The 72,089-nt window shown below is 39.3% G+C and overlaps 1 protein-coding gene across 1 annotated transcript; it reads left to right on the top strand.

The window, feature by feature from the left end:
• Positions 1–27,378: 27,378 nt before the first annotated feature.
• On the top strand, positions 27,379–63,756 carry kitlga (kit ligand a). Its single transcript, XM_064929341.1, has 10 exons — positions 27,379–27,638; positions 47,780–47,887; positions 48,356–48,412; positions 49,857–50,009; positions 52,741–52,930; positions 56,427–56,483; positions 58,801–58,901; positions 59,311–59,423; positions 59,627–59,679; positions 59,860–63,756. Exons 1-9 carry the CDS (start codon positions 27,624–27,626, stop codon positions 59,655–59,657), a joined length of 825 nt encoding a protein of 274 aa, XP_064785413.1. The 5' UTR covers positions 27,379–27,623; the 3' UTR covers positions 59,658–59,679; positions 59,860–63,756.
• Positions 63,757–72,089: the final 8,333 nt, after the last annotated feature.

The raw sequence follows: 72,089 nt of genomic DNA, 5'->3' as shown, positions 1-72,089 counted from the left end.
CCTCATCTAGAGGTGGCGCTCCTAGTGGTCGGGGATTTTAATGCAGGGGAACTTAAATCAGTTTTACCTCATTTCTACCAGCATGTTAAATGTGCAACCAGAAGGAAAGAAACTAGACCACCTTTACTCCACACAGAGACACCTACAAAGCACTCCCTCGCCCTCCATTTGGCAAATCTGACCATAATTCTATTCCTGCTTACAAGCAAAAACTAAAGCAGGAAGCACCAGTGACTCGGCCAATAAAAAGTGGTCAGATGAAGCAGATCCTAAGCTACAAGACTGTTTTGCTATCACAGACTGGACTATGTTCCGGGATTCTTCCGATGGCATTGAGGAGTACACAACATCAGTCACTGGCTTCATCAATAAGTGCAACGATGACTAAGCCCCCGCAGTGACTGTACGTACATACCCCAACCAGAAGCCAAGGATTACAGGAAACATCCTCAATGAGCTAAAGTGTAGAGCTGATGCTTTCAAGGAGAGGAACCGTAACCCGGAAGCTTAAGAAATCCCGCTATGCCCTCCGACGAACCATCAAACAGGCAAAGCGTCATTACAGGACTAAGATCGAATTGTACTACATGCTCGTCGGATGTGGCAGGGCTTGCAAACTATTACAGACTACAAAGGGAAGCACAGCCGGGAGCCTCTATTGTTATTTTACTGCTGCGCTTTAATTTTTTGTTACTTATATTTCTTAACTGCATTGTTGATTAAGGGCTTGGAAGTAAGCATTTCACTGTACGGTTGTTGTATTTGGCACGTGACAAACATGTGATTTGAGTGGTGAATACTTTAGCTCCTTGTCCAGCTTTACTACCCCATTCTTGCCAATAAACAGAGGACAACTTCAGGTCTTAAAGATGACATTACTGCACGATGCTGAGCCAGCTAGCCAAGTCATGGATGCTTACTGCCGGAGGACCTCAAAAGCTGCAGCATCAAGAACTACTATTGAAGTAGCTTCAGCCTATTACCAGCAAGAAAGGACACAACACCCCCCCCCCCCAACCACAACCAATCCTTGTCCCATCTAATCCTGACGTGCCCTCATGTGTTTCGAAGCTGAGCAACAATTAACAACCAAAGGCTGACTCCAAATGTGTCTGATTGTTTATGTTGACCAGATAGCGATGGTCTGCTGGGCTGACCGAACATGACAGCTGTTACGTATGCCTCTAGGAAGAGGGAACGCAACACCCTGCTACAACTCAACTACCCATGGAGTGAAAGAGGTATGGGACTGTAGGTGCAAGTAAGGATGACAAAAGGCAGAGAATTGACCATTTACTAGGAATTGATTCCATTACATGGTAATGTTGGGGAAAAGAGGCTGAACAGAACCTAGGCAAAGAAAGTAAATATCAAAGCACCTTACCTGCCTCCCCACTACTTACCTAACTAGCACCACCTGGTGCACTAACCAAAATACAGGGGGTGGGCCGCCCAGGTCTTACCTAGTGTACATAGACAGAGTATATACTACGGGTATATGTATGCCCACATGCCTCTTGCCTAAGCTCTCCAAAGGTGCCTTCCCCTTCCCCTCCTGGGAACAAAAACGGAATAACAAAAACAATGTATAATCAAATCACTGCGTCCTATTGACACACAACCAATCAGCTCGATCACTCAACCAACACAGGACACACTAATCATCTCTCGCCTAACAACCAACACATGCTATTACCCTCTTCTCTCAGCAATCATCTCCTTTGAGAAACAGAACACTGGCTTTTATAGCTGGAGAAGGAGTCTAATGGGATACAGCTGTATCCTGACGAGGGGGCGGGGTCAGCTCCAATTAGCCATGGAGTCAACCAATCAGATGCTTGGGGATTCCAGGAAGCCATTTCCTGAAATGCATACAAATACACAAACCACAACACAGAAACTGGGGAACGTAACAACAGCACAGAGTCAATAAGAGCAATTAAAAAAGCAAGAGGTGAGATAAGCGGTAAGACGTTGGAGAAGACAAGGCTGCATTACAGCCTGTTATGGCAAATGCACCGCCACCATCCGCAAAGCTCTACAAAAGGTGGTGCGGATGGCCCAGTACACTGAGTCAGAGCTCCCTGCCATCCAGGACCTTTATATCTGGCGGTGTTAGAGGAAGGCCCGAAAAACTGCAGAAGACTTCAACCACTCAAGCCATAGACTGTTCTCTCTGCTATTGTCCGACACATGGCACCGGTGGTTCGGCTCTCATACCAACAGGCCAATAAGACAGATAAATAGCCATAAGACTGCTAAATAGTTAGGGACATGTACTGGGGGGTGCTGGTTCAACTCAAGGTGTTATAAATAAAATGTACCACCCTCCCCTCATAGAATTAACTCAAAATAAAGCTTAACAACTTTTGTCAATTCAATTACATGGTTTGCGTTTTCAACAACACAGTAAATAGGAAAATACATATGCAGACCTGATTAAAGGTTATCGACAAAAATAAATGACATCCCTCCCTAACTTGTAAGCTTACCCAGTATCGAAGGTTTGGCCACTGCACAGTTTGGATAGATTGATTGATCTGATTTGTCAGTTAATAAAAGACATTGCATTTAGAAAGAATTCAGACCTCTTCCCTTTTTCCACATTTTGTTGCGTTACAGACTTATTCTAAAATGTATTCAATGAAAAGTTTTCCTCATCAATCTACACATAATTGTCACGCCATGGCCATAGAGAGCCCTTGGTTCTCTATGGTGTAGTAGGTCAGGTTGTGACTAGGGGGTGTTCCTTATTACGAATGTGACACATAATGACAAAGTGAAAACAGGTTTTTAGGAACGTTTGCAAATTTATAACATTTGAATACAGAAATACATTATATTAGTTTTCAGACCCTTTGTTATGAGCCTCGAAATTTAGCTCCGTTGCATCCACTTTCAATTGATCATCCTTGAGACATTTCTACAACTTGACTAGAGTCCGCCTGTGATAAATTCAATTGATTGGACATGATTTGGAAAGGCACACCTGTTTATATAAGGTCCCACATTTAACAGTGCATGTCAGAGCAAAAAACAAGCCATGAGGTCAAACAAATTGTTTGTAGAGCTCAAAGGCAGTGTTGTGTCAAGGCGCAGATCTGGGGAAGGTTACCAAAGCATTTCTGCAGCATTGAAGGTCCCCAACACCACAGTGGCCTCCATCATTCTCAAATGGAAGAAGTTAGGAACCAACAAGACTCTTCCTAGAGCTGGCTGACCGGCCAAATTGAGAAATCGGGGGAGAATGGCCTTGGTCAGGGAGGTGACCAAGAACCCGATGGTCACTGACAGAGCTCCTGAGTTCCTCTGTGGAGATGGGAGAACCTTCCAGAAGGAAAACCATATCTGCAGCACTACACCAATCAGGCCTTTATGGTAGAGTGACCAGACGGAAGCCACTCCTCAGTAAAAGGCTCATGACAGCCCGCATGGAGTTTGCCAAAAGGCACCTAAAGACTCTCAGACTATGAGAAATAAGATTCTCTGGTCTGATGAAATCAATATTAAACTCTTTGGTCTGAATGCCAAGCGTCACGTCTGGAGGAAACCTGGCACCATCCCTACGGTGAAGCATGGTGGTGGCATTATCATGCTGTGTGGATGTTTTTCAGTGGCAGGGACTGAGATACTAGTCAGGATCGAGGGAAAAGTCCCGAAAGAGCCTTGACAAAGGACCTCAGACTGTGGCAACGGTTTACCTTCCAACAGGACACCGACCCTAAGCACACAGCCAAGACAAGTCTCTGAATGTCCTTGAGTGACCCAGCCAGAGCCCGGACTTGAACATGATCAAACATCTCTGGAGAGACCTGAAAATAGCTGTGCAGCAATACTCCCATCCAACGTGACAGAGCTTGAGAGGATCTGCAGAGAAGAATGGGAGAAACTCCCCAAATACAGGTGAGCCAAGTTTATAGCGTCATACCCAAGAAGACTCGAGGCCGTAATCGCTGCCAAAGGTGCTTCAACAAAGTACAGAGTAAAGGGTCTGAATACTTCTAGAAATGTGATATTTACATATTTTATTTTTAATACATTTGCAAAAATTGCTTTCTCTTTATGGGGTATTGTGTGTAGATTTATGAGGGGAAATAACAACTCAATCCATTTTAGAATAAGGCTTTAACATAACAAAATGGAAAAGTCAAGGGGTCTGAATACTTGCCTTATGCACTGTATATATATATATAAAAAATACTTTTTAAAGTGACTGGGATGGCTGAATACAGTCAGCGACTTCCATTGCGGTCTCTATTTTGTGCATGAATACATATATTATTACCTAGATACAGACACATTACATAAATACATATACAATTACCTCCATATAGAACCTTACATAGATAGATATACAATTACATAAATATAGACACAGTACAGAGATACAGTGCCTTGCGAAAGTATTCGGCCCCCTTGAACTTTGCGACCTTTTGCCACATTTCAGGCTTCAAACATAAAGATATAAAACTGTATTTTTTTGTGAAGAATCAACAACAAGTGGGACACAATCATGAAGTGGAACGACATTTATTGGATATTTCAAACTTTTTTAACAAATCAAAAACTGAAAAATTGGGCGTGCAAAATTATTCAGCCCCCTTAAGTTAATACTTTGTAGTGCCACCTTTTGCTGCGATTACAGCTGTAAGTCGCTTGGGGTATGTCTCTATCAGTGTTGCACATCGAGAGACTGAATTACATAGATACAGACACATTAGATATATACAGACACATTAGAGACATACAGACACATTACAGAGATACAGACACATTACATAGATACATATACAATTTCATAGATACAGACACATTACATAGATACAGACACATTATATAGATACAGACTTATTACATAGATACATATACAATTACACAGACACATTACAGAGATACAGACACATTACATAGATACAGACACATTACATAATTACAGACACATTACAGACATACAGACACATTAGAGAGATACAGACACATTACAGAGATACAGACACATTACATAGATACATATACAATTACGCAGACACATTACAGAGATACATACACATTACAGAGATACAGACACAATACATAGATACAGACACATTACATAGATACAGACACATTACATAGATACAGACACATTACATAGATACAGACACATTACATAGATACAGACACATTACAGAGATACATATACAATTACAGAGATACAGACACATTACATAGATACAGACACATTACATAGATACAGACACATTACATAGATACAGACACATTACATAGATACAGACACATTACAGACACATGTGATACAGACACATTACAGAGATATAGACACATTATATAGATACATATACAATTACATAGATATAGACACATTACATAGATACATATACAATTACATAGATACAGACACATTACATATATATAGACACATTACATAGATATAGACACATTACATAGATATAGACACATTACATAGATACAGACACATTACATAGATACATATACAATTACATAGATACATTACATAGATATAGACACATTACATAGATACATATACAATTACATAGATGCATTACATAGATATAGACACATTACATAGATACATATACAATTACATAGATACATTACAGAGATACAGACACATTACAGAGATACAGACACATTACAGACATACAGACACTTTACATAGATACAGACACATTACATAGATACAGACACATTACATAGATATAGACACATTACAGACATATAGACACATTACATAGATACAGACACATTAAATAGATACATATATATTTACATAGAAATAGACACATTCCATCGATACAGACACATTACATAGATACATAAACAATTACACAGATACATTACATAGATATAGACACATTACATAGATACATACACAATTACATAGATACAGACACATTACATAGATACATTACATAGATATAGACACATTACAGAGATACAGACACAACACATTGATACAGACACATTAAATAGATACATATATATTTACATAGAAATAGACACATTCCATCGATACAGACACATTACATAGATACATAAACAATTACACAGATACATTACATAGATACAGACATATTACATAGATACATATACAATTACAGAGATACAAACACATTACATAGATACAGACACATTACATAGATATAGACACATTACATAGATATAGACACATTACATAGATATAGACACATTACATAGATATAGACACATTAAATAGATACAGACACATTACAGAGATACATAAACAATTACATAGATACAAACACATTACATAGATACAGAAACATTATATAGATACCGGCACATTACAGACACATGTGATACAGACACATTACAGAGATACAGACACATTATATAGATACAGACACATTACATAGATAAATATACAATTACATAAATACATTACATAGATACAGACACATTACATAGATACAGACACATTACAGAGATACAGACACATTACATAGATACAGACACAATACATAGATACAGACACATTACATAGATACAGACACATTGCATAGATACAGACAAATTACATAGATATGGACACATTACATAGATACAGACACATTACAGAGATACATATACAATTACAGAGATACAGACACATTAGATAGATACAGACACATTACAGACATAGAGACACATTATATAGATACAGACACATTATATAGATACAGACACATTACAGACATACAGACACATTATATAGATACAGACTTATTACTTAGATACATATACAATTACATAGATACAAATACAATTTCACAGATACATTACAAAGATACAGACACATTACATATATATAGACACATTACATAGATATAGACACATTACATAGATACAGCCACATTACATAGATACATATACAATTACATAGATACATTACATAGATATAGACACATTACATAGATACAGACACATTACATAGATACATAAACAATTACACAGATACATTACATAGATATAGACACATTGCATAGATACAGCCACATTACATAGATACAGACACATTACATAGATACATATACAATTACATAGATACATTACATAGATACATATACAATTATAGAGATACAGACACATTACATAGATACAGACACATTATATAGATAGAGACTTATTACATAGATACATATACAATTACATAGATATAGACACATGACATAGATACATTACATAGATACAGACACATTACAGAGATATAGACACATTACAGAGATACAGACACAACACATTGATACAGACACATTACATAGATACAGACACATTATATAGATACCGACACATTACAGAGATACAGATACATTATATAGATACAGACACATTACATAGATACATTACATAGATACAGACACATTACATAGATACAGACAAATTACATAGATACAGAAACATTATATAGATACCGACACATTAAAGACACATGTGATACAGACACATTACAGAGATACAGACACATTACATAGATACAGACACATTAAATAGATACATATATATTTACATAGATATAGACACATTACATAGATACAGACACATTTCATAGATACAGTCACATTACATAAATACAGACACATTACATAGATACAGACACATTACATAGATACAGACACATTGCAGAGATACAGACACATTACATAGATACAGACACATTACATAGATACAGACACATTGCAGAGATACAGACACATTACATAGATACAGACACATTACATAGATACAGACACATTATATAGATACAGACACATTGCAGAGATACAGACACATTACATAGATACAGACACATTACATAGATACAGACACATTGCAGAGATACAGACACATTACATAGATACAGACACATTACATAGATACAGACACATTACATAGATACAGACACATTGCAGAGATACAGACACATTACATAGATACAGACACATTACATAGATACAGACACATTGCAGAGATACAGACACATTACATAGATACAGACACATTACATAGATACAGACACATTACATAGATACAGACACATTACATAGATACAGAAACATTATATAGATACCGACACATTAAAGACACATGTGATACAGACACATTACAGAGATACAGACACATTATATAGATACAGACACATTAAATAGATACATATATATTTACATAGATATAGACACATTACATAGATACAGACACATTTCATAGATACAGTCACATTACATAAATACAGACACATTACATAGATACAGACACATTACATAGATACAGACACATTGCAGAGATACAGACACATTACATAGATACAGACACATTACATAGATACAGACACATTGCAGAGATACAGACACATTACATAGATACAGACACATTACATAGATACAGACACATTATATAGATACAGACACATTGCAGAGATACAGACACATTACATAGATACAGACACATTACATAGATACAGACACATTGCAGAGATACAGACACATTACATAGATACAGACACATTACATAGATACAGACACATTACATAGATACAGACACATTGCAGAGATACAGACACATTACATAGATACAGACACATTACATAGATACAGACACATTGCAGAGATACAGACACATTACATAGATACAGACACATTACATAGATGCAGACACATTACATAGATACAGACACATTACATAGATACAGACACATTACATAGATACAGAAACATTATATAGATACCGACACATTAAAGACACATGTGATACAGACACATTACAGAGATACAGACACATTATATAGATACAGACTCATTACATAGAACATATACAATTACATAGACACATTACATAGATACAGACACATTACATAGATACAGACACATTACATAGATACAGACACATTACATAGATACATATACAATTACATAGATACAGACACATTAGATAGATACAGACACATTATATAGATACAGACTTATTACATAGATACATATACAATTACATAGATACAAATACAATTTCACAGATACATTACAGAGATACAGACACATTACAGAGATACAGACACATTACATAGATACAGACACATTACAGACATACAGACACATTACATAGATACATATACAATTACATAGATACAGACACATTATATAGATACAGACTTATTACATAGATACATATACAATTACATAGATACAAATACAATTTCACAGATACATTACAAAGATACAGACACATTACATATATATAGACACATTATATAGCTATAGACACATTACATAGATACAGACACATTACATAGATACAGACACATTACATAGATACAGACACCTTACATAGATATAGACACATTACATAGATACAGACACAACACATTGATACAGACACATTACATAGATACAGACACATTATATAGATACCGACACATTACAGAGATACAGATACATTATATAGGTACAGACACATTACATAGATACATTACATAGATACAGACACATTACATAGATACAGACAAATTACATAGATACAGAAACATTATATAGATACCGACACATTAAAGACACATGATACAGACACATTACAGAGATACAGACACATTACATAGATACAGACACATTAAATAGATACATATATATTTACATAGATATAGACACATTACATAGATACAGACACATTTCATAGATACAGTCACATTACATAAATACAGACACATTACATAGATACAGACACATTACATAGATACAGACACATTGCAGAGATACAGACACATTACATAGATACAGACACATTACATAGATACAGACACATTGCAGAGATACAGACACATTACATAGATACAGACACATTACATAGATACAGACACATTATATAGATACAGACACATTGCAGAGATACAGACACATTACATAGATACAGACACATTACATAGATACAGACACATTGCAGAGATACAGACACATTACATAGATACAGACACATTACATAGATACAGACACATTACATAGATACAGACACATTGCAGAGATACAGACACATTACATAGATACAGACACATTACATAGATACAGACACATTGCAGAGATACAGACACATTACATAGATACAGACACATTACATAGATACAGACACATTACATAGATACAGACACATTACATAGATACAGAAACATTATATAGATACCGACACATTAAAGACACATGTGATACAGACACATTACAGAGATACAGACACATTATATAGATACAGACACATTAAATAGATACATATATATTTACATAGATATAGACACATTACATAGATACAGACACATTTCATAGATACAGTCACATTACATAAATACAGACACATTACATAGATACAGACACATTACATAGATACAGACACATTGCAGAGATACAGACACATTACATAGATACAGACACATTACATAGATACAGACACATTGCAGAGATACAGACACATTACATAGATACAGACACATTACATAGATACAGACACATTATATAGATACAGACACATTGCAGAGATACAGACACATTACATAGATACAGACACATTACATAGATACAGACACATTGCAGAGATACAGACACATTACATAGATACAGACACATTACATAGATACAGACACATTACATAGATACAGACACATTGCAGAGATACAGACACATTACATAGATACAGACACATTACATAGATACAGACACATTGCAGAGATACAGACACATTACATAGATACAGACACATTACATAGATGCAGACACATTACATAGATACAGACACATTACATAGATACAGACACATTACATAGATACAGAAACATTATATAGATACCGACACATTAAAGACACATGTGATACAGACACATTACAGAGATACAGACACATTATATAGATACAGACTCATTACATAGAACATATACAATTACATAGACACATTACATAGATACAGACACATTACATAGATACAGACACATTACATAGATACAGACACATTACATAGATACATATACAATTACATAGAAACAGACACATTATATAGATACAGACACATTATATAGATACAGACTTATTACATAGATACATATACAATTACATAGATACAAATACAATTTCACAGATACATTACAGAGATACAGACACATTACATAGATACAGACACATTTACAGAGATACAGACACATTACAGACATACAGACACATTACATTGATACATATACAATTACATAGATACAGACACATTATATAGATACAGACACATTATATAGATACAGACTTATTACATAGATACATATACAATTACATAGATACAAATACAATTTCACAGATACATTACAAAGATACAGACACATTACATATATATAGACACATTATATAGCTATAGACACATTACATAGATACAGACACATTACATAGATACAGACACATTACATAGATACAGACACCTTACATAGATACAGACACATTACATAGATACAGACACCTTACATAGATACAGACACATTACAGAGATACATACACAATTACAGAGATACAGACACATTACATAGATACAGACACATTACAGACATACAGACACATTATATAGATAAAGACACATTATATAGATACAGACACATTACAGAGATACATAAACAATTACATAGATACAAACACATTACACAGATACAGACACATTACATAGATACAGACACATTACAGAGATACAGACACATTACATAGATACAGACACAATACATAGATACAGACACATTACATAGATACAGACACATTGCATAGATACAGACAAATTACATAGATATAGACACATTACATAGATACAGACACATTCCAGAGATACATATACAATTACAGAGATACAGACACATTAGATAGATACAGACACATTACAGACATACAGACACATTATATAGATACAGACACATTATATAGATACAGACTTATTACATAGATACATATACAATTACATAGATACAAATACAATTTCACAGATACATTACAAAGATACAGACACATTACATATATATAGACACATTACATAGATATAGACACATTACATAGATACAGCCACATTACATAGATACATATACAATTACATAGATACATTACATAGATATAGACACATTACATAGATACAGACACATTACATAGATACGTAAACAATTACACAGATACATTACATAGATACAGCCACATTACATAGATACAGACACATTACATAGATACAGATACATTACATAGATACATATACAATTACATAGATACAGACACATTACATAGATACAGACACATTATATAGATACAGACTTATTACATAGATACATATACAATTACATAGATATAGACACATGACATAGATACATTACATAGATACAGACACATTACAGAGATATAGACACATTACAGAGATACAGACACAACACATTGATACAGACACATTACATAGATACAGACACATTATATAGATAACGACACATGACAGACACATGTAATACAGACACATTACAGAGATACAGATACATTATATAGATACAGACACATTACATAGATACAGACACATTAGAGACATACAGACATATTACAGAGATACAGACACATTACATAGATACAGACACATTACAGACATACAGACACATTACATAGATACATATACAATTACATAGAAACAGACACATTATATAGATACAGACACCTTATATAGATACAGACTTATTACATAGATACATATACAATTACATAGATACAAATACAATTTCACAGATACATTACAGAGATACAGACACATTACATAGATACAGACACATTTACAGAGATACAGACACAATACATAGATACAGACACCTTACATAGATACAGACACATTACATAGATACAGACACCTTACATAGATACAGACACATTACAGACATACAGACACATTATATAGATAAAGACACATTATATAGATACAGACACATTACATATATATAGACACATTATATAGATATAGACACATTACATAGATACAGACACATTACATAGATACAGACACCTTACACAGATACAGACACATTACATAGATACAGACACATTACAGAGATACATATACAATTACAGAGATACAGACACATCACACAGATATAGACACATTACCTAGATATAGACACATTACATAGATACAGACACATTACATAGATACATATACAATTACATAGATACAGACACATTACATAGATACAGACACATTACAGAGATACAGACACATTACAGAGATACATATACAATTACATAGATACATTAAATAGATGTAGACACATTACATAGATACATATACAATTACATAGATACATTACAGAGATATAGACACATTACATAGATACAGACACATTAAATAGATACATATATATTTACATAGAAATAGACACATTACAGAGATACAGACACATTACAGAGATACAGACACATTACAGAGATACAGACACATTACATAGATATAGACACATTTCATAGATGTAGACATATTACAGAGATACAGACACATTACATAGATACAGACACATTACATAGATACAGACACATTACAGACATATAGACACATTACATAGATACAGACACATTAAATAGATACATATATATTTACATAGATACAGACACATTACATAGATACAGACACATTACATAGATACAGACACATTACATAGATACAGACACATTACAGACATATAGACACATGACATAGACACAGACACATTACATAGATACAGACACATTACATAGATACAGACACATTACAGACATATAGACACATTACATAGATACAGACACATTAAATATATACATATATATTTACATAGATACAGACACATTACATAGATACAGACACATTACATAGATACAGACACATTACATAGATACAGACACATTACATAGATACAGACACATTACATAGATACATACACATTAAATATATACATATATATTTACATAGATATAGTCACATTACGGAGATACAGACACATTACATAGATACATTACATAGATATAGACACATTACATAGATACAGACACATTACGGAGATACAGACACATTACATAGATACATTACATAGATATAGACACATTACATAGATACAGACACATTACATAGATATAGACACATTACATAGATACAGACACATTACATAGATACAGACACATTACATAGATACAGACACATTACAGACATATAGACACATTACATAGATACAGACACATTAAATATATACATATATATTTACATAGATATAGACACATTACATAGATACAGACACATTACATAGATACAGACACATTACATAGATACAGACACATTACATAGATATAGACACATTACATAGATACAGACACATTACATAGATACAGACACATTACATAGATATAGTCACATTACGGAGATACAGACACATTACATAGATACATTACATAGATACAGACACATTACATAGATACAGACACATTATGGAGATACAGACACATTACATAGATACATTACATAGATATAGACACATTACATAGATACAGACACATTACATAGATACAGACACATTAAATAGATACATATATATTTACATAGATATAGACACATTACATAGATACAGACACATTTCATAGATACAGTCACATTACATAGATACAGACACATTACATAGATACAGATACATTACATAGATACAGACACATTACATAGATACAGACACATTACATAGATACAGACACATTACATAGATACAGACACATTACATAGATACAGACACATTACATAGATACAGACACATTACATAGATACAGACACATTGCAGAGATACAGACACATTACATAGATACAGACACATTACATAGATACAGACACATTACATAGATACAGACACATTACATAGATACAGACACATTACATAGATTCAGACACATTGCAGAGATACAGACACATTACATAGATACAGACACATTACATAGATACAGACACATTACATAGATACAGACACATTACATAGATACAGACACATTGCATAGATACAGACACATTACATAGATACATATACATTACATGGATACAGACACATTACATAGATACAGACACATTACATAGATACAGACACATTACATAGATTCAGACACATTGCAGAGATACAGACACATTACATAGATACAGACACATTACATAGATACAGACACATTACATAGATACAGACACATTACATAGATACAGACACATTACATAGATACAGACACATTGCATAGATACAGACACATTACATAGATACATATACATTACATGGATACAGACACATTACATAGATACAGACACATTACATAGATACAGACACATTACATAGATACAGACACATTACATAGATACAGACACATTACATAGATACAGACACATTACATAGATACAGATACATTACATAGATACAGATACATTACATAGATACAGACACATTGCAGAGATACAGACACATTGCAGAGATACAGACACATTACATAGATACAGACACATTACATAGATACAGACACATTACATAGATACAGACACATTACAGAGATACAGACACATTACATAGATACAGACACATTACATAGATACAGACACATTACATAGATACAGACACATTACATAGATACAGACACATTACATAGATACAGACACATTGCAGAGATACAGACACATTACAGAGATACAGACACATTACATAGATACAGACACATTACATAGATACAGACACATTACATAGATACAGACACATTACATAGATACAGACACATTGCAGAGATACAGACACATTACAGAGATACAGACACATTACATAGATACAGACACATTACATAGATACAGACACATTACATAGATACAGACACATTACATAGATACAGACACATTGCAGAGATACAGACACATTACATAGATACAGACACATTACATAGATACAGATGCATTACATAGATACAGACACAGTGCAGAGATACAGACACATTGCAGAGATACAGACACATTGCAGAGATACAGACACATTACATAGATACATATACATTACATAGATACAGACACATTGCAGAGATAGACAAAACAATTCTGGAAAGCTGGCTGGATGCTTATTCTTTAGATGTTTAGGGCTGCTGGTGATCCATGATGTGCATAATCAAAGTGACACTAGACTAGCGCAATTGCCAGAGTATTTATGGTGTCTATAGCTCGGTTTCCATCCAATTGACAACAGATTTTCATGGGAATATTCTAAAATCTTCATAAAACAAGATACATTTTCAGAGTTTGCTTTACAAAAATGTGTCGACGGACAACATGACCAGGAACATTTTAATTTACCGGACATTTCAGACATTTTATGGACATCTTTATGCATTCAGATCCAACTTGGCGCAGCCAGCACTATCAAGAAACGAGGGATGTTGGCCAAATTAGCCACATTTACGTGTCATTAAAAACAGTCATTAAAAACTTTCCTGAAACAGTAATTGTCCACCTCACGGTTCAGCTGTAAGAGATTTGAGCACTAAATGTTTCAGGGCATTGACCTATGGGCTTAGGGGTCGACTGTATCTCTCATTTTACATTCTGTAAAGGCTTTCTCTTGAACTGCAAGGCTTTTCACTTAGTGCAAAAGGTTGATATGGGGGACAGATCAACTCTGCATTATATACAGTACCAGTCAAAAGTTTGGACAAAACTACTCATTCAAGGGTTTTTCCTTATTTTACTATTTTCTACATTGTAGCATAATAGTGAAGACATTAAAACTATTAAATAACACATATAGATGTAGCAACCAAATATTTTATATTTGAGATTCTTCAAACCAGTCACCCTTTGCCTTGATGACTGCTTTGCACACTCTTGGCTTTTTCTCAACCAGCTTCATGAGGAATGCTTTTCCAACAGTCTTGAAGGGGTTCCCACATTTGCTGAGAACTTGTTGGTTGCTTTTCCTTCACTCTGCAGTGCAACTCATCCCAAACCATCTCAATTGGGTTGAGGTCGAATGATTGTGGAGGCCAGGTCATCTGATGCAGCACTCCAACACTCTCCTTCTTGGTCAAATAGCCCTTACACAGCCTGGAGGTGTGTTGGGTCATTGTCCTGTTGAAAACAAATGATAGTCCCACTAAGCGCAAATCAGATGGGATGGCGTATCGCTGCAGAATGCTGTGGTAGCCATGATGGTTAATAAGTGTGCCTTGAATTCTAAACAATTCACTAACAGTGTCACCAGCACCACCACTCCATCACACCATCACACCTCCTCATCCATGCTTTACCGTGGGAACCACACATACGGAGATCATCTGTTCACTTACTCTGCATCTCACAAAGACACAGCGCTTGGAACCAAAAATCTCAAATTTGGACTCATTAGAGTGTCTGGTTTGAAAAACAGACACCTCACATGGCCTCAACTGGCAGCTTCATTAAATAGTACCCACAATACACCCGTCTTAATGTCAACAGTGAAGAGGTGATTCCGGGATGCTGGCCTTCTAGGCTGAGTTGCAAAGAAAAAGCCAGACTGGAGAGAAAAATAAAAGATTAAGATGGGCAGAAGAACACAGACACTGGAAAGAGGAACTCTGCCTGGAAGGCCAGCATTCCTGAGTCGCCTCTTCACTGTTGACGTTGAGACTGGTGTTTTGTGGGAACTATTTAATGAAGATGCCAGTTGAGGACATGTGAAGCGTTTGTTTCTCAAACTAGACACGCTAATGTACTTGTCCTCTTGGTCAGTTGTGCACCGGGGCCTCCGACTACTCTTTCTATTCTGGTTAGAACCCGTTTGCGCGGTTCTGTGAAGGGAGTAGTACACAGCATTGTATGAGATCTTCAGTTTCTTTGCAATTTCTCGCATGGAATAGCCTTCATTTCTCAGAACAAGAATAGACTGATGAGATTCAGAAGAATGTTTTTTGTTTCTGGCCATTTTGAGCCTGTAATCAAATCCACAAATGTTGATGTTCCAGATACTCAACTAATCTAAAGAATGATAGTTTTATTGCTTCTTTAATCAGGACAACCGTTTTCAGCTGTGCTAACATATATGCAAAAGAGTTTTCTAATGATCAATTTGCCTTATAAAATTATAAACTTGGATTAGCTAACACAACGTGCCATTGGAACACAGGAGTGATGGTTGCTGATAATGGGTTTCTGTACACCTATGTAGATATTCAATTGAAAATCATCAGTTTCCAGCTACAATAGTCATTTACAACATTAACAATTTATACACTGTATTTCTGATCAATTTTATGTTATTTTAATGGACAAAAAATGTTTGCTTTTTTTTCAAAAGCAAGGAAATTTCTAAGTGACCCCAAACTTTTGAACGGTAGTGTAGCTCCATTCTACCGAACTGCTAAGCTGCTTGTCTTATTCCCATTTTAGATTTTGACAACAAATGGCTCCATTCACTCTCACTCTACTTATTCAAGTCTTTTCACGTTGATCTGGATCACTTGTTACTAATAATAGGTGAAAATCCACCACCCAGTTGGCCAAAGTTCATTGAAAGGAGCCTCAGAGAGAGAGCAAGTCAGGTTTCCATTTCAGTCCAGGGCTTTGATTAACCTACTTATGAGTAAATCTGTTGTGCCAATTATCGGCTGCAGTCAGTCTGCTAGCAAGGCTAATACTTACTGGAAATGGTGAGGCTGACGCTGCTTAATGCTATTGTTATATTAAAATCGACCCAAATTCAAGGCAGTGAGTTCAGTGTATTCCTATATGTCTAATCCCCTGGGTCTCCTCTGTTAACCTTTAAGCTGCCTACAACAAGATGAGATTGCTTCCTGTTGGCACCAACTAAGGTGGGTTAGAATCTAAACAGTTTCGAAGAATTGTCCTATGGTAACAACTTTGGTTATATAATGTTATGTAATGGGGATTATAGGCCCTGACATTTGTTTTCTCAAACAACAGCTGGGTCTACAGAAGTCAACGTACGATGTCTTAGCCACCCCCTAAAAAACAGACCAGACTGCTACAGGTTATCCTCTTAGGTTATCCTCAAAGAGTCGGTTGTCTTAAGTCTGCCCGTGCAGAGTTGTATAACTATGTTTATCTTGTTTTGACTGTTTGTGATTGTGAGAGAGTTCACAAGACTCTGACTATGGGTGCATTCACACTGGGTTGACATGGTTTAATTTTTGTTTCAACAGGTATAATGCATAATTATGTTGTTATAATGTGGAAGACATCGTGAGCATGTGCCATTTTTCTAATGCCCTACTAGTATCAATATCCTCATCATAATACATTATAAGCACATTTAAAATGCCTTGAGCTATTCATAATGCATTATAATGTATTATAACTTATAATAAGGAAAACAAATGTTAGGCATGTTATGTAATCCGTAAACAATTGATCAATCAATCAATCAAATGTATTCATAAAGACCCTTTAACATCAGCAGATGTCACAAAGTGCTATACAGAAACCGTGCCTAAAACCCCAATCAGCAAGCAATGCTGATGTAGAAGCACGGTGGCTAGGAAAAACTCCCTAGAAAAGCAGGAACCTAGGAAGAAACCTAGAGAGGAACCAGGCTCTGAACCAGGCTCTGAGGGGTGGCCAGTTCTCTTCTGGCTGTACATGGCCATTAAGGCCAGATTGTTCTTCATGGTGTTCAAATGTTCATAGTTGACCAGCAGGGTCAAATAATAATCACAATAGTTTTAGAGTGGGCCACAGGTCAGTACCTCAGGATTAAATGTCTGTTGGGCTTTTCATAGCCAACCATTCAGCAGTCGAGACAGCAGGTGCGGTAGAGAGAGAAAGAGTCGAAACAGCAGGTCTGGGACAAGTAAGCACGTCCGGGTTTACAGGTCGGGGTTCCATAGCCGCAGGCAGAACAGTTGCAACTGAAGCAGCAGCACAACCAGGTGGACTGGGGACAGCCAGGAGTCATCAGGCCAGGTAGTCCGGAGTCATGGTCCGATACCCCCGGACAGGGCCAACCAGGCAGGACCAGGCAGGATATAACCCCACCCACTTTGCCAAAGCACAGCCCTCACCACTAGAAGGATATCAACAGACCACCAACTTACTACCCTGAGACAAGGCTGAGTATAGTCCACAAAAATCTCCTCCACTGCACAAGCCTGAGGGGAAGTAAAACCAGACAGGAAGACCATGTCAGTGACTCAAACTACTCAAGTGACGCACCCCTCCTAGGGAAGTTATGGAAGAGCACTAGTAAGCCAGTGACTAAGCCCCCGTAATGGGGTCAGAAGGCAGAGAATCTCAGAGTTAAGGGAGCCAGCCAGGCAGAGACAGTAGCCAACAGTAGCCTATATACTTTTTTTACTGAATGTTAGCAAAGTACTTCTATAGTTTACATATTAATACACAGTGTCAAATTGTGTATTATCTAGTGTCAAATGTTTTAATTCCCCCAGTTGGCTTTGAGCGTGAGAAATATTTTCTAATGTCTTTGATGTGTTTCAAACCTCCATGAAACTATTATGTTAGAGTGATTTCCCAACCACTATTATTGCATAATCAAAACAAGCTCCAACCCTGATTATGGGTAGACCAAGTATGTGTTTCTGTCTATTACAATGCCAAGGAGAGGGATTCATGCATTGCAGACCGTTTTTATTTAGAAACTTCAGACGGAAAAGTCTTGTGCTGAAACCACTGTGGTTTGTAATAAGCTTTGTAGCCTACTTTCACTTCATGACCAGCAACAGTTGTTCTCTATGCAGTCACGATTCTTAGAGCCCCTTGCAAACACAGGCTACACAGCAATGTCAACACTGGCACCACACCGGTGCAACGTCAAACACTTGGCATCAACTTTTATTAATACAATAAAATCAATATGCTGTGCGGTAACACATTGTGCAATGCACAAGGCCACAACAAGCATGTCACATGAACACCATGGATGTCTTAACCTGGGGTTTTAGTGATAAAGTTGACAAAGACATCTTACTATAGTAGTGACTCATTTACTTTTGCCATAAGCATCAGAAGTTGAGGCGTGACACTCTCTTCCTTATAAACAATATATGAATTACTATTAATTACTGTAAATCCAAAGATAAAAACATCATGTGACGTTAAGCAGACAACGACAATTATACTTTATTTGATGATAAATGTTGTACTAAATGTATTTTTAATTCTCTCCATCAATCAATGCGATAAATAGAGTTACATGTCCCTCAGTGCCCAAGGCTCACTACTTTGCCATTATGGAGAAAGACAATCTACCAGCGATAATGTCAAATGGGTGGTTGAATCATGGTGGTGAATCATGCTTGTGTGATGACTAACAGTGTCTGAGACCTGAAGACTTGCGGTAGTTCTCAGAGCTAATTCCTTAGTGCTTCAGCTGCAGGACTGCAACATACTGTTTTACAGAACCTGTAACATAATGTTTTACAGAACCTGTAACATAATGTTTTACAGAACCTGTAACATAATGTTTTACAGAACCTGTAACATAATGTTTTACAGAACCTGTAACATAATGTTTTACAGAACCTGTAACATAATGTTTTACAGAACCTGCAACATAATGTTTTACAGAACCTGCAACATAATGTTTTACAGAACCTGCAACATAATGTTTTACAGAACCTGTAACATAATGTTTTACAGAACCTGCAACATAATGTTTTACAGAACCTGTAACATACTGTTTTACAGAACCTGCAACATAATGTTTTACAGAACCTGTAACATACTGTTTTACAGAACCTGCAACATAATGTTTTACAGAACCTGCAACATAATGTTTTACAGAACCTGCAACATAATGTTTTACAGAACCTGCAACATACTGTTTTACAGAACCTGTAACATAATGTTTTACAGAACCTGCAACATAATGTTTTACAGAACCTGCAACATAATGTTTTACAGAACCTGCAACATAATGTTTTACAGAACCTGCAACATAATGTTTTACAGAACCTGTAACATAATGTTTTACAGAACCTGCAACATAATGTTTTACAGAACCTGTAACATACTGTTTTACAGAACCTGCAACATAATGTTTTACAGAACCTGCAACATAATGTTTTACAGAACCTGCAACATAATGTTTTACAGAACCTGCAACATAATGTTTTACAGAACCTGTAACATACTGTTTTACAGAACCTGCAACATAATGTTTTACAGAACCTGCAACATAATGTTTTACAGAACCTGCAACATAATGTTTTACAGAACCTGCAACATAATGTTTTACAGAACCTGTAACATAATGTTTTACAGAACCTGCAACATAATGTTTTACAGAACCTGTAACATACTGTTTTACAGAACCTGCAACATAATGTTTTACAGAACCTGCAACATAATGTTTTACAGAACCTGCAACATAATGTTTTACAGAACCTGCAACATAATGTTTTACAGAACCTGTAACATAATGTTTTACGGAACCTGTAACATAATGTTTTACAGAACCTGTAACATAATGTTTTACAGAACCTGTAACATAATGTTTTACAGAACCTGCAACATACTGTTTTACAGAACCTGTAACATAATGTCTTACAGAACCTGTAACATAATGTTTTACAGAACCTGCAACATAATGTTTTACAGAACCTGCAACATAATGTTTTACAGAACCTGTAACATAATGTTTTCAAGAATTGTCCCTCTATGAGGAAGGGAGTCTATACAGCCCTCAGATATATCAATTTATCTTCTGTCTCCTATATAACTGAGTCACACACTCTGCAATACTCAATATCCTCCACTTGATGGGGTGGATTTCATTAGAAAAGATGCAATATGCAGTTGCTACAATCATTGTTTTACTTATTATATAAGTAAAAAATATACGTATTATATAAGTATAATATATATAAGAATGATATATACTAATTAATTCTTGAAGAATATAACTTATAAATGTCTCATGAGTTTAGTTCAACTGTCAAACACCATCAAAACCCCAAATATTTGCTTGTTTTACTCCAGTGCTTGTAATTATTCTAAATATAAACCAACATTGTAGAGCCTCAAAACATGCTTAAAATTAGAATTATTATATTTTGCATGGTCAGTCCTTGCATCAGTCCTCTGTCTATGAATTTGAGAGTGGTTACATTTCTCCAGGCCCATCCCTCAGTGTTTTACCAAAACATTTACATGTTAGTCATTTAGCATACGCTCTTATCCAGAGCGACTTACAGTTATGTCTTAAGATCGCTAGGTGTGACAGTCACATATCTCAGCCATTGTAATATATTTTTCCTCAGTAAAGTAGCTATCAGCCAAGTCAGTGCCAGTAGTGGGGGGAAAGTCAAGTGCGAGTTTATTTGGATAGTCCATCTGTAGATTCTCTACAGACTGTGGGATTGTTTAAGATACCCTTTGAAGAGGTAGGGTTTCAGATGTTTTCGGGAGATGGTAAGGGAATCTGCTGTCTTATCTTCAGGGGGAAGCTGGTTCCACTATTGGGGTGCCAGGACAGAGAAGAGCTTTGGCTGGGCTGAGCGGGAGCTGCCGTAGGCCAAGAGACCAGAGGTGGCCGAACGGAGTACCCTGGTTTGGTTGTAGAGTTTGAGCGTAGCCTGAAGGTAGAGATGGGCAGTTCCTACTTCTGCTCCATAGGCAAGTACCATGGTCTTGTAGTGGATGCGAACTTTGACTGGAAGCCAGTGGAGTGTGCAGAGGAGTGGGGTGAAATAGGTGAACTTGGAAAGATTGAACACCAGGCGGGCTGCAGGGGTTTGATGGCACAAGCAGGGAGCCCAGCCAACAGCAAGTTACAGTAGTCCAGATGGGAAATGACAAGTGCCTGGATTAAGAGCTGTGCCACGTTGTGAGGTAGGGCGTACTTTGTGGATGTTGTAGAGCATGAACCTGCAGGGACAAGTCAGTGCTTTGATGTTTGCAGAGAACAACAGGGTGTTGTCCAGGGTCACGCTAGGGATCTTTGCACTCTGGGCGTTATCAATCTCGATGGAAAGGTCTTGGAGCGGGCAGGCCTTTCCCGGTAGGAAGAGCAGCTCCGTCTTGTCGAGGTTGATCGTGTTGTGGTGGCTGACATCCAAGCTGAGATATCTTCCAGGAACGCAGATATGCGTGTCGCCACCTGGGTGTCAGAAGAGGGGTAGGATAAAAGTAGTTGAGTGTCATCCACATAGCAATGGTAGGAGAGACCATGTGAGGATATAACAGAGCCGAGTGACTTGGTGTATAGAGAGAAGAGGAGAGAGCCTAGAACCGAGCACTGGGGGACACCAGTAGTGAAAGAATGTGGTGCAGACACATATCCTCTCCACTTCACCTGGTAGGAGTGGCCTGCCAGATAGGATGCAATCCAAGAGTATGCAGAGCCTGAGACGCCCAGCCCTGAGAGGATGGAAAGGAGGATCTGATTGTTCACGGTGTCGAAGGCAGCAGATAGAGAGAGTCAGCTTTGGCAGTGCAAAGAGCCTCCGTGACACAGAGAAGAGCAGTCTCGGTTGAGTGACCCGTCTTGAAGCCTGACTGGTTAGGGTAAAGACGATAGTTCTGAAAGAGATAGCGAGAGAGTTGGTCAGAGAAAGCACACTCAATTGTTTTGGAAAGAAAAGAAAGAAGGGATACCGGACTGTCGTTTTTGACATCAGAGGGGTCAGGTGTTAGTTTCTTGAGGAGGGGAGCGACTCTGGCCATTTTGAAGTAAGAGAGAACACTACCAGTGGTCAGGGATGAGTTGATGAGGGAAGTGAGGAATGGGAGAAGGTCTCTAGAGATGGTCTGGAGAAGGGAGGAGGGGATAGGGTCAAGCGGGCAGATTGTCGAGTGGCTGGACATCCCTAGTGGCAGGATTTAATCTAGAGAGATAAGCGAGAAAGAGGCCAAGATGTAGGGTAGTTCTGTGGGAGTGGGACCATTGTACTCAATAGGCTGAGTGAATGAGGAGAGGATGACGTCAACCTTATTTTCAAAGTGGTTGACAAAGTCATCCACAGAGAGGGAGGAGGGAGGGGGTGGAAGATTAAGGAGGGAGGCGAAGGTGACAGAAGGGTTAGAGGCAGAATATTGAAAATTAAAGTGATAGAAAGTGGCTTTAGCAGTGCGTACAGAGGCAGAAAAAGGTAGAGATGAGGGAGTGAAAGGATGATAGGTCCTCCTGAAGTTTTCCTCCATTTTCTCACAGCTACCCGCAGCCCATTTCTGTAAGCTCGCAATGAGTCATTCCGCCACAAAGCAGTCGGAGCAGGCCGAGCCGGCCGGTAGGAAAGGGGACAGTGAGAATCATAGGATGTGGAAAGGGAGAAAAGTAGGGTCAAAGAGGCAGAATCTGGAGACAGGAGGAAGAAGGATTTAGCAGAAGTAAGAGATGATAGGATAGAAGAGGAGAAAGTAATGGGAGAGAGAGAGCGAAGATGGTGACAGAACATGACCATCTGGGTAGGGGTTGAGTGGCTAGAGTTGGAGGAGACAGAAAAGGAAACAAAGTAGTGATCAGAGACCTGAAGGAAGGTTGCAGTGAGATTAGTAGGTGAACAGTCTCTAGTAAAGATGTCAAGCATATTGCCTGTCTTGTAAGTGGTTGGTGACTGGGAAAGGGTGAGGTCAAAAGAAGAAAGGAGTGGAAAGAAAGAAAGAAAGAAAGAAAGAAAGAAAGAAAGAAAGAAAGACGTGGAAGACAACAATGTTAAGCTTGAGTGGACAAGTGACAGTGACAGTATGGAATTCAAATGAGGAAATGGACAAGTGATTGAGGGAGAAAAGAGAAACTCTCCAGTTAGGAGAAATTAGTTTTTTTATTTTACCTTTATTTAACTAGGGAAGTCAGTTAAGAACAAATTCTTATTTTCAATGACGGCCTAGGAACAGTGGGTTAACTGCCTGTTCAGGGGTAGAATGACAGATTTGTACCTTGTCAGCTCTGGGATTTGAACTTGCAACCTTTCGGTTACTAGACCAACGCTCTAACCACTAGGCTACCCTGCCGGCCCAGTATCCCTGTGTGAGGACCAGATGCTCCCAGACTACAAGAGAACACATAGTCAGATGAAGAGAGAGCAGCTGGAGTGTCAGTGTTCTTTGGGATTATCCATGTCTCGGTCAGCACCAGAACAAAGGCGCGGTGCCTACTTGTTGTGGTTTCAACTAAGGATTACCGCTTTAACTCATCATTACATTTGATGTGAATCAGGTGTGCAGCGCTCATGCGAAAACAGAAATGTGCACCCCTTTATTTCTTAATTGTAATTTGGGATTAACAAACACTGCTCCATGCAATTACCTTACATTCTGCAGTTCTTTGGTACCTCTATAAACGTGTGTTCTATGCAGCTGGTCTACATTCTCATCCAATGAAAGACCCCTAGCAACAATTAACATCAGTTGGGAGTACTTAAATCGGCAGCTAAATTGCTGACATTTGGTTGCATGGAACTAGTCGGAGCGAACGCGAAGCGCTGCTTAGTGGAAACCAATAATCTGTTCTAAATCTATGGCGGCAATCCCACTTCTGACACTTGTGCAGCAAATTTGGGTGGAAAAGCCCGACCAGCACTCAGACCTGGGTTGCTGTGACTACCAGTCCAACAGTCTAGCCATTGCTCCAAGTGATCTGAACCTCTCAGAGGTCACAAGGTGTAGTAAAGTCACTACAATATTGACAAAGATTTCTAAAGGATATTGTTGCAATAAAACAGTTATGATTATATAAGTCTTCTGGTGCCAATAAGTGAACTGTGCTAGGTGTCCACATATAACCTACTGAAGTTTTTTAAGAAATGTGTATTGTTTTTCAAATGAACATTTTCTAAACTGAATGATTTTGTTTGTTTGTTTGTTCATGTGAGCCCTACAATTACTTTGCCAAGGTGGGTAATATAAAAAAAAATCTATTATACAACTTTTGATATGGTCATACCTATACATTGTGATTGGTCAGAACCGCCTTCTCACCGGCTATATGACCATGACTTGCTCAACCACTGCATTTCCTATAGACTTTTATTCTACATTTTGACCAGTTTGACTTTACGACTTTAACTCCTCTACAATAAATCGATATGCTTCCATGCCTGACGTTCAAAGTCAAAACCCAGCATGGGTGCCAGCATCTTGAATGTCGGTCTGTCAAGTTCCAACGATAAATGACATAGCGATGTGCCAACGGGGCAGTCTAACATGAGGCGTGGGCAGGTATTTTCAGAAAAATGGAAGTTATCGTAATAAGACTACTGTAGGTATATGTTACATATATTAATATTGGTTTCATTCACGACGTAAAGCGGAGTTTATTTCAATATTTTAATCGGAGCTGTCGATGAGGACTGTATGATGAACGTTGGAGCTCAGCAGACTGACCGGAACGGTTCTTGTGGGCGGTACTTGAAGCAACTATAAAAATGGGTTTCCCTGTAAAAAAAACAAAACACCAACTCACTATGATCTCGCAGTACCCGTTAACACGCTCCCTATGATGTGTATATTTGGATACCATACCTATCATCAACAGAGCTCATTGCAGCAGTTTTATAAGGTTTAAGATTATTTTCCCTGCTTGGATACTAGGCTACTGACTAGGGCATTGGATATGTGCACACGGGATGATGAAAACCCCTTTCCTCCCCGCAGAAGTAAGATAAAATAGGGTTTCGCTTACATTGGATTTACTCCTCTCATTCCATATGAAGAAGCCAAAAGTAAGTTATCATCGGAATTGCATATTTTCTTACTCACTTTCTTGTTATAGGCTGTCTTTTATTTGCATGTCTTTCTTGGATAAACGCCTATTACGCCTGGCGCGGTGTGCGTATTCCAGCGGCAAATCAGAAGAAAACGAATGGTGTGAATTTGCTTATTTCTGTCCGCAGATGTTTTGAAAAGTATGCATACACGAGGAAAGTCATTCACGACTTACATTACCCCTCTTTTAATGCCAAACACCATGATTGATGTCTGACCGTAGGGTACATTGCATTCAATATCATTGACATGATGCCAGAGCACTATCCTTTACCGCTCAGCTTCTTTGGAAACGCTTGTCAAGTTACGCACCTTCATCACCATTTTCCAATACGGTCAAACAGAATATGCCAACCAACGGGAATTGTGTGTGGGTGTCATCCTATGTTTTCTGACATACTGTATCATAATTATTAAGACACGATGGACATTTAGTGGCTGTTGTGTTTGCCCATGTTGACTAATGACAGTACGTCCCAATTATGTCCAATAATACAAAATATTTTCGCGCCTAATCGTTTTCTTTTCGTCATGAAAAGTGCTTTGACATAGTTGTTAATTAAATCATAAACAGTGATAAACATAGGATGCTGTTAGTACATGTATTTTGATGTGTATGCCTATTGGTATACGGGGATTTGGATACTGAAAAATGAAAGGGGAATAAGTTTTGGAAACAAATTATGGGGAAAATCTTAAAGCTTCAGTAGTACACAACATCTTAAGATGTAATTTTGAATAGCATGTTAAGTTCGTTTATTGTGTATGTAGGCTAGGTCTATGTATAACATGTGTAATGTGCAATGTATGTATTATACTGAGTGTGCAATGTACATGTGCATATTTTGTACACAGCAGTACTGTGTGTCTAAGACACATCCCCTTGGGGACATTAAAGTTGATCCTATCCCATCATATCTTATCCCATCCTATCTTATATTATCCCATCTTATATTATCTTATCCTATCTTATTTTCCTTTTATTCAGACTTTTGGATATAAGTGTAACTGAAATCAGGTGTTTCTCACTTTTTAAATTTTTATTTTTAATTTAACCTTTATTTAACTCGGCAAGTCAGTTATGAACAAATTCGTCCCAATCACGGCCTGATGTGATACAACCTTGGATTTGAACCATGGACTGTAGTGGCACCTCTTGCACTGAGAATGCAGTACCATAGACCACTGCACAACTCGGGAGCCCCATAGCATACACCAGTGGAGGCTCCTCAGAGAAGGAAAGGGAGGCCCATCCTCCTCAGTTAATTTCCTTTCTTTTTTTATTGTGAAACACTAAAAAAGTTATAATATTTAGATAAAACTATACTCAATATATTCACGTCACCAAATAATTGATTAAAAGTCACTGTTTTGCAATGAAGATCTACAGTAGCCTCAACAGCACTCTGTAAGGTAGCACCATGGTGTAGCCGGAGGACAGCTAGTTTCCATCCTCCATTGACTTCAAAACCTAGGAGGCTCATGGTTCTTACCCCCTACCTTAGACTTACACAGTTATTATGACAACTAAAAGAGGTCGTCCTCCTACCTTTAGAGCTCTTGCAGCATGAACTGACATGTTGTCCACCCAATCAAAGGATCAGATAATGAATTTAGTACTGAAAGCCTAAACTACAGCTAGCTAGCACTGCAGTGCATACAATGTGGTGAGTAGTTGACTGAAAGAGAAAGACAATAGTTGAACAGTTTGAAATTAATTTCTAAAAAAAAATGAAGGAGAACCAAGAGAGAGATAGAGTGCTGGCTATATTTCGTTGTATTTTTTTTTTCATTTTCACTTACTTAGCTAGTGAATGCAGCTAGCTAGTTTAGCCTACTCAAACACCCGGCTCAAACAGAAAGGGATGCTATGTTAGCTAGCTGGCTATGGCTATCCAACACTGGAACTCTTCCATGTCAAGGTAAGCTTTTGGTTTTATTAATTTATTGCCACCAGGGCCCACCCATGTAACTGCTAAACTACTTGCTCTAACTGTGCACTGTACTGGATGATTGTAGTTGGTTTACTAAGCCGTTAGTTCTAGTAGCTATGTTGACTTTGACATTATTATGGTGACACCAATGTAGGCTGTGTGTAGCGGTTAACGGTTATGATATGAAGGTTTGGATTGGAACCTTTTTTTCGCCTGGTCAGAGACAGCTGATGTGTTTTGTACTGAAGTCCACAAGCACAGGGAAAAGATGAGAGGAAGAGAGCACTTAGATGCGAGAAGGAAGTCCTCAACTGGCAACTTCATTAAATAGTACATTAAATAGAGTCCTGTGTGGCTCAGTCGGTAGAGCATGGCGCTTGCAACGCCAAGCGTCGTGGGTTCGATTCCCGCTGGGGCCACCCATATGTAAAAGTAGTGGCCCCAGCCGACTTGTAAGTCGCTTTGGACAAAAGCGTCCGCTAAATGGGATATATATTATATATTAGAAACTCTCATACAATGCTGTGTACTACTCCCTTCACAGAACAGCGCAAACTGGATCTAACCAGAATAGAAAGAGGAGAAAGAGCACAACTGAGCAAGAGGACAAGTACATTGGAGTGTCTAGTTTGAGAAACAGACGTCTCACAAGTCCTCAACTGGCAGCTTCATTAAATAGTACCCGCAAAACACCTGTCTCAACGTCAACAGTGAAGAGGTGACTCCGGGATGCTGGTCATCTAGGCTGAGTTGCAAAGAAAAAGCCATATCTCAGACTGGCCAATAAAAATAAAGTATTAAGATGGGCAAAAGAACACAAACACTGGACAGAGGAAGTCTGTCGAGAAGGCCAGCATTCCAGAGTCGCCTCTTCACTGTTTTTTGTTTTTTATTTTTTTTATTTCACCTTTATTTAACCAGGTAGGCTAGTTGAGAACAAGTTCTCATTTGCAACTGCGACCTGGCCAAGATAAAGCATAGCAGTGTGAACAGACAACAACACAGAGTTACACATGGAGTAAACAATTAATAAGTCAATAACACAGTAGAAAAAAAAGAAAAAAAGAGTCTATATACATTGTGTGCAAAAGGCATGAGGAGGTAGGCAAATAATTACAATTTTGCAGATTAACACTGGAGTGATAAATGATCAGATGGTCATGTACAGGTAGAGATGTTGGTGTGCAAAAGAGCAGAGAAGTAAATAAATATAAACAGTATGGGGATGAGGTAGGTAAAATTGGGTGGGCTATTTACCAATAGACTATGTACAGCTGCAGTGATCGGTTAGCTGCTCAGATAGCAGATGTTTGAAGTTGGTGAGGGAGATAAAAGTCTCCAACTTCAGTGATTTTTGCAATTCGTTCCTGTCACAGGCAGCAGAGAACTGGAACGAAAGGCGGCCAAATGAGGTGTTGGCTTTAGGGATGATCAGTGAGATACACCTGCTGGAGTGCGTGCTACGGGTGGGTGTTGCCATCGTGACCAGTGAACTGAGATAAGCGGAGCTTTACCTAGTATGGACTTGTAGATGACCTGAAGCCAGTGGGTCTAGCGACGAATATGTAGCGAGGGCCAGCCGACTAGAGTATACAGGTCGCAGTGGTGGGTGGTATAAGGTGCTTTAGTAACAAAACGGATGGCACTGTGATAAACTGCATCCAGTTTGCTGAGTAGAGTGTTGGAAGCTATTTTGTAGATGACATCGCCGAAGTCGAGGATCGGTAGGATAGTCAGTTTTACTAGGGTAAGTTTGGCGGCATGAGTGAAGGAGGCTTTGTTGCGGAATAGAAAGCCGACTCTAGATTTGATTTTAGATTGGAGATGTTTGATGTGAGTCTGGAAGGAGAGTTTACAGTCTAGCCAGACACCTAGGTACTTATAGATGTCCACATATTCTAGGTCGGAACCATCCAGGGTGGTGTTGCTAGTCGGGCGTGCGGGTGCATGCAGCGAACGGTTGAAAAGCATGCATTTGGTTTTACTAGCGTTAAAGAGCAGTTGGAGGCCACGGAAGGAGTGTTGTATGGCATTGAAGCTAGTTTGGAGGTTAGATAGCACAGTGTCCAAGGACGGTCCGGAAGTATACAGAATGGTGTCGTCTGCGTAGAGGTGGATCAGGGAATCGCCTGCAGCAAGAGCAACATCATTGATATATACAGAGAAAAGAATCGGCCCGAGAATTGGACCCTGTGGCACCCCCATAGAGACTGCCAGAGGACCGGACAGCATGCCATACGATTTGACACACTGAACTCTGTCTGCAAAGTAGTTGGTGAACCAGGCAAGGCAGTCATCAGAAAAACCGAGGCTACTGAGTCTGCCGATAAGAATATGGTGATTGACAGAGTCGAAAGCCTTGGCAAGGTCGATGAAGACGGCTGCACAGTACTGTCTTTTATCGATGGCGGTTATGATATCGTTTAGTACCTTGAGCGTGGCTGAGGTGCACCCGTGACCGGCTCGGAAACCAGATTGCACAGCGGAGAAGGTACGGTGGGATTCGAGATGGTCAGTGACCTGTTTGTTGACTTGGCTTTCGAAGACCTTAGATAGGCAGGGCAGGATGGATATAGGTCTGTAACAGTTTGGGTCCAGGGTGTCTCCCCCTTTGAAGAGGGGGATGACTGCGAACAGCTTTTCAATCCTTGGGGATCTCAAAAGAGAGGTTGAACAGGCTGGTAATAGGGGTTGCGACAATGGCGGCGGATAGTTTCAGAAATAGAGGGTACAGTTGAGACTGGTGTTTTGCGGGTACTATTTAATGAAGCTGCCAGTTGAGGACTTGTGAGACGTCTGTTTCTCAAACTAGACACTCTAATGTACTTGTCCTCTTGCTCAGTTGTGCACCTGGGGCCTCCCACTCCTCTTTTTATTCTGGCCTATATCCAGTTTGCGCTGTTCTGTGAAGGGAGTAGTACACAGCATTGTACGAGATCTTCACTTCCTTGGCAATTTCTCTCTTGGAATAGCCTTCATTTCTCAGAACAAGAATAGACTGATGAGTTTCAGAAGAAAGTTCTTTGTTTTGAGCCTGTAATCAAACCCACAAATGCTGATACTCCAGATACTCAACTAGTCTAAAGAAGACCAGTTTTATTGCTTCTTTAATCAGGAAAACAGTTTTCAGCTGTGCTAACATAATTGCAAAAGGCTTTTCTAATAATCAATTAGCCTATTAAAATTATAAATTTGGATTAGCTAACGCAATGTGCCATTGGAACACAGGAGTGATGGTTGCTGATAATGGATTTCTGTAAGCCTTTGTAGGTAATCCATAAAAAATCTGCCGTTTCACGCTACAATAGTCATTTACAACTGTATTTCTGATCAATTTGATGTTATTTTAATGGACAAAAAATGTGCTTTTCTTTCAAAAACAAGGACATTTCTAAGTGACCCTAAACTTTTGAATGGTAGTGCATGTGTATATGTATGCATGTTTATATATATATGTGTATGTATGTATGCATATATATATATAAATATATATATTTACCCCAAAAATATATGGGTGATTGGAAATGATGCAGACAATTACATTGATGGAAACTACAATCTGTCTGCAATATTAAAGCCGATCCACCCCGTCACCTTGATTACTCAAATTTCTCTCGACTTTACACCTACGTTGTAAACTTTAATTCATAGAAAGCAACCTCGTGATTGGTATAGGAAAATTTGAGAATCATGTAGTGGCCTAAACCTATTGATGTTACATTGAACTGGGTGAATGGAATATGAATGACTGTCACCCAATATGATGTAAAAGAAATAAGGCCATGCTCATAAAATAAATAATTATCCTCCCTCATCTTAAACGCCACCAATCGCCACTGGTCTACAATGTGGACTTAGTGTGGACTTACCTGTAGCCTAATCTTTCTTTGAGCCAGTACAACTTTTCCCTCACCCAGTTAGTATAATTGAACGCCTTACATATAGACAAGCCTACCTGTTTCTGCATATAGAAAATTCTGCTCAGCAACTGATAAATACATTCTGCATACTATCTGTAAAAATGTGCACCCTTTGGTATGCCTGTGATATACAGCATACAGTACCCAGTGTTTCTTAATAACTTACATGGTTAAATTAAATCATTAAATAAATCCTGGGAATATATTGTAACAAAACTTTATTGACTACAGTGAGTGACTCATTGTTTTGGCAGATGTATGGTACCTGACAGAAAACAGGAACCATTCCACTCTTTCATTGCCTTCTTCCTTGTTTTTTATGACGTCAACTAATAATCACTTGTTTAAAAAAATAAGAAGATTGCGCAATAGACTGCAGCTGCTGCAATAGAAACGTTGAACATAGCTATAAAAGGATAATAAGATGCAATGTGCATATTCTTCTGTTTGGCTGTCAAGAAAAGAATGTGGTGTGAGGTAAGGTGCGTAAATTTGAGTGTTTCCCATGAAAAAAAGCACCATTGACATTCGACAGACACTGTAAATGCTACACATACATCCTAGGTTGTTTTATGTGTGCTATTAAACCTCCTCAAAGGTCCCCAATGCCTCAGCAGTCAAGGTTTCCCAGACCACAAAAAAGGCTGGGTATATCAGTTTACTTTATTTCGTGCTCCTAACCCCCAGATCCATACCCATTCTCGCAGCTTACACGCTTCCTTAGAAGTTGGTGCCCTGGGGGCCTGTGCAGACACTGGGGGTGCATAGAGAGGTCACATGCTGACAGTCCGTTCACATCTCTGCTTTACGATGCGCCCCCTGAAGAGAGCCGGGTGGGCACATTCAGGAAGAGTTAGTAGTCCAGCGAGAGAGTTAACGAGGCAATGAATTGAGTGAGATATGTCAAAAGTAGTGCACTGTTAAAGGGAGCAGGGTGCCATTTTGGACGAAGTCAACATCTCCTGAGCTCTAGACGCCACATGCCTGAGAATGCTAGTCAAATAGGTTAGACTGGATGATCTGTAAGCAGCTCAGGTATGCTAATTCAACCTGTGGCCCTGCTGAGACTAATAGCATTATTGTCATGACTTTTGACCATACTTTAAACCTATATAGACTGGTGTTAGAGAGGCTTATTGTGCTAAAGTAACTCTTCGACCAGACTTGAAGTACGTGTGAAGCACCGGCACTAAGTTAAATATTAGTTGTTTCTCAATGCAAAACAAAACCTTGACTGACCAAGCAGCAGGTTTGTAGGAGCCTGTAATGCCCTGCCAAAGCCAGGGGGACAGCCTCTAAGAATCTCCTATTGTGTTAGTGTTACATCAGAGGAGGCTGGTGGGAGGAGCTATAGAAGGACAGGCTCATTGTAAATACTGGAATGGAATTAATGAAACGGTATGGAACAGATGAAACATATGGAAACCACGTTTGACTCACATGTTCCATTTATTATATTCCAGCCATTACAACGAGCCCGTCCGCCTATAGCTCCTCTCATTACCGTCCTCAGTGCTATACATAGGTCCTACCTGTGTAGAATACAGTAGGTTTGCTTGGTTTAGTTATTTTTTACATCCTCTCACCAGTAGCGCTCTGATCACCGTGAACTTATTTTGGCGTTGTTTATAGCACTAAGTCCATACTCAGACAACCTCGTTGGCTGTTGGCAGTAAATGCAGTAGCTCAGACTAAAGGCTAAAGCGCTTATCAGAGTCCAAAATTGGTACGCATCCACACAGCAGTGTTCTAGAATATTGGACCATTGGCTTTCATACTTTAAGAATTTGCAGCACAACTCAAGCAATTTCTCCAACTGTCACCACATTCAAATGAATGGAGCGGCATTGGTTGGTGCGCGGTTGGGGTGTACGGTGGTCTCAGAGCTGTGTATCGCGGCTCCGCGACTTTGAACTCTGAATTATGAGTAATATTGTACCATGAGAGTAGCATGGTTATCAAAGTTTTTATGAACTTCCTGATAGTAGTTTGTTTATTGCTGCAGCTGCAGATATCTTACGCAAGGGTTACTTCAGAACAATAGAGTAGTGCTCTGCCTCATTGAGTTTTGAGTTTGTCCAATATATTTGAGATCCATATCTCTTACAATCTTTTAGCGCTGGGTTGGGCTGCCTCTGTTTTCAGGAAGGGAAAACAACATTGTCAGTCACAGCAAAAAGTCTCGTTTTGAGGAACGCAACAGGGGAAGACAATTATCTTCACACCGTTTTAGAAACAGACCGATAGTTCAAACACCACAAATTTAACACCATAGTCCCCTCAAAACTCGTCATTAAGCTCGAGACACTGCGTCTCGACCCCGCCCTGTGCAACTGGTTCCTGGACTTTCTCATGTGACGCCCCCAGTTGGTGAGAGTATGAAACAACATCTCCACCCTGCTGATCCTCAACACTGGGGTTCCACAATGGTGCGTTCTCAGCCCTCTCCTGTACTCCCTGTTCACCCATGACTGCGTGGTCATGCACGCCTCCAACTCAATCATCAAGTTTGCAGATAACACTACAGTGGTAGGCTTGATTACCAACAATGACGAGACGGCCTACAGGGAGGAGATGAGGGCCCTCGGAGTGTGGTGTCAGGAAAATAACCTCACACTCAACGTCAACAAATCAAAGGAGATGATTGTGAACTTCAGGAAACAGCAGTCCACAACATCGAAGGGACAGTAGTGGAGAAAGTTTTAAGTTCCTCGGCGTACACATCACGGACAAACTGAATTGGTCCACCCACAACAGCGCCTCTTCAACCTCAGGAGGCTGAAGAAATTTGGCTTGTCACCAAAAACACTCACAAAATTTTACAGATACACAATCGAAATGCATCCTGTCAGGCTGTATCACCACCTGGTATGGCAACTGCTCCGTCCACAACCGCAAGGCTCTCCAGAGGGTAGTGTGGTCTGCACAACGCATCACAGGGAGCAAACTACCTGCCCTCCAGGACACCTACACCACCCGATGTCACAGGAAGGCCAAAAAGATCATCAAGGACAACAACCACCTTAGCCACTGCCTGTTCACCCCGCTATCATCCAGAAGGCGAAGTTAGTACAGGTGCATCAAAGCGGGGACCGAGAGACTGAAAAATAGCTTCTATCTCAAGGCTATCAGACTGTTAAACAGCCACCACTAACATTGAGTGGCTGCTGCCAACATACTGACTCAAATCTCTAGCCACTTTAATAATTTAAAATTGGATGTAATAAATGTATCACTAGTCACTTTAAACAATGCCACTTTATATAATGTTTACATACCCTACGTTACTCATCTCATATGCAAATACTGTACTCTATACCATCTACTGCATCTTGCCTATGCCGTTCGGCCATCGCTCATCCATATGAATATGTACATATTCTTATTCCTTCCTTTACACTTGTGTGTATCAGGTAGTTGTTGTGAAATTGTTAGATTACTTGTTAGATATTATTGCATGGTTGTAACTAGAAGCACAAGCATTTTGCTACACTCGCATTAACATCTGTTAACCATGTGTATGTGACCAATAAAATTTGATTTGATTTGAGCACACGGCCTGTCTTTATGCGGGATGCACTGTAGTCTAGGGCAAGTATGGGTAACTGCAGCCCAATATGGCAACAGGAGTATGTCTGAGTGGGTGTGTCAAAAGTTGTGGGTGTATGGAAACAAATCAGCTAATTGGGCAAAACCGTTTTGACTGATTGGGTTGCATGACAAGTCAATAAGCCGGCGACTATTATTTTATTTCAAGCATGATAGCAGCCTAAACAAGAAAAGACTAATATTGGTAACCATGTCACCTTGATGCATAAAATACATACAGTCTACTACTCAATGAGGAGGGCATGAAAGGAAACAACACTGGGACACAGTCCACTTCGCTCTAGCTTGCCAAGCACCCCACTGGGCACGAACATCAATTCCACATTGGTTCAATGTAATTTCATTGAAATGACGTGGAAACAACATTGATACAACCAGTGTGTGCCCGGTGGGACTACTGTCCGACAACGACATGGGAAGGGTGACAGTCACAGTAAGCACTCGTATATAACGCAAGAAGCAAGAGTACACCCATCATCAGTACTTTTAAATAAAACAATCGTCAGTTTTATAACTGACAATATACAATTATTTGGGTAAAACTAACAGTAAAATACGACTGACTTCTCCTCTGGCTTAAAAACACAAGGAGTTACGTGGTAAGAAATGGAAGCAAAAAAACACAGCTCAATCCAAAATGTCTAACCGATAGCAGAGCACTTGACACACCCACTCCTTTCGACACACCCACTCCTTTCCATATGCCTACTACTTTCCTTTCGACACACCCACTCCTTTCCACATGCCTACTACTTTCCTTTCGACACACCCACTCCTTTCCATATGCCTACTACTTTCCTTTCGACACACCCACTCCTTTCCATATGCCTACTACTTTCCTTTCGACACACCCACTCCTTTCCACATGCCTACTACTTTCCTTTCGACACACCCACTCCTTTCCACATGCCCACTACTTTCCTTTCGACACACCCACTCCTTTCCATATGCCCACTGCTTTCCTTTCGACACACCCACTCCTTTCCATATGCCTACTACTTTCCTTTTGACACATCCACTCCTTTCCACATGCCCACTACTTTCCTTTCGACATGCCCACTCGCCCATACTCCGGTCGCCATATTGGGCTGGAGCTACCCCTTTTAGTCTAGGGAAGAAGTGTCATCAACGAGACACCTTAAAGGGTTTTCTAACCAGTCTCTGGGTTGGGATTAGCTGGGTTGGGATTAGCTGATTAACTGGGATGAGCTCCAATCCTTTCCTTCACCTTTCATTTACCTTGCTCACATTGTTAGCACTTATTATTTTTATTTTATTGAACCTTTATTTAACTAGGCAAGTCAGTTAAGAACAGATTCTTATTTACAATGCCTGCCTACCAGAAGGCAAAAGGCCTCCTGCGGGGACGGGGGCTGGGATTAGAAATTTACAAAATACACATCACGACAAGAGAGACACCACAACACTACATAAAGTTAGAGCTACCTTCTAATTTGCTGTTGTGAAGTGACAACAGCGAGAAATATCTGTCTTGACTCACTGACTGGTTTAAAAAGGCTCAAATTAGCTGCATTCACCTGGAAGTGGAATTTAGAAGGCAGTGCCCAGATACATATAGTTACAGTATACTGTATTTACAGGGTTATTAAGTAGAGCAGTAAATTAAGTGTTTAACCAATGGGATTCAGCTCCTACTGTGGATGGACAGACATGTCAGTGAGTCTGAGTGTAAGCTATCTGAATAAGTGAAGGCTGGTCGGCACGTTGAGAGGTACTTACAGTAGCACAGATACGAAGTGGTGCTTAAACATTTATATACTCGTCATGTATAGTAGGCCTACTGTATTTAATTTACATTTTGTTATCTGCATTAAAGATACACGATGCAGAAATCACTCTGTCATTTCCTAGTCGCTAACATTCTAATAGTTTGCCTAATTAACATGTATGTGACAAAACAAGCAAGTATAGTGTAGAAAATCATTGTACCATTTAAGCCACTGTGAAATACCTTTTCCATAACAAAAAAATATAGTATTTTCAGCTGTTTGAAACAGTGGTGGAAAGTACCCAATTGTCATACTTAAGTAAAAGTAAAGATGCCTTAATAAAATGACTAAAGTTAAAGTGAAAGTCACCCAGTAAAATACTACTTGAATGAAAGTCTAAAAGTGTTTGGTTTTAAATATACTTAAGTATCAAAAGTAAAAATCTAAATAATTGAAATCCCTTATATTAAGCAATCCAGATGGCACCATTTTCTTGTCATTTTAATGTATGGATAGCCAGGGGCACACTCCAACACTCAGACATAATTTACAAACGAAGCATGTGTTTTTAGTGAGTCTGCCAGATCAGAGGCAGTAGGATGACCAGGGATGTTTACTTGGTAAGTGCATGAATTGGACCATTTTCCTGTCCTGCTAAGCATTCAAAATGTAACAAGTACTTTTGGGTGTCAGGGAAAATGTATTGAGTAAAAAGTACATTATTCTCTTCAGGAATGTAGTGAAGTAAAAGTAAAAGTTGTCAAAAATACCTGAAAAACTATTTAAGTAGCACTTTCAATTATTTTTACTTAACTACTTAACACCACTGGTTTGAAGCTGATGTACAAAACCACAATTAAAAGACGCAAGAGCTAAACTTAAAGATGCAATACGCTGAAATGGCTCCGCCATTTCCTGGTTGGTAAAATTCTAATAGTTCGCCTAATTTCAGTTTAAGAGACAAAACAGTCAGTCATTTTGTAGAAAATGATTGCACCATCTGTGAAATATATTTTCCATAACCAAAAATATTGTATTTTCATCTGTTTGAAGCTGGTGTACAAAACCGAAAGCAAAGGACGTAAAAACGAAGTCCCCCACTGTCTATGACACAGCTAATTCGTGAATTTAGATTCTCAAGGAAATGTTGGAGGATGTTCCATGTGTTGGGTTTTCTGAGGATGAGTCAGAGCTGAAGACACCAAGAGGCATAAAACAGTATGATGGGAACACAAATGGTGCAAATTAACAGTTGACAGACTTCAAGGCTATAAAAGTGTAAAGATGAAACCTGGCCAATGTGATAACAAGGCAGCAACTCAGCAATATGCTTTTTTACCTATAAGCAGTTTCACAACTAATTTGTCTTGCTCAGAGGTACCCTCTTAGTACATAGATGCTCTTGGGAAAGTATATTCCGATTAACTGAAAATACTGCATTTTCTTAAAAAATATATATATTTATTCGTTATTTTACCAGGTAAGTTCACATTCTCATTTACAGCAACAACCTGGGGAATAGTTACAGGGGAGAGGAATGAGTCAATTGTAAACTGGGGATTATTAGGTGACCATGATGGTTTGAGGGCCAGATTAGGAATTTAGCCAGGACACCAGGGTTAACACCCCTACTCTTACAATAAGTGCCATGGGATCTTTAATGACCTTAGAGAGTCAGGACACCCATTTAACATCCCACCCAAAAGACAGCACCCTGGGGCATTGGGATAATTTTTTTTAGACCAGAGGAAAGAGTGTCTCCTACACCACTTCCAGCAGGATCTGGTCTCCCATCCAGGGACTGACTAGAACCAACCCTGCTGAGCTTCAGAAGCAAGCCAGCACTGGTAAGCAGGGTGGTATGCTGCTGGCTTGCCATAATAATGTGTTGCAGATGTTCTTACAATGATACCCATTTTTATAATACATTTTGTTCACTGTTTTGGGTACAACTGATCTTGTGAATGAAGCCTTGTGATATTTATATTAGTCAGCATTATTAAGACTTTGGAGAAGGCTGGGCCTCACAAGCAATTTTTTGTTAGGGAGAGAGAGCCAGAACCCCCCCCTCCTAAAAAGATTCCTCCAGAACCTCCAGTCCTCCAGTCCAACGTATCTGTCCTTGGCAGTGTTCAACACAGATACAACTGAAATGGCTTAGTGATCAGATTTGTGCAAAACCATATTTTAACTGTTCACACGTCCAAAAGTACAGCTCATTTTAGGCATTACCATGATGTTGATCTACTCGCAACATGTGCTATCATATCATAACATTGAGACTGTTGAGAAGATATGAGTGCAATGTACCATGATCAGACTACCCCTGTCCCACACACAAACAGACCTGTTTTAACCCCTCACACACTTAGTCACAGACACATGTTTGGTTTGTCATTGAATGCAAGTGAGATACTGATATGTTAAATGAAGCGTTTTTTAGTCCGCTCCCTTGTTTCTTTAACACCATTTGCAACACTGACACGCACTTTTCCTTCACAAGCTTCAAAAGACTTTACAACCCTGATATGTTATTCAGTCTTTCACCATCTCTGTGCTTTCTATTATCTTTAACTGAACTGGTTGATCTCTAGAGGGAATGTAACGCAGAGGGAAAACAAATGTTTTTATTGGTCAGTAGTATGTTGGGTCAATCGTGGATGTACATGACCTCATACTGTTAATATCACAAGTCTCTTCCAAGTTCACCCAAATTTGATTCCTTAAAGTTTGGTGCACTTCCAGTTATTTTTTTATTTTATGTCTTGAAGGGATGATATGGGAATAATTAAGGAATGTTCTTCTTCTCCAAGTAAAACAAATGTCTGCTGATACTGTTTCAACCAGTTTCGAAAATCTGCTAGTCTGCCAAAGCTGGTATTACCTGGCACTTAAATGTACTCCAAAACACTACAACACCCTTTACAACAGCTTTTCAAGTTTTGTGTTACACTCATGCTTACGTCAAACCATAGGGCAGAGCTAACATCTTGATCCTAAGTGATATAGAACCATAAAGATAACATGACCCTCATCAGGACCATGCACCCTCATCAGGACAGATCGATGGAGTCTTGAGGTCATCATTTGAAGTAGTCTCTCCGTGTCAACACCGTAGTAGTAATAGTAGTAGTAATAGAATAAGTACTTTATTGATCCCAAGATGTACTACTCAATGTAGTTATCAAGCAATGTTTTTTCCCGGCACTCAATCTATGTGCTCTTCAGTTGACCACATGACATTGAATGAGCCTCTATATCTTTATAATCCTTATAATCTTATAATAATGGTATTTGTTTCAGTGTTTACTTCGTTAACATGGGCCTCTGTAAGTGCACTTGAGTGGACAGAGGAACACAGTTTTTGTAGATGCAAATTAAATGAATACGTGTTTTGAGTAGTCGCTGGTCCGTTTTCTGAATCACTCCAGGAATAGATCAATCGTGTTTCCTGTTTTTCCTTTTCCTGATGCTTTCACTTTTACCCACTGTCAGTTGTAGGCCTGTGTTCTATTTTGGGTTATCGTCAGATATGATAAAACTATTATTTTAAACAAATGTTCTAAATTCTTTATACTGCCATTTTTGGATCAAAAGTGTTTTGGATTTCCATTAAGTATTATTTCAGCGATACCTGGGAAAACTGCCCAGAATGTTTTTGTTTGTTTATCAAACAGGTTACTATACCCAGTAGAAGCCAGAAGCCTACAAAGATCAAGTCATTGTTGTTCCTTTCCAGCCAGTAAGCAATGCACTAGTCTCTACAGCCTTGGTCATAGACCTTAAGTCCACTGGAAAACAATAGTAATTTCTTCCATCTAATATGAGACAGCAATTAGGCTTTGAAAACAGATTTGATCTGCAATCCAGTCTATTTTTTATTCCTTCATAATGGAACATGTTTATTAAAACAGAAAGCGCACTGGCAGAGATGATGCATTGTCATTCGACCAACATCATTTTGATGAGATTAGGAACAGGGTCTTGCCTGTGCAAAACTGATGGCCTAAAAGATGCCATGTGGCACTAATGTTATGCACGGCGCTGTGTTTTTGTACAATGAGATTACAGTATGTGCTGAAGACGGCTAGAGAGGAGGACACTGGTCTGGTTTTCTAGAGGGCCTGTTGGGTCTGATTGGTTAATGATATGTCAGGATCAAAGAAGCTGTAGAGGAGGAAGACATGGTAATCATCATTTTCAGGCAGTGCAGTGTGACCAACACAACATACCTCAAGAGCAGTAATGCATCCAACAAAGAGGGAACACAGGCCTTTTATGTTATTTGTTCATTTTCCACTAAAATGTGCTATGATTTACTGAGAGAAACCAGGAAGCACTGCTTTGAGTTCTTTATGAAAATGGGTGTTTTCATATCGATTTTAATTTAATACAAATTAAAATGTAATTGAATCTCTAATTACTATTACTTCCCTCTTTTCCTTGCTTTACTTTTGATCAAAGGAAAGGCCTGTTAAAGGTGGCAGTGAACTGATCAAAATGTACAATACTATATACATGTCTTTACTTTTAGCAATGTCTATAGTGACTGCTTGCCAATGTTCTGTCATAAAATATTTTTAGCTTTTATGATACTAAGTGGGGGGGAGACAGAACCTTGAGACCAAATTCAGTGGCAGAGCTCAACCAGCTGGGGCAATACTATGAACTACTTCCTGGCACAATTTTGGTTAATTACTGTATAATTATTGTTAGTTTATTTATGCAACAAATATGCCTTCTTTAGTATTGTTCTTGGATGCCAGCTAGATCATAAGATACAGAAGTGCTGAGAGATTTGCAACCAAAACGGGTTAATGCCATCACTCAAAACAAGGTTGGCAGATGTATTGGCTGGTTAACAAGCTGGCATTGGGCATGGCATTGGGCATAAACTTGACGTGTTATACATAATATGCAAATGTCCTCAGGAAAAACAAATTGTCCAATTATTTTGCATAAATTATTTGAATTTTAACATCCCGCTGTCTCATTGATTTAATATTCTAATCAGGATATACTGTACCTCTATTACCTAAATATACCTGCTATATCTCTCCAACTGTTGCTGCATTTTACAAGAGTTTGATTTTATTTTTATTTCTTGTAGAAGTATGAATATCGTTGGACTTTAAGGTCAGCTTGATGTTTCAAACATGTGGGTAATCTCTTGTGGACAGACTACGAGCAAATTACGTGAGATTTTAGTATTGGGTTAACGGAGACTAACATGTGGGGAATAATGAACAAAAATCATGACGTTATCCGTGAAAAGATCTATGGATATCCATCCATGTTAGAGCACATTGTATCTTATTTTCATAATGGAACCGCACTGTTTAGAGTTCAAATACATAGATAGTTCAGGTTAGTGCCTCTGGTACTGCTGTGTTTTGTCTCCTTTACTGTGAACAGAACGACACTGCTATTTTCCAGATTCCCATGGCAATTGGTAACTATCCCAGCCGTGACATCACCAGGAGAACAGTCTCAGTGAACTGATCTGGCTTTAGTCTGCTACTGTACTGTAGGTCTGACAGCATGATAACATCCACGTCTAACCATAGTTGTTAATAACAAGTTATTTCTAAGTTGTTATAGATTGGTGATACAGTACCATATACAAGTATTTTTATAAACAATGTTATTGATGAACAAACACAGTAAACACAGCCAACATACAACACGCACTGTAATATTTCTAAATGTATGTCGTACGTGGTAGCTCACTGCAACAATTTATATTATTACCAGACAGAATTAGATCATAACATGAATAACCGGTGTGTTAGAGACAACTGGAGTATATTCATTTATTTATCGTTTTCCCTTTTATTGTATTTATTGAAGAAAACATTTATTGACTAAAATATGACCTGAGTTTGACTGGCATTTGGCCAGACATATTGTAGCCGCTCTCCAACCACTTCTTTGATTTCAGGGGTCATGATTCTGTCTCATAAAGAGCTAGGAAGCACAGCTTCTTTCCATGGTTGCACGTTAGTGTCTCCTCACCTGCCATGCTTATTACTTTGCCAGTTTGACCATGTTAAATTCCAGGGCAGTGCTTTGTTTGTGTGTGTGTGTGTGTGTGTGTGTGTGTGTGTGTGTGTGTGTGTGTGTGTGTGTGTGTGTGTGTGTGTGTGTGTGTGTGTGTGTGTGTGTGTGTGTGTGTGTGTGTGTGTGTGTGTGTGTGAAATGCACACTTCATGTGAATTAAGCTCCTTTATCTTTGATATATGTTATAATGTGATGTAATGTTTTATAGATACATGACATAGAAAGAATCATGTCAAATCAGAATTGAATTTAGACCGTATTTATGTGGACTTGATGCTCACTCTAAGTTGAGGGAATAAGAATACTTCTAAAAGTGATTAAACAAGAATGTAAGTTAAAAAGGAAATTCAAAAGGAGTTTAATTGAATCTGAAATTAGTAAATTATTTAACATAATCGGATCCCATTTTATGTAGGGAGTGAGCTGAATTATGTTTTACTATATTTTTTGCAGTACTTTCCATTGCACACAAATTAGTCAAAAATGTCATAGAGGTGTTTGCAGAATTGAATGTGAGGTGTCATTACAAACTCATTAAAGAAATGGTAAATGTAGTCAAATGTGGTAGTCTTGCACTGTAATTACACTACATCTGTCTATGTTGCTAAGTGCATCGTTTGAAGCTGTAATTTTGGACCCAACCGTGGGGGGGGGCGTGTGTGTGTGTGTGTGTTTGTGCTCCCATTGTGGCGAGTCAGATGCACAGTCATACAGACACTTTAATGTCTGTAAACTACTAAAATATCTTGTTTAAGAATGTCACCCAGAAAATGCTAATTAGGGTTCCGATCACCTAAGGCCACTTCAACCCAACAATTACCAGAAACAAATTAAGATCATAAATCTGTAGCCCTCATAACATTCCTTACAAGACCCTGACATAATTATGTTATCTCGGTTTAACCAAAGACAGATTCCAAATACAGATTCTAAAGACAGATTCCAAATACAGATTCTAAAGACAGATTCCAAAGACATCTGTCAAAGCCACTGTATAATGGTGTTAAACCCGTTTCCAAATGTTTCAATTGTTTACCAGTGACAGTTTACCACTGTCCAAACGTGCCCCTGTGAATAGTCCCCAGGGATCTATGAAACAATGGCTGGTCCACCAGGGCCTAGCATTTTTTTCTGCCTCACACTGCATGTTTTAAAACCAAGTAGGACACCAATGTGACCCATTTGGACTTGTGCTGAATTGTGGTCTAGCTAGTCATTTTCTTAATTTATTTAAAGCATAGCAGTGCAGTCAAAGTGTACTATTTTGACTGAATTGACTTTCAGATGTCAAATGTTGACATTTGGAGGTGTTATGGTGGCTCGCGCCCCTGCCGGACAAACCTTTTGAGTGTATCCGACAAAAACTGTCAAATGGTTTTTCGACTGAGCGTAATTTGTTAGGTACATGCATCAATAGTTTAAATAAGTTAAATGTTTGACAGATACACAGATGTAATGTATTCTGCATGCATTTAATCTGTCTCTGTGATTTGATTTGCCACTATTTATATCATGCAAATTTAGCCACACCGTGACCATACCAGACTATTACCTGCATGACCATTTTGGACTCTGAGGACGAGGGAATAAACGTGACATTGTAAATTCAATACCATCTTACGTGGACCTATTATCTATCACCTCCTTCCATCCCTGCCTATCTCCCTCCTCACTCCCTCCCCTGTAACCTCCATCTGACTTCAGTCTTGTGTCCGTCACGGACATCTCCACTCATATAAAGATGATTCTGTTTAGACTAATTAAACAGAGTTATGTGGAATTGAATTAGACTCCGTTCGCTCTTTAATTTAGTTTTATCTTAATTTTCCCCCTTGTCTCATTGGTTGTTCTTTGTATTCTGTACCTCTTCCAGCTGTCGTATTAGGAAAGAGACGACAGTGCAGGGGCACAGAGGATATTATCCATGGCTGAGTCCCGAATGGCACCCTCTTTCATACATAGTGCATTTCTTTTGACCAGAGCCCTATGTGTCCTGGTCAAAGGTATAGTGCACTATATAGACAATAGGGTGAATTTGGGATGCAGCCAATGTGTTGTTGAACTCCTTTACACAGCACTCATGGTTAACAGAGTGTCTGAATTGCCCCCAGCGCTCAGTGGCTGCCAGTCAGTAAGCTCTTCTCTAATATTTTTCATCTTCCTTGCTTCATTTCAATCTTCAACATAAACCTCCTTGCAAACTTTTTGTGTGGAATCCACTTTTGTTCCTGTTCCTAATCTGGGCTAAGAGGGATGGAAGTTTGGGGGAAGGTGTGGGTCGGGTCGGACTGTTGCATAACATGCTCAGACTGGCATGGGGATGGGGTGGAGGGGGTGACAGGGGCGAGGGAATGGCTGCAGAGGGGCAGGCAGACATTAGTCACACAGGCCTCCCTGAAACATTACAGGCATTAGTCATTAGACCATGAAAGGCCTGGTCTTGATACCAAGGCTGCAATTCAGCTGATTGAAGTAGCCAATTAAATGATAACAAAAGAGAAGCAACCCAGTTGATTGATGACCACCACGTCATCCCAAACTGTGTCTAGAAAGGACTGGAGCACTAAGGGGCTGTCACCGTCTATTTTACGGACCTTAGTGTTTGAAGACAGACTTTTTCTAAGGGAACAGTGTCATCATCATGGTGAAATTAAAGTTGTCTGGATATGTGCTCTAGGATGCTATTCAAGTGACAGGTTGCTACCTTTGATCAACCAAGACAGGCCTAAGGGGTCAACTTTAAGGGATTATGTATAATTGTAGGCTACAGATAGTTACTCTAATGGAATATTAATCTGTAGAAATTTCTCATAATGTTGTGTGTTTGTCTTTTCTTGGTTTTCAGATTTGGATACGCGTCTGTGTCCATTTATTGCTGTGCATCACACTTGGAGTCCAGTCAAGTGAATTTGGAAACACCGTAACAGATGACATCACAAGAATTTCACTATTGGTAAAGTCCTTGGAAGTTCTTATTTCTTCAAGCCACCAAAACTGCAAATCAAAGCTCTTTGGCAAATGCTCTTACTGTATTTAACTGTCTCGATCCAGTTACTACCAGCATGGTGTTTCATTCTTATCCAGTTCTTAGAAAGGTGGATTGCACAATCCAATCCAATTAATTGTAATCCTCTCAAAATCAACCATTATGCTTATGCGGAACATTGCTGCAATGCCAGTTGCAAACAATTACATTTGTAGACTTGAAAGTATACTTTGATACATTGATGCATCTAGAATCAGTCATTGTTTTCTAATACCACTGACGGGGATTGTCATGAGATTCTCACACAGTAGGACATCCTGCATTACCATTAGTGTAAACCAGTAGCTGAATCTCTGAGATTTGTTCTGGTAACAAACTCAAATGTTCCCAAACCATTTCTGCTAACATTTAATGATATTGTCTGGTTTTTAACAGAAACAAAATATACCTAAAGATTACAAGATTCCTGTGACATACGTTCCGAAAGAAGTGGTGAGAAGATGTTTTCTTCTTCTCATGATTACACTATTATTATAACTTAATATGTTTGTGTTCCTTACAAAATATTATTGAATGTCTGTGTTGCCTGACTTTTTTTAGAGGGTGGACTATAATTTTTCTGTTGTGATGAATTTCAAAACGGTATACACTACGATTCTAAAGTTTGTGGTCACTTAGAAATGTCCTTATTTTTGAAAGAAAATATCATTTTTTGTCTATTAAAATAACATCAAATTGATCAGAAATACAGTGAAGCCATTGTTAATGTTGTAAATGACTATTGTAGCGTGAAACAGCAGATTATTTATGGAATATCAACATAGGTGTACAGAGGCCCATTATTAGCAACCATCACTCCTGAGTTCCAATGGCAGATTGTGTTAGCTAATCCAGGTTTATAATTTTAAAAGGCTAATTGATCATTAGAAAAAGCTCTTGCAATTATGTTAGCACAGCTGAAAAATGTTGTTGTGATTAAGGAAGCAATAAAACTGGACCTTTTTTACACTAGTTGAGTGTCTGGAACATCAGCATTTGTGGTTTTGATTTCAGGCTCAAAATGACCAGAAACAAAAGTGCTTTCTTCTGAAACTCGTCAGTCTATTCTTGTTCTGAGAAATGAAGGCTATTCCAAGCGAGAAATTGCAAAGAAAAGGAAGATCTCGTACAAGAGTAGTGGGAGTCCCCGATGCACAACTGATAAAGAGGACAAGTACGTTAGAGTGTCTAGTTTGAGAAACAGACGCCTCACAAGTCCTCAAGGCATCTGTTACACAAACTAGACACTCTAATGTACTTGTCCTCTTGCTCAGTTATGCACCGGGGCCTCCCACTCCTCTTTCTATTCTGGTTAGAGCCAGTTCGCGCTGTTCTGTGAAGGAGTAGTACACAGCATTGTACGAAATCTTCAGTTCCTTGGCAATTTCTCACATGGAATAGCCTTCATTTCTCAGAACAAGAATAGACTGACGAGTTTCAGAAGAAAGCACTTTTGTTTCTGGTCATTTTGAGCCTGAAATCAAAACCACAAATGCTGATGTGGGAGACTCCCCAAACAACAGTTTTCAGCTGTGCTAACATAATTGCAAAAGGCTTTTCTAATGATAAATTTGCCTTTGAAAATGATAAACTTGGATTAGCCAACACAAAGTGCCATTGGAACACAGAAGTGATGGTTGCTGATAATGGGCCTCTGTACGTCTACGTACATATTCCATTGAAAATCATCCGTTTCCAGCTACAATAGTCATTTACAACATTAGCAGTGTCTACACTGTAATTCTGATCAATTTGATGTTATTTTAATGGACCAAAAAATTGCTTTTCTTTCAAAAACAAGATAATTTCAAAGTGACCCCAAACTTTAGAACCGTAGTGTATATCATAACTGTCCATTACCCATGATTGTTATTTCCAGATGTATTTTCTTTTTCAGGGTGGAATGTGTTGGGTAGCGCTAAACGTTTTCCACTTGGAACTCAGTTTACGAGGATTAGCAGACAAGTTTGGAAGCATTTCGTCCAACAAATATAATATCAGCATATTGATCGAAATGCTGAAAGAGACAAGATATCACATGAAGAACTTGGTACGTTTGCACCTTTGGTTCTAATACTAATATTGTAACTGTGATAGCTCTTATGACAGTTTTTTTTTGATGAGGACACATGTAAAAAAAGAAACATAACAAAATGCACCTTTGAAATGCATTACTGTACATAGAATATTTATCATATGGGGCCTCCCGAGTGGCGCAGTGGTCTAAGGCACTGCATTGCAGGGCTAGAGGCGTCACAACAGACCCGGGTTCGATCTCAGGCTGTATCACAACCGGCTGTGACCGGGAGTCCAATAGGGCGGCGCACAATTGGCCCAGCGTTGTCCTGGTAAGGGGAGGGTTTAGCCGGGGTGGCTTTACTTGGCTCATCGTGCTCTAGTGACTCCTTATGGCGGGACGGGTGCCTGCAGCTGCCCTTGGGCGGCAGTTTCCTCCAACACATTGGTGCAGCTGGATTCCGGGTTAAGAGGGCGTGTGTTAAGAAGCGCAGTTTGGCGGGTCATGTTTCGGAGGACGCATGACTCAACCTTCTCCTCCCGTGCAGTGATGAGGCAAAATCGGAAAAAGGGGTAAAATACAAAAATATACATATATTTTTTATCATACCAATATGTCATTACCAATTACAATTATGACAATAACAATACCACCCACAGTGCAACATGGCAGTTAAAGGCCTCAACTGCAAAGGCTGAATTGGCAAAGGTCTTGTTGGATAGAGTCTTTGATTGGGAGTACTACCTAGCTGCCTCTGGTGGAGGTGGTCAATAACACATCCATTCATGCAATCCTTTCTGGCCCAATCACATGAAATAGAATAAAATATTATAATAAAATAATGAACATGGTACACAAGTCCTGAGCACAAATAGACCAGCATCATTCTTGTGAGGACTTGGATCATCTATCATGGTAGATCAGGTATTCATAAAGGGACCTCTCTTAGTCTCATGAGAGTGAAGAAGTACAGTGCCTTGCAAAAGTATTCTTCCCCCTTGGTGTTTTTCCTATTTTGTTGCAATACAACCTGTAATTTAAGTTCATTTTTATTTGGATTTTATGTAATGGACATACACAAAATAGTCCAAATTGGTGAAGTGAAATAAATAAGATGAAGCCTCTAAATAAGATCTGGTGCAACCAATTACCTTCAGAAGTCACATAATTAGATTAATAAAGCCCACCTGTGTGCAATCCAAGTGTCACATGATCTGTCACATGATCTCAGTATATATACATCTCTTCTGAAAGGCCCCAGAGTCTGCAACACCACTAAGCAAGGGGCAACACCAAGCAAGCGGCACTATGAGGACCAAAGAGTTCTCCAAACAGGTCAGGGACAAAGTTGTAGAGAAGTACAGATCAGGGTTGTGTTATAAAAAAATATCAGAAACTTTGAACATCCCACGGAGCACCATTAAATCTATTATTTAAAAAATGGAAAGAATATGGCACCACAATAAATCTGCCAAGAGAGTGCCACCCACCAAAACTCACGGACCAGGCAAGGAGGGCATTAATCAGAGAGGCAATAAAGAGACCAAAGATAACCCTGAAAGAGCTGCAAAGCTCCACAGCCGAGATTGGAGTATCTGTCCATAGGACCACTTTAAGCTGTACACTCCATAGAGTTTGGCTTTACAGAAGAGTGCCCAGAAAAAGCCATTGCTTAAAGAAAACAATAAGCAAACACGTTTGGTGTTTGCCAAAAGACATGTGGGAAACTCCCCAAACATATGAAATAATCTGGTCAGATGAGACTAAAATGTAGATTTTTGGCCATCAAGGAAAACTCTATGTCTGGCACAAACCCAACACCTCTTATCACCCCAAGAACACCATCCCCACAGTGAAGCGTGGTGGTGGCAGAATTGAAGGAATGATGGATGGCACTAAACACAGGGAAATTCTTGAGGGAAACCTGTTTCATTCTTCCAGGGATTTAAGACTGGGACGGAGGTTCACCTTCCAGCAGGACAATGACCCTAAGCATACTGCTAAAGCATCACTCAAGTGCTTTAAGGGGAAACATTAAAATGTCTTGGAATGGCTTAGTCAATGACCAGACCTCAATCCAATTGAGAATCTGTGGTATGACTTAAAGATTGCTGTACCCCAGCGGAATCATCCAACTTGAAGGAGCTGGAGCAGTTTTGCCTCGAAGAATGGGCAAAATCCCAGTGGCTAGATGTGCCAAGTTTATAGAGACATACCACAATAGACTTGCAGTGTTAATTGCTGCAAAAGGTGTCGCTACAAAGTATTGACTTTGTGGGGGGTGAATAGTTATGCTCACGTAAGTTTTCACAATAAAAAAGATTTCGCATATTCAAAGTGGTAGGCATGTTGTGTAAATCAAATGATACCAACCCCCCAAAAATCTGTTTCAAATCCAGGTTGTAAGGCAACAAAATAGGAAAAATGCCAAGGGGGTGAATACTTTCGCAAGTCACTGTACATTCATAATGTAGACCTAATAACTTCTTAAAGCATATTACTTGTATTATTCTGGCTAACTTTTGAGGTCCCCCTTGTCCTGAATAAAGAGACAAGACTGAAGTTACTACTTATAACGTCTTAAATCTGCGCTCAAACATATCTGTCCAGCTGTGTTCTTTGAACTATTTGCTGCATGACTAAAGCCATGGGGGTATAAAAGCTAAAGCTAACGTTAAATGGTCTATCAACAGCTATAAACCATTATCATTTATGTTTTGAATTTCACATCATTGAGATAATTATTCCCCTTTTATCTCCGCAGGAGGCGATCACGTATGATTTTGAGTGCCACTACAGAAATGAGCAATGGCAGACAGGACACTATTTTCATTTTGTGGAAGATTTTTTAAAAACGGCCCGTTTGAATAGAGATTTGCCAGAAGAATGTGATCCACCTCCCTGTCCCACAGCAACAATGGATACAACAATAACAACACAATACCCCACATCAGGTAAGTGTTTTTTTAAAGTGTAAATGTTATATATTTGTATTTTTTTATCCTTCATTTAACTAGGCAAGTCAGTTAAGAACAAATTCTTATCTACCCTGGCCACACCCAGACGACGCTGGATGTGATACAGCCTATCTAAAGTCATTGATGCATTCGCTCACATTCAAATGCAAGATGGCGCCAACAGAGATGGTCACTTCGCTTCAAGTCCTTCGGAAACTAGGCAGTATTTCATTTTTTATGTATTATTTCTTACATTGTTTGCCCAGAAAATCTAAAGTGTTATTACATACAGCCAGTAAGAACTATTGGATATAAGAGCGATGTCAACTTACCAACATTACGACCCGAATACACCTTTCCAGAAGCGGATCCTTTGTTCGGACCACCACCCAGGACAGTGGATCTAATCCCAAAAGCTGACCCAAAACAACGTTGCCCCATAAGAGGCAGATGGAGCGGCCTCCGGGTCAGGATCCATAGGCGTGCACACAGCCCACCGCTTCTGAGTATATTACTCGCCAATGTCCAGTCTCTTGACAACAAGGTAGACGAAATTAGAGCAAGAAACATGGCTCTCTCGGGATACGTTGTCGGAGTTGGTTCAGCCACCGGGCTTCTTCATGCGTCGCGCTGCCAGACATAAACACCTCTCTGGGAAGAAGAAGGGTGGGGGTGTATGCTTCATGATTAACGACTCATAGTGTAATCATAACAACATACAGGAACTCAAGTCCTTCTGCTCAACTGACCTAGAATTCCTTACAATCAAAAGCCGGCCATATTATCTCCCAAGAGAATTCTCCTCAGTTATCGTCACAGATGTGTATATACCCCTTCAAGCAGACACCCCGACGGCCCTCAAGGAACTTCCCTGAACTTTGTAAACTGGAAACCATATATCCTGAGGCTGCATTTATTGTAGCTGGGGATTTTAACACAGCACATTTGAGAACAAGGCTACCCAAATGCTATCAGCATATTGATTGCAGTACTCGTGCGTGCAATGCACTCAATCACTCAATCAATCACTCTAACTTCCGCGATGCACACAATGTCCTCCCACGCCCTCCCTCTGGCAAATCCGACCACGACTCCATCTTGCTCCTATCGTTTTATAGGCAGAAATTCAAACAGGATGTACCCGTGAATAGAACCATTCAATACTAGTCTAACCAATCGGAATCCATGTATCAAGAATGTTTTGATCACGCGGACTGCGAAATGTCCCGGGCAGCCTCAGAGAATAACATCTATCTATACGCTGACTCAGTCAATGAGTTTATAAGGAAGTGCATTAGAGATGTTGTACCCACTGTGACTATTAAAACCTACCCTAACCAGAAACCATGGATGGATGGCAGCAATTGCGCAAAACTATAAGCGCGAACCACCTCATTTAACCTTTGAAAGAGGACTGGGAATATGGCTGAATATAAACAATGTAGTCCTTCCCTCCGCAAGGCAATAAAACAAGCGAAGTGTAGAGTAGAGTCACAATTCAACGGCTAAGACACGAGGCGCATGTGGCAGGTTCTACAGGAAATCACGGACTACAAAAAGAAAACCAGCCACGTCACGCTTCCAGACAAACTAAACACCTTCTTTGCCAGCTTTGAGGACAGCACAGTGCCACCGTCGCGACCCACTAACAAGGACTGCGCCCCCCTCTCTTTCCCCTGTAGCCGACGTGAGTAAGACATTTAAATGTGTTAACCCTCGCAAGGCTGCTTGCCCAGATGGCATTCCTAGCCGCGTCCTCAGAGCATATGCAGACCAACTGGCTGGTGTATATACGAACATATTCAATCGCTCCCTATCCCAGTCTGCTGTCCCCACATGCTTCAAGATGGCCACCATTGTTCCTGTACTCAAGAAGGCAAAGATAATGGAACTAAATGACTACCGCCCCGTAGCACTCTCTTCTGTCATCATGAAGTGCTTTGAGAGACTAGTCAAGGATCATATCACCTCCACCTTACCTGCCACCCTAGACCCACTTCAGTTTGCTTACCGCCCCAACTGGTCCACAGACGATGCAGTCGCCATCACACTGCACACTGCCTATACCATTTGGACAAGAGGAATACCTATGTAAGAATGCTGTTTATTGACTACAGCTCAGCATTCAACACCATAGTACCCTCCAAGCTCATCATTAAGCTGGAGGCCCTGGTCTCGACCCCGCCCTTTGCAACTGGGTCCAAGTGTTGAAGGTAGGAAACATCATCTCCACTTCGCTGACCCTCAACACTGGGGTCCCACAAGGGTGCATGCTCAGCCCCCTCCTGTACTCCCTGTTCCCTCATGACTACGTGGCCATGCACACCTCCAATTCAATCATCAGGTTTGCAGATGACACAACAGTAGTGGGCTTGATTACCAACAACGACGAGACAGCCTACAGGGAGGAGGTGAGGGTCCTCGGAGTGTGGTGTCAGGAAAATAACCTCTCACTCAACGTCAAGCTGAAAATAACTTCTATCTCAACGCCATCACGCTGCTAAACTGCAATCACTAACTCAGAGAGGCTGCTGCCAACATTGAGACTCAATTGACTGGCCACTTTAATAAATGGATCACTAGTCACTTTAAACAATGGCACCTTAATAATGTTAACATATCTTACATTACTCATCTCGTATGTATATACTGTACCTTATACCATCTATTGCACCTTGCCTATGCCGCTCGGCCATCGCTCATCCATATATTTATATGTACATATTCTTATTCCATCCCTTTAGATCTGTGCGTATTAGGTAGTTGTTGGGGAATTGTTAGATTACTTGTTAGATATTACTGCACTGTCGGAACTAGAAGCACAAGCATTTCACTACACTCGCATGAACATAAGCTAACCATGTGTATGTGACCAATAACATTTAGATTTAATTTGATAGTGGTCAATTCTGATGCGCCATAGGAGTCGGCGCTCAGTTTAAACCTTGTTAGCTACTGTGGAATATCCTGTGGTGCTCATATGCTACGCCCAGTAGAAAACTATGATCTGTCTCGTTTGGTGTATGGGCACCGGTACCTCTCCATTAAACTATTCCTCTTGTGAACAGTCTTTTTTTATAGGTGAGATCTTGTGTCGGTTTCGGTTGCGTGTCTTTTTATCTCTGTCCTACACAGAATCTTCTATCAATTTTTTTGTTCAAAGAACTTCACATGACAAAACATGGAATGTACCAGGTGTTTGGAAGGTCCATTGTGACATTAGTGATGCAGCTGAGTCACAGAACCAAAGAAAGATGTCCCCTGATGGACCCCATGAAAGGAAGAAAAGGACTGAAACCCCAATTGTGGAAGTGTTGATTACAGAGCAATCTTCAGATCTTCCCAAGCGCTTGGCCTTTCTTTCCTGATGCAGACAGATCTGATCTTTTGTCCGAAGGAAAGAAAAGGTGGCTGTGATGTGACTTTATAGGCGTCAACAATGAGCTGTTTTCATCATTGGGCATTAACTCTCTCTCTCTCTATCTCTATCCAGTCAACTATCCTGCCATAGGAACAGAATTCAACATGTCAGCACCAGACTCCGAAACCTGTAAGTAAATAAAGAAAGAAACTGTGACACAGATTTAGTTGCTGAAAGTGTCCAAATAGTAGCAATGTAATGCAACTAGTCAAACTGGTGTAGGCCTACTAGCTGCATGGCTACTATTCTTGACTGTTGCTCAACTGCAGAATAGCCTGGAGAGAGAGCATTCCCTTAAGGCCACCACAGGATGAAATTACATTTGGTCCTTTCATTTTAGTATTTTCAAAAAGGAAACAAAAATTTCAATGAAAATGTATATTGTTTTTATTTATCATACTACCATCATCAACATTTCATGAATGATTTAAAAGCCTATTGGACTATATATAGTAACATACTTAGAAGAGATTGTGATTGGGTGTAAATAGATGTTTGGTAGTCTAAATTCAGTGTACTTGTCTTTAACTGCCAATTCTGGAAAGTCAGACTTCCCACAAGCCAACTAATTTTCCTCAGCTTCAGAATCATCAAAATTCACCAAATGGTGTTTGGTTATCCTGAGATATATTATTGAGACTTGCCATGAGGGAATTGTTGTTATGTTATACATTTTATATTCTATAAAACATTTTCTTTAGAAAAATGGTCCAAAATATTTTTTGTATTTTACAAATAGAAAGGTGAAAAATAATATTTATCCACAATCTGCTCTGAGCAAGTCCGGTCCTGGAGTGTCTTAACTAAATGAAACCAAAATAATTAGGATGACTAATTAAGTGTCCCGAAAAATGTATTTGTGGGATATGCAAATATGCACATACTGTATTTAATGAGTTATCACCTCATTTGCATATTTTTATACAATATTTCCACCTAATGTTATTTTTTTGGAGCTTGCAAAAAACATATTTGACTATACTTGTGCATGTGGCATTACATTTAAGAAAAAGTGTAATGCAAAAAAGTATTATATTTGTGTCTACTTTAAACAGGAAAAAGTTGATTGCGAAATGATTAAGAGAAAAACAATATCTATACGGGTGTGGTGCCTGGCCTTAATTTGCTAATTGGTTAAAAGCCTTTGTCACTTGATTTATGAAGAGGCTGCAGGGCAAATTGCATTCCTCCACATGACAGTTTGGGTTTAAACTCATGTCTTGTTGTTCTACCAGAGCTGTTATGTGTCTCCCCTATCACTGACCAACACGATCTACTGTATCCAAACATTTTCCATGCATCAATCATAGCTACAGTATAAGACGTGATGGATAGGAGACATGTTTTGATATTGAGATAAAAAAAAACGGCTACATTGAATCAATGCAGCCGTTTTTATCTCAATATCAAATAATTTCTGGGTAACAATGAAGTACCTTGCTGTGATTGTGATAAATTAAAATTGTAAAAAAAAGAAACAAAAGTAGCTTCTTAGCGAAGAGCAATTTCTCAAACAAGAATTTTGCTAGGACTGTCTGGAAGTGGTCTGAGTGAGGAGGGGAACACTGAAAACTAGCTGTTATTGACAGAGAGGTTTGGAGGTATTTCTTGTTGGTCTATTAACTTATTTACCGTCTGGTGTTGTCACCAGCCAGGACAAAACTCAATCCCATCAAAACAGGCTGGAATTTCAGGCAGTATTTTCAAGCAGCTCTTATACTAACAGGGCATTATCATCATTTGCATGGTTTCATTCCATATAAAACGCAAGAAAATCATGTTTTTATTTTTCCTTTAACATGTGGGGAAAAAACATCCCAGTCAGGTAAATATCTATGACATAAATCTTTAGTTCAGGGCAAAGTCCCAGACTGAGTCAGTAAAAAGTAGAGAGTGTTATATTACAATTACTAGTCAGCATTCAAATACAAAAACTTGTTATACAAACAATTTGAATTATCTGAATACATATGATTTCTTAGTTTGCACCATTTCAATATTGGGTGCGTTCACAAATTCGGTCTGGCGATCTACTCCAATTTCAGAGCACTCTTGTGTCAGTTAACGTCACCAACAATTGGAAAGATATTGTTGCTAGCAACACAGTTACAGTCATCAATGCACTGGATAACATGAAAACAGTCTATCCAGCTTTGCTAGGGCGAGTAAAATGGTCAGATTGAGGTGTTCTCTCATTTGTGTCTGGAAGTAGCTAGCCAACGTTAACCAATTAGCTTGGGTGCTTGACTGCCGTTGAGGCCAGAACACTCGGAACAACCCTACTCCTCGGCCAGAGCATCCAGGGTGAGCTCTGAACACTCCGAGAGCGAAACGCTCTGAATTTACAAACGCCCAGAGAGCATTCTGGGGGCACTCCGGCACTCCAGATTGAATTTACGAACACACCCATTATTCTTACTGACTAGAAACCTGTCTGTCCACACAGGGAACGAGCCTCTGAGATTCCTGCCAGAAGTAGTGGAGAGAAGCCTCCTGTCACTACTTGTCATTCCTATTGCAGCCGTTGTATTTCTGTTTGTGTGGAAGGTGAGCTGTCCTTTGACCCAATCTACAACCTTAAAGGGTTCTTTCGGCTGTCCCCATAGGACAATCCTTTGAAGAACCCTTTTTGGTTCCAAGTAGAACTCTTTTGAAACCCATTTTTCGAAGAGTGTAAGGATCTGCAACTTAAAACGTGACTGGTGCCACTCTGTCTATAGATTGTTGTTTTGTCTGTGGACATTGTACTGTTTATGTTCATTGTTAATCTCTTTGATTGTAAGTCATTGTATTTTTTTTGTCTTTGATGGTTGTTTTGTCTTTGACTGTCTGGGTGTTTCTTTACCAGTATCTTATACTTTTTTGTTTTGTATTTTTGTTCGAGAATTTAACTTTGTACTTGTTGGTTGACATGGGTTCCCTTGGTGTTTAACAGTGTTACTCTCGGATCTTACAGGTGAAATCCAGGAGGAACCAACATCAGTCAGATGAACGGAACTCAGTGGAAGGAGGCCTTTTCACAGGACCAGAAGGGACTTTGGCACCTCCACTAGAGGAACCATCTGAAAAGTAAAGGCATTCACTCATATTTAGTTTAATTTCATCTGTCAATTCCTGCATATGAATATTATAAAATCATTCATCTTAATATCAGACACAAAAATGTATCAAAGGTTTACGTGTCTGAAAATAATCAACTAGTTTTAAGGTGAAGTGAATTTGTATACATTTTTTGAATAGGTTTTTAATTATAATGGTTTTGTACATTACAGGAACAGATTGAACATCGTTGAGACAGTTTAATTCTTCAAATCCTTGGAAATTGGTGAGATTTATATTTTTCTTCATATAAATTTGTGACCTCGGACAGAGACAGAACCATCTTAAACCAACTCCTAATATTTATGCTTTGACAATGAAGAGTATGGAACTAGGACACATTTTTTTAGCTACCTGTATGTAAAGTGTAACATTAATGTACTTCTTCTTTCTTTGTCTCTCTTAGGTGAACAGAGGAATCTTCTGAGAAAGAGAAAGGAAACAAGCAAACATAAAACTGCATTTCTTATGGATTTTGAGGCGAAAGACTTGCTTCTTTCCTGTCTAGAAACTGCCAGTCCTCACATACTAGAACCAGAGAATGACATTGTATAGAACATCTTTGTTTTTCTTACAAGAATATTAACCCGTCGTCTACTATCAAATTTTGTCAGAAGAAGCTGAAAAGGAGACCGGATTGTCATGGAAACATCTAGAGGCGCCAATAACAGTCGAAATATGACTCAAATCACCCATAACTGCTGAAAACACAGTAAACTTTACGGGACAAAGTTGGTTTCACAAGCACTCCCATTTGCACTCTGTGTGGGTTTGGCTGGAGTGTAGATACCAGATCTACTCAAGAATGGGCCAGAAAACAAACCCCTACAAATGGCTTTCTTTTTTTCAAAGAACCCTTTTTGATTCCAGGTAGAACTCTTTGGGGTTCCATGTAGAACCCTTTCCACAGAGGACTGAAAAATTAATGACTGCCTCTAGTCGCCCTCACCTTCCTAATCTTCTTCTCAGCAGCATTCTACTCCATTTCTATCTTCATCTGGGTCTCCATTGGACATTCCCTGAGAACAAATGTTGAAATTAGTTAGCTAGAAATATTCTCAGATCTAAGCATCTGTTTTGTTTCATGTTTTTGGCCGTGTATGTACCGAATGGATGAGGTTGTGTGATATATTTATTTATTTACTCAGAATGCTGAAAAAATGCTGAAAAAAACAAAACAGACAATGATTCAGCTTATCTATAAAAATACTAAATGAGCAGGAAAAGGTCTACAAGGGCGCATTATAACCCATTCTTCTGCCATGCATTAAGTCCTCATAAGCAGCACATAAGCATGTATGAACACATGCATTATCTATATTATTAAGACAGCCATAGAGGGATGTACATATGTATGTATGATGGTGTGGTTAATTGCTTATGAATGGGTTGTACCAAAGGCTTTGGTTGGAGGTGTAAATGTACAAAAAAATTGCTGCTTTGACTAACTTACATTTGACCCATTATATACATTAAGAATTCTCCCTATAGCAATCAATGGTCAAGCAAGGGTAGATACTACATATCCATATTGATTTAGATAAAAAGTTTAAGGGGTCTGATAACTAGGTGTTTCTATGCTCTCAATGCACAAGAAAGAGGTGGACTAGCATTAAGTAAACCAGCACGGTATCAGATTCTGGAGACTGAGATTAACCACATGTATCATCAATTACAGTATAACTCGGCTCTGGTATATTGCAGCTTAACCACCCATAAGGTATATTCTGTATGTTGCATGTAAACAACTGTATTACAGTTCAACAACATGTTAAGGTGGCTCAAAGCTATGAATTCAAGGTGAGTTAAAAAAAAAGGTTTTACTTTTCACTCCAAATCAAATGTTACAGCTACGAAAATATAGAGCAACCTATTGAATTGTGTTTCAAATAGTTGTCAGTAGCCTATACAGCAAGTGAACTAAGAGATTCATTTCTCAAACAAGTCTAAATACAAAACCCTGAATATAACAACGTTTTTTGAGAGGACCAGCATCTAAAATGTACCATGATTTAGAAAAGTGATATGATCTGTGAGGAGAGTGTCTAGCAATTAATCCAGAGAGGATGCATTCGATGATTCAGAGATGTATCACTGTAACTATTATATAAATTAGAAAAGTACATAGGAAATTATTGGCATTTTTGCACAATTCAGTTGCCATCTTAGGCATGATGAAAATTGCCCAATCCATGACATTATGCAATTGCATAAATGCAAGCTCTCAAATAAGAATGGACTGCTATTGTTGACATACATTGGCAAAGAGAGAAAACTTAAACCTTGTGTATTAAGTCAGCCAATGCAAGCTTAACCGTACGTGTACCAATACATGCATTCCCTCACTTTCGCCATTTGGCGTTCTTACCCCTTGTACCTTGTACAATCCTGGTTTTGTGCCTTGTTTGGATTTATGTTGTTGTCTCCAACATGAATACAGGTGATACATTAAAATATATCATTATGCTGTTTGATCCAAGTGCAGTTGGATCATTGTGCAGTTGGATCACCATTTTATGTACAGTATTTTGTGTATGACATTTCACAAACTCACCAGGAGACAACAAAGTAAGGGCGACAAACCACTGACTAAAAAACCAACATGGAGAACAAGAGACCATCTCATCAATAGGTGTTGGTTGTCTCTCAGTGACCATGAACCAATGGGATAGATAGACCAGTCTGCTAAAAAGTGTTGTAGACATCTCCCACCAATGGAAATGACCTGGTACTCATATTGGCTGTGGCACCACTACGTTAACCCATTACCCTTATTCCAATACATAATTGTCACTCTAATTCAAACAAATGGACCCTAAGCCTAAGTGAAAGCCATTTTAAATGTCAGGACACACATTAGTTAGAGCAATAACCCTTTTCATTTGAACACTAATACTCCACAACACTAAGCTCTTATAAATTAATTCTACACTAAATAACATGTGACAGAAGAATGCATTCAAACTCCAAATTGCAATCTTGTCTGCATGTATTGTTTTAGGTGTTGTACTTTGTATAGGAAACGGTTCCACTGGTAAAACCTGTTAATTTCATCAAGTGTATTTGGGTAATTTGCCTATTGGACTTTTCTCTTAGAAGAGTATGTATAGTGCAACATGGAGTGAATGTAAAACAAATACCACATTGGTGTTCATATAATTCTGAGCAAAAGTGTCAATTTCAGCATGAGTAGCTGAAAACGCTTAGTGTGATTAACTGTTGTTTTGTTGTATTAAAGCTTTAAGATAATTATTTTATCCCCAAAATAAATGACTTTGTATTAGGGCTGTCAGAGTTAATCACTTGACTTGAGTAAAAAAAATGAAATGTATGCACAATTTGTTTTTAAATCATGATTAATCGCATTGTCAGTAATTATTCAGAATACGATGAAAACGTCCAAAATACATAATATATACAGCTAAAAACAAACAATGCAATGTCAAAACAAGTTGACAATGAGGTGAAAGAAAGTGTGCTTTATCAAGTTACTTGATTTTGCTAACCGTTATTTTGGACAAAATCAAGACGACAATGCTTTTTGTATAACAATTGAGCAAATGATGAATTTACGATTAATCACAGCAAATCCAGAGATTAACTTGATTTTTTATTTTTATCGTTTGACAGCCCGACTTTGTAATAAGCATCATGATACATTGAAAAATTAAACATTTTTTATTGCCACAACAAAAACAGTATGTAAGCTTCTAAAGAGTCAACTTCAGAAGATTTGCGGGTGTTTTACATATTGTATGAATGTTGTGATGAGTTGAAACATGGTTTAAGCTGTGAACAGAAATGTGGTGGCATCCCCCATTTTCCTGTCTATGAACACACAGAGATAGTCATTGTCCCAAATGGCACCCCATTACCCTATATAATTCACTCATTTTGACCAGGGCCCATAGGGCTCTGGCCAAGAGTAAAGAACTATATATGGAATAATAGGGTGCTACCATGTTGAAAAGAGCAAGAGCCCTGAAGCACTGTTCTGGTATCAGTTATATGTTATTTTACTTATTTTGTTTTAAATTAGATGATCCCTGAACAGTGGTTTTGGTCTCTAGCTTAGTGTCCCACTATAAAAATAGAATTCCATATTTCTAATTATAGATTTGGAATTCTGTGTTCCACTCTTATAGGGGCAACAAACAGGCTTGTAGGCAGGAAGTTAATCTGGGTGCCAAAAGAAAACATCATTCCGACCCAGGCAAACGCTGGGCAACACTACTGTATTTTTGTATAAATGTAAACAAATGTATATGATGAGATATGAATAAAGTACACATATCCAAATATTCAGAGTGGCAGAGCTGTGTTTTGTGATAATTATACAAAAGTTGATGGAAACAAATACCTTGTAACAGAAACAAATACGACACAGAAAATTATTCAAAAATGGGTCTGACTTCCCTTCCTCTAAAAAAGTATTTGATTTAAACAACTGTTCATTTGAGGGGTGATGCCATCATCTAAATTAAAGCATCTGAACTCATACCATTGTTTTCATCATGAGTAAATAGAGCCAACAAACATGTCAGTATGAATACACTATTGTGCTGCTGTGAACAGCAATACAGAACTGTACCTTTTCTGACAATGACTATAGAAGAAAGAATTGACCTAAGTGACCTCAGCTAAGGTTAACACTCTTAGAAAAAAATATTATTTGGCTGTCCCCATAGGAGAACCCTTTTTTGGTTCTAAATAGAATGCTCTGTGGTAAGGGTTATACATGGAACTCAAAATAGTTATACCTGTAACCAAAAAGGGTTCTCCTATAAGGACAGCGGAATAACCCTTTTAAAATTTTAGATACACTCTTAGAAAAAACAGTTCTATGGTCAGGTGGCTGACTGACTAAACTTCTCCCTCCACCAAGACCAGAGGTTGGGGTGTAGGGTTTTTGCATAGCCTGAAGGTTGGGAGAGGCAGTTTCTCTTGCTGCTCCGTATGCAAGCACTATGGTCTTGCAGTGGATGCGAGCTTCAACTGGAAGCCAGTGGAGTGTGTGGAGGAGCAGTGTGACATGAGAGAACTTGGGAAGGTTGAAAACCTGGCGGGCTGCAGCGTTCTGGAGTTCTGCAGCGTTCTGGAGTACAGGGGTTTGATGGCACAAGCGGGAAGTCCAGCCAACAGCGAGTTGTAGTTGTCCAGACGGACGATGACAAGTGCCTGGATTAGCACCTGCGCCGCTTCCTGTGTGAGGACGGGTCGTACTCTAGGGAGGTTGTAAAGCGTGAACCTGCAGGAGCCAGTCGCAGTTTTGATGTTTGCAGAGAACGACAGCGCATTGTCCAGGATCACGCCAAGGTACTTTGCACTCCGGGAGGGCAACACTGGAGTTGTCAACCGTGATGGAGAGCTGAGCGGGCAGGCCTTCCTTGGGAGAAAGAGCAGCTCCGTCTTGTTTGCCGAGTGACTTGGTATATTGAGAAAAGAGGGCCTAGAACCGGGCCCTGGGGGACACCAGAAGTGAGTGTATGTGGTGCAGACACTCCACGGCGCCTGGTAGGAGCGGCCTGTCAAGTAGAATGCAATCCAAGAGTGTGCAGAGCCTGAGACGCCCAGCCCTGAGAGGGTGGACAGGAGGATCTGATGGTTAACAGTGTCAAAAACAGCAGATAGATCTAGGAGGATGAGAACAGAGGAGTGTAAGCTTTGGTAGTGCAGAGAACCTCCATGCACAGAAGAGCAGTCTCGGTTGAGTGACAGTCTTAAAGCCTGCTTAGGGTAAAGATCGTTCTGAGAGAAATAAGAGAGTTGAGAGACGGCACGCTCAAGTGTTTTGGAAAGAAGAGAGGGGGATACAGGACCATAGTTTGATGTCAGATTAGTCTAATGTTGGTTAATTGAGGAGTGAAGCAACTCGGGACATTTTTAAGTCTGAGGGGACGCAGCCAGGGGTCAGGGATGAGTTGGTGAGGGAAGTGAGAAGTTCTCCAGAGATGGACTGGAGAAGGGAGGAGACTGGGATCAAGCGGGCAGGTTGTCGGGCGGCAATACCTCAATAGTCGCAGGATTTCATCTGGTGAGAGAGGGAGAGAGAGGTCAAGGCATATGGTAGTTCTGTGTATTGATTTGAGTTTATTTTGGGTAACAGACATATACAACAAAATGCACCATGTGGACCCAGAGTTTATCACTTGAAAGTATTAATTAAAACGCTTGTTTCCAAAGTGGTCCTCGATGGTAAAAACAAAAACACACATGATGATTAAAAACAAGACAAAATTACAAACAACCATAAATACATTCATTTATATTGGCATCCTAAAAAGTGGCACTATTCACTGCACTTCTCCCTAACCTTAAATCAACCATTGATTTGTGAGTGGGACCAGTGGACTCAATACGCTGAGTGAATGAGGAGCGGATGCCATCAACCCTCTTTACAAGTGGTTGACAAAGTAATCCGTAGAGAGGGGAAGGGGGGGCAGCATTAAGGAGGGAGGAGAAGGTGGAAAATAGTTTGTTTAGAGTGATAGAAAGTGGCTTTAACAGCAGATACAGAGGAAGCCCTGTTCTGTAAGCTTGTAATGAGTCACTCAGCCACGGAGGAGGAGGGGAGGGCCGAGATGGCCGAGAGGAAAGGGCACAGTGCGAGTCATAGGATGCAGAAAGGGAGGGGAGTGGGGTCGAAGTGGCAGAATCAGGAGACAGGAGGAAGAAGGATTTAGCAGAAGGGAGAGATAGGATTTAAGAGGAAAGAGAAGTGGAAGAAAGGGATAAATTGTGACGGCGCATGACCATCTGGGTAGGGGCTGAGTGGCTAGGGTTGGAGGAGAGGGACACAGAAAAGGAAACAAAGTTATCAGAAACCTGGAGGGGGGGTTGCAGTGAGATGAGTAGGTGAACAGCCTCTGCCTTGTGAGTTGGAGGGGATTGGGAAAGGGTGTGGTCGAAAGATGCAAGGAGGGGAATAGAGTTGAAAATAAATTATTGAAGGCAGACATAGGGAGGTTGGAGTTGCCAAGTACGAAGAGCGGTGAGCCATCGTCAGGAAATTAGCTTATCAAGGTGTCAAGCATATTGTGGAATTTTCCAAGGGCACCTGGTGGGTGAAACATGACAACAAAGTTAAGCTTTAATGTGTAGCCCTGTACCACCACCCCAACAACCAAATGCTCTTGGACTATGAGAGAATAACATAGTCAGATGAAGAGAGAGCAGCTGGAGTAGCAGTGCTTTCTGGAGTGATTCATGTCTCTGTCAGGGCCAAAAAGTCAAGAGACCGAAGGGCAGCATATGCTGAGATGTACTTGGTGTTCTTGACTGCAGAACGGTAGTTCCATACGCTGCCCAGAGACCCGGAATTCCATATGGGTTATGCGCGCAGGGTTCACTAAATTAGAAGGATTGCAGCCAAGGGGTGGGGAGAATCTGTAAAGCCTAAAAGGAGAGGTGCAAACAGGTATAGAAAACACACAGTTACCAAAGCTACAACAGATTAGGACCAAAAAATATATACTTATCACTCCTGGAGATATCAGGAGTCCTCTAGCTATAGAATATAGAATATATATATTTTTATTATTATTTTATTTTTTATCTGTTATTTTACCAGGTAAGTTGACTGAGAACACATTATCATTTACAGCAACAACCTGGGGAATAGTTACAGGGGAGAGGAGGGGGATAAATGAGCTAATTGTAAACTATGACAAGGATAGAAAAGGATTTGCCAGTAGATTGTTGACGTAAGTCATGATGACTGCTTATTTAGCTTGCTAGCTAAGATTTAGAAAACATGACGATGACATGATCAGTCCAATCAAAGCTATGGGGGATATAACGTGATTTACCATCATTTTATCTGTGGCCAATGACCTTGAGCCTTCTTGGATGGGCACTTCTACTGTAAATATATGTAGCACCGCAGTGGGGCTTGAACTGCTATACAGAAATTAATGTGAGTAGACTGCTACAGTAGACTAGCTTGTGTCTGGGATCTGCTATAGGATCTGACCGTAGCCCAGTCACCCTGGTGAATGCGAGGGCCAGGTCAGCTCTGTACAGGATATGAGTTGACCCAGCAGAAGCTCCCAGACAGGGGACCATACCTCCATAAATACCCTGGGAGGAAGAAGACTCCCCCTGGGTTCAGTAAACATGACTGGAGGATCCACTTCGACCTTTAGGGCTCTGTGCAGTATTATACTACACAGTCAGGGTAGAAGCTGCTGCTTTCCCACACTCTATGCACACGGACATACATGGACGGCACGGACGCATAAACATACAGATGGAACAAACACACACACAGACAGACCGACACCAGCTGCAAGAATCGCTGCAGGAAGGAACCATGTATTTTCTACTGTTTTTATTAAGGCTGGTTAGGACGACATAGGGATGGATGGTGTTACGGATACAGTTATCCTGTGTGTGTGTGTATCCTGTGTGTGTGTTTCTTTTCTCTCCTTCTCCCCTCACAGGTGAAAATCATCACTCCCCAATCAGTCAACAATCAATCATCAATCAGAAGACACACCTCCTCATATTTCCTAAACCTATCACAGTTCCTTCCCCATGGTTTAAAAACCCCATCATTTGTTTGTTCTGTAGCTCAGCTCAGCCTCTCTGTAAATGCCATGTCTGTAGGTCTCTGTGTTTCACTCTCGCTTTGTGTCTTAACCTCTCTTTTGTTTAAGCACCTCATAGCACTTTGTCATCACCTGTGAGTATTGTTTTTGGTTATGGTGTTTGTGTTTGATTGCTGGTGGAAAAGGGGGAAACCAAGACAAGTCGCCCATGAGCATACACTACCCGTAGGTGAACTTTGTTAAATACACTAGTTAGAACTGGGCGGACCACCCACTGTATTTTTGGTTAGTTAGTTAGCTGTTGTTAAAGTAGGCTAGTCTAGCTTAGGGGTGTTTTTGAATACTTATTGTTTCTTTCCTTGGGTCCAGCCCAGCCCCTTTTCCTGCTCCCCCCATTACTGTGTGTTTATAAATAAACCTAGAGTTTGACGGTAGATTTCAGTTGTCGTGCTTATTTCGTTCACACTTTTCCTTTGTCACAATAATAATTTGCATGAGTTATGTTACGAGTCTCATTACCATCCCCCCTAGACTGTCGGGCCAAAAGGGATTCGTAACAGATGGTTCACTCTTTATGGAGTAGCGTAGTGTACTGTGTGAACCTGATTGCAAATGACGAAATCAATACAAAATGCACAATAATACGAGCTCAACTCTTACTAAAATCTAGCGTATAGTCTGTAGGGGCTGAAACACAGCAGTAATCTTAACACCCTCTCCCTCAACTTCAGTAAGACCAACAAGCTGATTGTGGACTACAGGAAACAGGAAACAGGATTGGGGGGGCTGCAGTGGAGTGGATCGAGAGCTTCAAGTTCCTCCATGTGCAAATCACTATAAATGGTCCAAAAACATGCGTAGTTGTGAAGAAGGTGCCACAGCGCCACATCCCCCTCAGGAGGTTGAAAAGGTTTGGTATGGGACCTCAAATCCTGAAATTGTTCTACAGCTGCACCATTGAGAGCATCTTGACTGGCTGTATCGCTGCTTGGTATAGAAACAGCACCGCCCTAGAGCACATGGCGCTACAGAGTAGAGGTCGACCGATTATGATTTTTCAACGGCGATACCGATACCGATTATTGGAGGACCAAAAAAGCTGATACCGATTAATCGGCCTATTTTATTTTATTTGTAATAATGACAATTACAACAATACTGAATGAACACTTATTTTAACTTAATATAATACATCAATAAAATCAATGTAGCCTCAAATAAATAATGAAACATCTTCAATTTGGTTTAAATAATGCAAAAACAAAGTGTTGGAGAAGAAAGTAAAAGTGCAATTTCAGCCATGTAAGAAAGCTAACGTTTAAGTTCCTTGCTCAGAACATGAGAACATATGAAAGCTGGTGGTTCCTTTTAACATGAGTCTTCAATATTCCCGGGTAATAAGTTTTAGGTTGTAATTATTATAGGAATTATAGGACTATTTCTCTCTATACCATTTGTATTTCATCAACCTTTGACTATTGGATGTTCTTTTGGCACTTTAGTATTGCCAGTGTAACAGTATAGCTTCCGTCCCTCTCCTCGATCCTCCCTGGGCTCGAACCAGCAACACAACGACAACAACCACCCTCGAAGCAGCGTTACCCATGCAGAGCAAGGGAAACAACCACACCAAGGCTCAGAGCGAGTGAAGTTTGAAACGCTATTAGCGCGCACTAACTAGCTAGCCATTTCACCTCAATTACACCAGCCTCATCTCGGGAGTTGATTGGCTTGAAGTCATAAACAGCGCAATACTTGACGCACAACGAAGAGCTGCTGGCAAAACGCACGAAAGTGCTGTTTGAGTGAATGTTTACGCGCCTGCTTCTGCCTACCACCGCTCAGTCAGATACTTAGATGCTTGTATGCTCAGTCAGATTATATGCAACGCATGACACGCTAGATAATACCTAGTAATATCATCAACCATGTGTAGTTAACTCGTAATTATGCTGACAAGGTGAAAATCTGTCTTTCTGCCCCTGAACGAGGCAGTTAACCCACAGTTCCTAGGCCGTCATTGAAAATAAGAATGTGTCCTTAACTGACTTGCCTAGTTAAATAAAGATTAAATAAAGGTGTAAAAAAAAATAATAATAAATAAAATCGGCAAAATCGGTGTCCAAAAATACCGATTTCCGATTGTTATGAAAACTTGAAATCGGCCCTGATTAATCGGCCATTCCGGTTAATCGGTTGACCTCTACTACAGAGGGTGGTGCGGACAGCCTAGTACATCATTGGGGCCGAGCTCCCTGGACCTCGAAATCAGGCGGTGTAAAAGGAAGACCCGGAAAACCGTTAAAGACTCCAGTTAACCAAGCCATAGACTGTTCTCTCTGCTTCCGCACATCAAGCGGTACAGGTGCATCAAGTCTAACACCAACAGGCTCCTGAACAGCTTCCATCCTCAAGCCACAAGACTGCTAAATAGCTAACATTTGTACATGGACTATCTGAGATGGCCCGTTGTATTTTATTTTTGCACTCCTTCTACGCACGCTCACAGGACTCTTCACACTAACGCAGACTGACAACAACGCCAACATACACTTAACATGCACACATATTTATCCCTACCCCTCCAGTATTCCTGCACATTGTAAATATGGTATTGGAACTGACCCTGTATATAGCTTACTCACTTCTTGTGTTGTTATTTCTTATTTCTTGCATGTTTTTGTTCTACCTTATGTTATTTTTACCATATTGATATTGATTACTGCATTGTTGGGTTTAGAGCTTGCAAGAAAGGCCTTTCACTGTACTTGAGAAAATTACAATAACACGTATGGAGACAGCCAGCACATGCAAATGAAGTATTACTTTGATTTTTTTCTTCAATTCTTAATGTCCATTGTAACTGCTGAGAATTGATGGATAATTCACTTAAGGGACTCGTCCTGACCTGCTCCAATAATGGCTTATAATTATAAAGTCATTCCCTAAATTATGTCTGCTGTAATGGCTAATTTGAATATAGGGTGAACTCCAGCTGACAAGATCAACCTTTTCAAAATGCTTACAGACTTGCTTTTGTTTACAGCGCTGCCAGCTTTTCATGTCTTAGAGAAAGACTGTTGGATGTGAGCCAGATTTGATGCCTCAAAAATCAAACATTAGATAAGGTCACAAATAAAAGTAAGTTCAACCGCATGAGGCTGAAGAAATTTAGCTTGTCATCTAAAACACTCCTTTACAGATGCACAATAGATAGCATCCTGTCGGGCTGTATCACCGCCTGGTAGAGCAACTGCTCTGCCCACAACCGTAAGGCTCTCCAGAGGGTAGTGCGGTCTGCACAACGCATTACCGTGGGCAAACTATCTGCCCTCCAGGACACCTACTGCACCCAATGTCACAGGAAGGCCAAAAAGATCATCAAGGACAACAACCACCCGAGCCACTCTGTTCACCCCACTATCATCCAGAAGGCGAGGTCAGTACAGGTGCATCAAAGCTGGGGCCGAGAGACTGAAAAACAGCTTCTATCTCAAGGCCATCAGACTGTTAAACAGCCATCATTAACATAGAGAGGCTGCTGCCAATATACAGACTCAAATCTCTGGCCACTGAAATAAATGGACTTAATAAATGTATCACTAGCCACTTTAAACAATGCCATTTTATATAATGTTTACATACCATACATTACTCATCTCATATGTATATACTGTACTCTATAACACCTACTGCATCTTGCCCATGCTGCACGACCATCGTTCATCCATATATTTGTATGTACATATTCTATTCATCCCTTTACATTTCTGTGTATTTGTGTGTATAAGGTAGTTGTTATGAATTTGTTAGATTTACTTGTTAGATATTACTGCATAGTCTGATCTAGAAGCACAAGAATTCCGCTACACTCACATTAACATCTGCTAACCATGTGTATGTGACCAAGAAAATTTGACTTGGATTTGATTTGATTTTACTTTAACCCACATAAAACATGTAAGGAAGTGTATTCGTGCCCAAGTCCAGATTTTTATATGGACCCCCAGGAACATAAACGACTTGACTATGTCCACCTTAACACCCTGGGTGTACATGGTGTTGGAGGTAGAAGCCGTAGAGATTA

The sequence above is a fragment of the Oncorhynchus masou genome, chromosome 22, assembly GCF_036934945.1.
Source record: "Oncorhynchus masou masou isolate Uvic2021 chromosome 22, UVic_Omas_1.1, whole genome shotgun sequence".
Lineage (NCBI taxonomy): Eukaryota > Metazoa > Chordata > Actinopteri > Salmoniformes > Salmonidae > Oncorhynchus > Oncorhynchus masou.
This window is presented reverse-complemented; position numbering and strand designations above follow the sequence as displayed.

What these genes read in the sequence shown, in the direction of transcription:
- kitlga (XM_064929341.1), top strand. An exon ending in AGCACCAGACTCCGAAACCT is followed by an intron (nt 56,484 to 58,800) that starts GTAAGTAAATAA and finishes CTGTCCACACAG; the next exon opens with GGAACGAGCCTCTGAGATTC. An exon ending in TATTTCTGTTTGTGTGGAAG is followed by an intron (nt 58,902 to 59,310) that starts GTGAGCTGTCCT and finishes CGGATCTTACAG; the next exon opens with GTGAAATCCAGGAGGAACCA.